The sequence below is a fragment of the Lepisosteus oculatus genome, chromosome 29 (genome assembly GCF_040954835.1).
Source record: "Lepisosteus oculatus isolate fLepOcu1 chromosome 29, fLepOcu1.hap2, whole genome shotgun sequence".
Lineage (NCBI taxonomy): Eukaryota > Metazoa > Chordata > Actinopteri > Semionotiformes > Lepisosteidae > Lepisosteus > Lepisosteus oculatus.
This window is the reverse complement of record NC_090724.1, coordinates 1,350,779-1,404,817: the sequence shown is the minus strand read 5'-3', so window position 1 is coordinate 1,404,817 and position 54,039 is coordinate 1,350,779. Positions and strand designations below refer to the sequence as shown.

Below are 54,039 nucleotides of genomic sequence, written 5' to 3'. Positions count from 1 at the left end.
TGCGGCCCATTGACTAACACCATAATAATCAATACAAAATCAGAGAACGCCAATGATAGTGGATGTGATCTCATTAGACATAAAAAAATAACAATGCTGCTGCATTTCTCTTAATCACACTCAAAACCATTGCAGAATTATAATTAAATAAAAAAAACAAAAGCAATATACAATAAACAGTAAAAAACTAGAGAAATATATTAATATTCCCCTCATTGAGAACAACTGACTAAAGAAAATGTATAAAAGTGACACTATTACTCATAATAGGATGTCACATACTGTAGGTGTTTTTCTGTCCTCTTGGGTCCGGGGTCCGATTCTGAATCAATGCACATTGCGTGTGGAGTTTGCATGTCCCACTCGTGGTCACATGGGTTTGCTCTGGATGCTGCAGTTTCCTCCCACCATCCAAGCCCTCACTGCCCAGGTGTCCCTGTGTGCACCTGTGAGTGTGTGTGCCCCAGGAGCCAGGGCAGGGCAGAAGCTGCCTTGTGCCCTTGTCTGCCCTTGTCTGCCTCAGCTCACGGCTCAGCTCACTGTGAGCCTGGACTTAGCACTTCTTAAACATGGAGAGTTAATAGTATATCTTTCAAAACAAGGGGCAGAGGCACCATTCCATGTTCACAGTTATACACGTCTCTGTTAGGAATGTGTGACAGTATAGTAGTGACAATTCTGTGTAGACGCCAATTGGTGTCCTTTTGTATCAAACAGCCCCTTTCTGTAGGTAGGAAACTCCTGGCTTTAGCCCCTCAAGAGATGCACAGACATGTTTAGAGTTAGGGTCCCTTTTCTATACATCAGAGATATGTCAAAGCTAATACTAGATGATCGCTTGCAAGTTTTGACAAGCTGCAAGTGTGTGACTGTGTGTTTGTGGCTATGCCTTAGTGCCCTGAGGACTATTGTAAAGGCTGTGGAAAAAGCATTCAATTCCCAGGAAAATAATGATTCAATTTGTGGTTTCAACAAATACTGTAGTTGTGCCTTTGGGCTGTCTTCTATGTGCAATCACAGGCTAAAGTATGCATCCTATTATGAATAGCAGGACAAGATCCACACAAAAATCTAACCTGAAACTACAATTAATGCTTTTTGGCAAAACCTGTTATCTATCCTGTAATGGGTACTCCAGCAATCGTACAGTGATTCTATTGTACGAATCGAAGGCCAGGGTGATATCTGCCATGAGCTTGGCTTCGGTTTTCTGCTTCATCTCCAGGGGGCTGGAATGAGCTGTCTGCCACAGACGCTGCAGGTATTTCCTCTTACTCAGTCAAGAATGTGCACAGCGCCCCTGTCCAGGCAAGCTCACACAAGCCGATCTCGCAGGAAAAGAGAGTAAAAGGCAGCGAATCGACGACGTGGGTTTGTGTGAAGTCCGACAGCCACTGTCTACAACCCCCGATGTTCCCCAAAGACATCTCGAAAGGTAACCAAGTCCTGGAAAGTCTTTCAAAACTATGAAGGCAATCGACACCATTAGGTATACCCTGTTCGCATTCTGTTACCTGTTCTGGGTAAGTGTTTGCCTTTCGGTTTTGATCGCTCGTTTTCCTGATGGTCCTGAAGACCAGCGAGGGGAATCATCTGCAGATTCGCTCAGATTGAAGATTTTAAGATTTACTGCACTCAGAGTCACTCTGAGTGACCGGAGGGAATAAATAAGCACATTTGAATAAAACGGTCAGACTAATAAAGTCCTAATTATTACTAATAAATTATGAAGTTATAAGATAGACTTAGTCAGGTGCTGGTTGATTTGTTCAGGCAGGGGAATGTTTTCAGGTGAAATTGTCAAACTTATACAGTAGGTGTGCTCTAGACTCAAGCTGATTTTAAATCAGTCTTCCTTGGTAATTTTTCAAAAACATTTTTTGGGGATAAGAAAAAGTTAATTAGGCGAAATACACACAAATCGTAACTATCATATTGCATAGTTCTAAAGCTATTTCACAAGAAAAATACATGTAGGAAAAAGGTGCATCTAGTCCACACATGGTTTGCCTGCAGGCTTCTGTGATTTAAAAAAAATGAAAACACAGAATGTTGTTTATGGTGGAGAATTGATTCACTTACAGTAGGTTATTTTTCATTACATGTAAATAATGTGGGGGTTTAAAATGCCAGTTTTTTAGTGGAAAAAGTTTAATTCCAGATACAGCTAGTAGCATTAAAATCAATACTAAAATTCTTTAACACAGTTTTAAATAAATACCTACTAACATAGATCTTTTGCAGTGTGGTGCCTATCTTAAAAAGGCTGTGTGGTGATCTGAGACATGAACCAACACTTGATACTTTTCACCATACAGAGAAGTGTTTACAAGTTCATTAGGAAATAATACAGGCTATGCAGATACAGACATCTAAAACAGAAACTCAGGATACATACTGTAGATGGTGTGCTGTTCAGGCGTGACTAACTACAGGCCACTTGTAGTCATAATCGGAAGGCATTAATGGGGGCCTTCATTATTAAACTAGTTTTCAGTTGTAAAAACAGATTTTGGCATAGGTTAACCATCTTCCTTTATGATGGTGTTGAGTGTAAAAGATCAAAATAATAGAAGATATAATAAGAGCTTGCATAATCATTATTTATTCTTCTAGAGGAGGTTAAAGTCTATATCTACATGTCAGGCTGTACAGAGGGGATTTGTCCTGAATAAGTCTCTCGGTAAAGACAGACATTCTTCTGTAATACATCTGACATCTGTGCTTCTTAGCTATTTGTTGCTTAAATTACTGTCTCCTCACTTACATACATAGGTTGCAAGTGCTGTGCTGATCTCAGTTGGCATCTATGCCAAAACTGCCAAGGAGGGTGGTGAGTACCCAGTCTAACCAGCTAAAACACTGGGAGAAAGATAAAGCAAACCAATTCAATCGCTTGAAAACTAAATTAATTTAAATTCAATAATCAAATATTTTTGCACTCGATCTGTAGTTTGACCTAACCATTGCCTTAATTTCTACGGTTCACTTCAATGTGTTTCACCATATTAAATCCTGTTGTACTGCAGCAAAGGTTCCTTAGAAATATTTGTCATGGTATTCCTGTGGTCCAATGCAGTACATACTGTAGAATGTAAACCCCAGAGCACCAATGTACAGTACAGTAAGAACATTACTGTAGAGACAGCATTTGTTTCTGCAATGTTGAGCACAGATCTTTTATAAAACACGTAATAATAAAGAGACAAAGTACAGTAGTTAGAAGATGTATGGGAGAATGCAGAAAACGAATTGGAGTATTCTAATTCCAGTGGTTACAACCCATCCACTCTCTAACTGGTTTATCCAATAAAGAGTTGCAGGGCACCTGGAGTGTTTCACGACAGGAATGAGCACATTGAGTGACCTTATTGCAGCAGTCAAACACTGTCCTCAGAGGACTGTTTCCCCTGCATGACAATTCTTTTCACATGGTATTCTTTCATCATGGGGTCTAGTAACCATTAGTGACAATGCATTAATCACAAAATAACAGATTATCCATCATAGGATATATGAAGTTAAACTCTCCTTAACAGTATGAATTAGTCATTCATGAAGATACAGGGTTAATTTTTTTCTGAGAACATCTGTTCTGTGTTTTTTTCAGGTGTGGTAGACTCCTTGACTGCAGACCCTGCCCTGATATTGATCGTTATTGGCTCTTTAATGTTCATCATTACATTTTTTGGGTGCTTTGGGGCTTTGAGAGATGTAACTGCGCTGCTGTACATTGTAAGTATTGAATGCTCTCAGGATTTGGCATGCTTGCCTGCTTTTTCTGCACTGCTTTAAGCTGGATCTAGTTTATTTCAGCATCTGTTGAAAACAGGTGGTTGTGAAATCTAAGGATGCTGTAGACTGTAGCAACTTGTTTTTTATATGTAATCCGGGAGGCATGGTGATGCAGTGGTGAGCAGTGCGCTGAGGGCCCGGGGAAATTGGCCCTGGTTGTGAGTGTGTGCTCTGGGATAGACTGATGTCCCATCCAGAGTGTATCCTGCCTTGAGCCTCCTGCTTGCTGAGAAAGGCTCTGGCTTCCCAGAGGCTCTGTACTGGATAAAGTGGTTTGAAAATGAATGGATGGATGGATGGATGTGACCTTCTATTGACAAACAACCTTCCACCCCTCTTAAAGCAGTAAAACACTAACAATCTCGAACCCATCGACTGGTCTTGTGTCTTTTTCAGTTCACTGTGATCTTAGCGGCCGTCCTTTTACTGCAGATCGCAGCCGCTGCCCTCGGATTTCTGTTCTCAGACATGGTACGCGCTGGTGAGCCAGTTACATTTTCCTTTCGCTTCATTTGGCACGTGACAATGAAAAATGGATGATTACCAGCGGAAGCAGTCTGAAGCAGAGCTGTCACGGGGCATCACATCTTCAGACTCCGGCTGAGAATTTTCTTGGTTTGGGGAGTTCACTTGAGACTCACTGTTTCATCCTGAGAGCAAGCACTCTGATCCTCAAATTCTTTCTCTCTAGAGGATTTTGAAATGTTGTAGTTTCTAATGTAGGCCAGTAGTTTTAATATAGCTTATAAACCTCAGCGACAGGACACCTGTTGTTTCTTGCGTTTGGTGTGCGGTTCTGCCAGCCGGGACAGGGGAAGAGACTGACCGGGATATAACTCTCCATGCAGGTGCTAGGGCGGACAGAGATGCTCATGAGAAGAGGGATTGCTCAGTACCGGGATGACATGGATCTGGAAAACATAATCGATTTTGTCCAGAAAAAGGTGGATATTGATACAGAGCTGTACTGATTTCTCACAGTTCTTGAAACATTGGAATGTCTTTGCTCCAATGTGGAAATGGGACTGGATGAGAGCAGCCGTGGGATGAACCATTCATGCTGTCAGTACAAAGGTGTTTTTATTTCAATCAAGAGGGAGACGTTCAGGATGTATTTGCTTTTGTAGCAGATTTCTGTTTTTCAGCAACAGTAACAGTGGATTTGAAAGAACTTAGGAAGAATAGAAGTACATTAGGAGTAGTTATTTAATTGATTCCCAAATTCTCTACATACAACACCTGCTATAATGAGACAAAACAGTGCTTATTAGGAGTAAATTAGGAGTTTTTTAAATTAGGAGCTTTTTAAATCTGGCTGTGGCAGAGAACAACATGAAAGTTGATAAGTTTCCTCATGTGGTCTGAAATTGGGCTCTTTGCTGTATTCATCAATGTGTTTCTTCCTTTTCCAAAGTTTCAGTGCTGTGGAGTGCAGCAGTACAGAGACTGGTCGCTCAATGTTTACTTCGAATGTGTGGATCCCAACCCCAGCCTTGAGCGCTGTGGCGTGCCTTTCTCTTGTTGCGTCAGGAGGAGAAATGAGGTGAGAATGGGTGAATTTAGTGAAAGTGTGACAACATAAAGTCTGATTCCAAACAACTTTTTTAGGATTGTTAGTATCTGCTTTTAGGTCATAAAATAATACATGAAGCTTGTTAGTGGCTGAGGGCTTCCACTCTTTCACTCTTCAATGTCTGCTCCAACAGATCTTCACAAATTATCCGATATTTATGTTTGCTGGGAGGACTCGAGCTGGAATGGCCACCTGTAAAGACTGAAACAGTAATTTCCGATAGAGCTCTGCAAAGTTGTCTCCCTTTTTCGCAACCCACCGCATGTACTAGTGCTCCGTTTGTGCTGATTTCTGTTCCTTTTCTTCCCGAGATCCCTGTACTGGATAAAGTGTTTAGAAAATGCATGGATGATTTAATTAGAAAATAGTATCTGGTCTTGGCACTGGTAGGGAGATTGTATTTCTGTTTGTTAATTCCATTAATAAAAATTGAGAGTGTAGCTCAAATGAGGTGTGATAACATCCCCTGACAAATCAGTGATCCATGTTCTCTGGAGCAGGATTAGAGGTTTTTGCAGGCAGTGGGCAGTTTAGGCTGGAGCATTAACAGTAGAATAGACATTTTCTGTACTCAGTCTACTGAGAGAGGCCCATTGCCCCATGGTGTTCAGTTGCTGTGTGCTTTGTTTTTGCAGTCAGTCCTCAACACTATGTGTGGTTATGGAGTTCAAAGTCTGGATGCAGAGTCGGTGAAAGAGCACATTTACGCTGATGGCTGCCTGGACAAAATTGTCACATGGGGAAAGCAGAACCTTCTCCTGATAGGAGGATTAACCATTGGATTACTTGGCCTAGAGGTGGGTCTGCACAAGGCCACTCTGCATTTAAATACATGGGACCCATTTCAAATTGTGAAAGTTGCCAGTCTGCATGCTGTTTATACAGTGTATTAGCACTGTAATCCAGCATGTTATGCAGTTTCCAGGTGCAGAGTGATGATAGATGACTTGAAATTCAGTATCTACTACAGCATTAGGAAGAGAGAACAATATAATTATTGCACTGAGAATCTATAAGTCTGTGAGTTGAGGAGCGTCTTCCAAGTTTATGAAGACCAAGTCTTTGGGATCTGCAACTGTTGTATCACATACACACCTCCCTGGCTCCCTGTTAGTCAGAAAGGAGCAAGACAGCTTTCTTCAGCTCAATACTGAATACAATCTGTGTAAAAATTAGTTAGGCATGAGTAAACAGAACATATGTTAGCTCTAGGTCTAAAACTTCTTGTTGACACTTGCTTTTCTCTTCACTTTTTTCCCCCTAGATTTTTATGATCACGTTGGCTGCCATCCAGATCTTTCAACTCAAGAAGGAGCAGATGGAGGGCAGTGAAGACAGCCACACAGGCAAAGAAAAGAGAAGTTTAAAAGACTAAGCAGGGTTACCCACCTTAAGAGCCCTGTTTTTCCAGATTAACATTGGATACATGCAGTGCCCTGAAAGTATAAAATGAGCACCTCTTTCTATAACACAGGAAACTTTGGGGGGCTGGTGGAAGTGTGATGTAGTTTGCTCGTTAAATAGTTCATGGGGTCAGACATTGGACAAGGATTGTGTTTTAGAATGTACCCCAATATTGCGCAAGTGAGCCATGCCAGGGGGAGAATTAGGCAATAAAATATGAGTCTCACAAAACACTATCCACTGTGAGAGGTGTTCATCTTACTCTGCTATGGAAATGTAATGTATATACAGTACAGTACATATATTTGGAGTTCTACAGTTTCATTTTTTAATTCATATTAGCTTCTCTTTAGGTTTCTAGAAATATCTGAGTGCACATTATCAGGAGAGGAGATGAACCCAGATATCAGCTGAAATGACCACAGTTCGTGGTAACTTTATCACAATGAAACAGGGATGTTGCAGAGCAAAGCTTTACATTTAAATGCAAAGCATTCTGATAGAGTACAGACTGGAGACTGTGGTGTGTTGGACACATGGAACCGTAATTAGCAAACTGAGGAATTAGCAAAAGGGTAGAAACATGCAGCTTTTCAGAGGTGTTTACACTATTACAGTAATTCAAAATGTGAAATTAAACACAATTGTGTTGAGCAACTTTAGCATGGCACCTTGGATATATATCTAGAATTTTCTGGCTCAACCAGGCTTCAGACTTGGGAGGGGAAATTTTGTTTTTGCTTAAAAAGTCCATGTATCATTTTCAATATTTATTTTTAACTAATGTATTAACTCTTTTTTAATGCAAACACATGTGAAGATCATCTCTAGTCTGTGAAACACTTTATGCATTTCAATTGTATTTTGAAACAGGTGTATGTGATTTTTGTATATATTGTATCTGAGAACATGAAAATAAAATTCTTTAACTACAATATTTTATTGTAAATGGTTAAAAATCTGCATTTGAGTCTTTTAATGTTAAAATTAATGCTTAATAATCTTAGGTATTCAGACTCGGATGTGTTTTTTATCCTCTAGGGCATGAGAACTGTGCAGAGGGGAAAATAAGATTGCATGCAATTCATAAAGAACTTTACACTTTAAAGTAAAAACATTAACCCTATAGTATCTTTAAAAATGAAGGCAAGTTCTAATGCATTTTGGACTTGCCACTGAGGACTCAATGGTAAAAAAACTAATTTCTTTGGAATATTTATTCTTAATCCCATAAATTTAAATAAACTTCACACTGTGCAATCAAGGACCCCGTGAATACACGAATACCTATTTGGATTTGAAAAGGTCCATTACTTAAGACACTTATTTTTTCTTACTCCGGACAGCTGAGACCATATAGCACACGAATAAAAAAATCAACGTCAGAATAAAGCACACATTTGTGAGCTCCGAGACTTCTGTTCCCGTCGGCGATGCTGGGCCTGGAGTCCAGCTGCTGTTCCTGAGCTCAGCGGCAGAGAGGCCGCTGTCTTCCTGGACGTGACCTCGCACTGCGCCCGGACGTTTCGGAGCGGGTCGTACTGTGGGTCTATGGACTCGGGGCAGCGGAATCTCTCCTTGATCACGAATCCCAGCTGAGAAATCGCCACGAAGCCGTCCGCCCAGGCCACGATCTCAGGAACTGAGGCGTAAACGTACTGAACCGCTAACAGCCGTCCTGCGAAGCAAACGCAATATAGGAAAGCCGTCTTTCCAGAATAGTGCCAAGGGACCGTGCGAGCCAAAATGTCACCAAGAAGGACTCATATTAAATAAGAGTTAATTAGTTTTCGCCTTTTCAACTTCGCTATCCTTGCATTTATGGTGGACTGAATATTGTCTAAGCAAAGGGATTATTTTTGGCCAAAGTGTGCAATATTTTGCTACTGCTTGTCACGGGTGGATTACTGTGGATTACTGTACTAGTGATCGAGTGTAACATGTTTACATGATTACAGGCTCATATGAGCCGTTATGACTGCCGGCTCAGCTAGTCTGTAAGAATCTGTCCAGCACGCAGACAGACGCGGCAGTTTGACAGGACTGTCGAGGACACAGCCTCTCTGTGATCTCCGGCACCTTGAGGTCCCTACTGTGCGTACCGTACGTGTGGGTCATCTTCATTGTTATATATGTACTCTGTGTTTGACATGCGTGTGTTATTGATGCTTTTTCTTTCGCTTCTCTGCACCCATGTCTATTTTCTGTTATTTCGAGCACATCACAAAAATCGATTTGGCAAAAAAGTTGATTGTGACTTTTGAGTAGTGCAGCAGCCTCCGTGGTCAAAGGCTCTAGGTTTACAACCCAGGTTAGACACTTTTTAAGGCCCTACACACCCAACTCGTACTCGGTACTTGGCATCTCTGACCGCTCACTAGGTACCAAGCAGGGGTCTCCACTCTGCACCTTTTAGTAGCGCTTTCTGACGCAGGGGTGTCTCTGCGCCTGCGCTCGGCCGCCCTGCTCCAGAAGCCACTCCCTGACACTGAGACATGTCATCTCTGACAGTTTGTAACTCTAGAATCAAGACATATCTGTTTAATAGGGCTTTTAATTCATGTTTTCCCGTTTCTTATTTTCTACGTGTTTTGAGTCTCTATCATTACTTCTTTACTTCTGTTCTGTACTGTTTCTTTTTCTCTTGTTTGTTTTACCCTGTAAAGTTCCCCTAAACACTATTGGTGTACAGGAGCACTGAAATAAAAGATGAGAAAATCCGTAATTACCACTGCTGGTTTCCCACACTTTGATTGTTCGGTCTTGCGAGCCAGTGAACACATAGCGATCGTCTTCGGAGAAAACCGCACAGAGAATCCCTTCGAAAAAGAAACCCTGGACATCAAACAGAAGAGATTGATTGGCACCGGAGAAACAGTGGGGATCAGCACAAATTGCAAATCAAAACCAAAAATAGTGCTCCTTTGCAAAATGATACATGCACACAATACGCTATAAGGGGTAATGATAATGATCATCAAGACAAAGCAAGTTAAAATGCTGGCCCATTTGAAAACTAAGCACATTGTAAGTGGCTTTTCTTTGGGTGGAGGAGTTGTTCTCTTTTTGCGCGACATTTTCTACTTGAAATGACATTTCATGTTTGACATTAGTCTTCCTTGAAAAGCACTTTCACTTTTCATGCTGGAAACAATTATACAAAAATAAAAACTAAAAAGAAAGAATAAGAAAATACATTTTCAATAAATGGCACAAAAGGTCATATTGCAGGTCAAAAACATGAAAAAATACTAAATCGTTCATTTATTGAGATACATTTTTTAAATATAACAGTTATTGATGTACATCAGCAGTTTGTAAAGTGGAAACGTGGCAATTATCGCAACTTGGCAAATAAGGCACTGCAAGATTTAATTGTAATTGATGTTTTTAGCATCTTCTAACTTTAGAATTTAGGAAATAACCAATTCATCATATATATAGTATATAATAGACAAAACAATCCCCGTGATCCCAATCCACTCTCCTGCTGTCTGATGGAAACAGTACTACTTGAGTATCTCAGCTGAAGGAGAAGGTTTCCCATGACGCTGGAGGAATGCAGCATGCTTCAGACATGTCCCAGTTCCACAGTGAGAGGGTTCGCCTGTCCTGCTCACATGCAGCACTCTCAATCCTCCTGTCTTGACTGCCTCCTGTCTCAGGATCCTGGATAAACACACGTCTCCCCTGGGTGCTCACCTTGTAATTCATCTCGTGGTCCAGGAGCAAGGGCGACAGACGCCAGAGGCGCTGGACGGAGTCCTGGGAGCCCACCAGGCTGAACTCTTCGCTGTTACTGACAGCGATGCATGTGACCTTCGTCCGGTGTCCCTCCAGGGCCACTGCCTCAGAGCCCCCGAGGTCGCGCAGCCAGACCTGGCCGCTGTCAGCGCCGTACAGGACTCTGCAGTCCGAGAGCACGGCCGCGCAGGAGAGCGCCCAGGGCCGCCCGGGGCCCGGCAGGGGCAGCTTCCCTAGCGCCCGCTCCACTGTGGGATAGGCGTCGCCCGGGCTGATTTCAAACACGCAGATGGCGTCTTCGTACGCCACGGCCAGCCGGTCCTCCTGCTTGCTGACTGCCAGGCCCAGCACCGGGGACAGAGACTCCGGAGGAGGGATGCACATGGCCTCCGGCCCGAAGCCCAGCGGGTAGATGAGGACGGTGCCGGTTTGCAGCCCGCAGAACAAAAGCTGCCTTGACTGGGCTACTTCCAGGCAGGACACCTCGGCGGACACAGCCCTTTCTTCCGAGCACCGGCCTGTGACACGGGCCGGGGGAAGATGGGGAACAAGGAGGGAAAAGTGTAAGATGTGCCCTTTTACAAAACAACCTGCAATGGGTTTTCCTGGTACTGACTGCGCTGTGAGGGGCGACACCTGCTGGCTAGATGTGGTAAGTGACTAACGGCGTTCACTGACGGGTGAAAATTGACAAATTTAAATATTGTAGGTGACGTTTCTGTCTCAGGTGTAGCGCAAGAAAGGTCTACATTTGAGTCCGGGATGGACAGAATAATAATCAGACCCTCTCCCTGAGTTATTACTGGTTGACTATGCCATTATTTATTTTTAAAAAAAAGAGAATAAAAAATAAAATCAATTATTGACTTAAAACAAACAATGCATGCCTGTATAGACCTATTAAAACAATCATTATTTAAGTTCATTTACCCGACTGGCAGTCCCACACCACAACTTCCCGCCTGTCTCCTGGTCTGAGGAAGTACACAAAATCCCCGCTGTGTGAAAGGGTCGGCAGTAAACTGCGGCCCGGGAAGGGAGGTTTGGTCTTGTGGCTGCGGTTGTAATCCAGCTGCCAGAGCTTCAGGTAGTAGGCGCTCCTGGAGGCGGAGACGACAGTGTCCTGAAGCAGCGCCAGGCCCGTGACGGCGGCCCCCATGCCCGTGAAAGAGTCCAGGAGCAGCCCCTGGGATAGGCACCACACCTGGGGCAAGAGGCAGAGGCAGAGGACGGGTACCGATGAAGCAGAGCGTGCTCATGCAAAGCTGTCCACCAGCCCTGACCACAGGAGGCCTGGCTTTGATCTGTCTACAGCAGGGTCACCCACCCGGGTCCTGGGGAGCCCCACTCCAGATAACCCTCCTGGCCAGATGAGCTCTGAATTACATACATGTACGGTTCACGTGTTTAAGTGATCGCAGTGAAATCGGTGGTTGCACGATGACCTGCGGAATCTGCTCACCCGTATTGTTTCGTCCAGTGACCCAGTGACCACCACACTGAGGTTCTCTGCTATGGCCGCCGTCAGCACGATATCTTCATGTTCAAAGCTCTGTGCCAAGAACCTCTCCATTGAGTCAGCGGTGACCCGGAACATTGCAATGTGCTTTGCATAGCCTGCATTATAAAAGAAAACCCAAACCAACATGTATCTCTCACTGCTCATAAATGCAGACGAGCTCCTCGCTGTCCATGTACAAGACACTAATGGAAATTTCACCTTTTAACTCTGTTTGGTTGAATGAAGGCTTGATATATTATTTTAAGGAAGGTAGCCATCGGCTTTGGTAAGTTTAAAAGTCTTATTCTCATCAGAATTGGAAATTGTACTTGTATGTTTGTTCAGTCCGTTAATACAAATTGCCAGTGTAGCGAGGGCAGCAGGGTGGCTCAGTGGTCAGCACTGCTGCCTTGCAGAGCTTTGGCCCTTAGTCCAGTTCTGGACCGGAGCTGCTAGAGTGTGCCCTGCGATGGACTGGAGTCCTGTCCAGGGTGTGTGAGTGTGAGTGTGCCCTGCAATGGACTGGAGTCCTGTCCAGGGTGTGTGAGTGTGAGTGTGCCCTGCGATGGACTGGAGTCCTGTCCAGGGTGTGTGAGTGTGTGTGTGACCTGTGATTGACTAGTAGATACCTGCCCCCTAGTGTTCAGTAAAACTTACTATGATTTAAGATTTACCTGCACACAGAACTGTTTCATCATCAGACACAGCAAGAAATGAGACAGAAGAAGAAACATTTGCAACAGAACACCTCTCGTCATCTGACACCTACAGAGGAAGCAGATTAAAATTAAAGTAGGTCTGTTTTAAGGGCTGGGTTTTGTAAGAGCACAATGATTTGTTCATAATGTTCCCCAGAATAAGACAGGACTAGGTTTCTGAATACTGGTTTTAGAGTTAGTATTGAGTTCATGGTCCAAGCCTGGATATTCCACAGATATTTCTGAAAAGATTTAGAGTGGACAAATCAAGAACGTGACATTTTTCAATTGCAAGGGGTCATTCCTCAGTCTTCCTTCCGAGATTCTGCAGCATTCTGTCCTTCCACTCACAAGCACTTTCTAATAATAGCAGCACACTTCAAAATTCAGAAGCATGAGTCAACAAACACAGACACAGCATCGGACACAGGAGCAGGGTCCAATTCATTTGTGACAATGTCTCAGGTACTTGTTACAGTTTCAGAGGGTTTACCAGATAAACTGATCCTTCCCTGGAGCCAGCGACCACTCTTCCACATGTTCTTAGCGGCAGGACGCAGGTCCAGGTCAGTTTCAGGTCATCCGTCAGCGAACAGGCACGTTGTTTCAGACCGGTAGTGCTGTCCCAAAACGTAAGGACCCCCTCATCAGAGAGGGAGACTACAGCTGCCCCCTTCCCCTGGAGAACAGCAAATACTGCAGCGTCACCCCCCTCGATGTGGAACAGGAGCTCTGCCGTTTCGAGGTCCCAAGCGCTCATCTGTTCAGACAGATGTGAGAGAAAGCAAAGGACACGTTCAGCTGGTTTTTAACTCGGGTGGTGAAACAAGAGCCTTCATTTTTAAGCAAGACCAGGAGGAAGGTTCTTCATTCAGGACACTCCTGGCAATGGCCAACAATCTGAGAGAGGGAGCTCCTGTGAGTGGCCTGTGGTTGCATGTGAAATGACAGCAAATAATGCTCCTGAGCAACCAGTGATGGTGCCTGACTTAATTGGCCCACATGCTCCTGCTTTTCCAGACTAGGCCATGAGATTAGCCATATGTCACTGGGATTCCTCAATTAGCTACACAAAGCTGGCAGAGCACTGATGAGGATGGCTAGGCGTGAGGAGGACAAGGTCTTTCTTAGCTTTCTGTGCAGGAACCATTCCTAGGACCTGCTCACTGTCCTGCAGGCCTGCAGCAACACCAGTTTGAGTAGCACCTCTCCTCCAGTTTGCACTAACTCTCCTGCAAGGGGCTGTGGGGCTCACAGCCTGTCAAACAACTAGGGCTCACGGAGGAGCAAACAAGCTCCTTCCTCTTGTGCAGCATGGGGAATTCGCTCACACGTGATAAACAATCACCATTTCAGAACCGGAAAGAACAAGAGAAAGGTTACAAACAATTGGAAGCCATTAGGCCCACTGGCCTGTCTGAGAGTTGATGACTGATTCAAGAAAGAAACCATGGTACTGGCTTCAACAACATGGCTGGGTAGCTTGTTCCACACTCTCACAACTCTTTGTGCAAAAGACATGTCTCCTGGTCTTGGTTTTAAATGCACTTCTACTTAGTTTCCATGTGTGTCCTCTGCTTCATGTCTCACTGGTCATTCTGAAGACGTCCTTCCGTGTTGACCCTGTTGGGGCCTTTTGAGGATTTTTAATTCTCGTATCAGGTCCCCTTGTAGTCTCGTAAGGAAACAAAGCACTTGGAGACTCCAAATAATAAGAGAGACACAGAACTACTGATGATGTGAAACGTTTGGCTGTACCTGCGATCCACACGTTGAATAGATGACTCCCCTCTGCTCTGTCACGTGACGCTGGGTGCAGACTGGGGCACCGAACGGTCCCTCGTTAATGCAGTAAATCTGCTTCCCACTCAGCAGGTCCCACAGCCGCAGGGTGCTGTCTCTGGACGCCGACAGACAGCGAGCTCCCTTGTCCAGCACCTTCACACTCTGCACCTCCGCTACCAACAACCACAACGCATTTACTTCCAGCTACCAATCGCTTTACTAAAGCAAGATAAACAATTACAGTATCTGCAGATCCACAGTCACTTTTCAAGCAAAGTATATTACTTTTTACCACCTTCCCTAAATATACATTTTCGTACAGAACAACTTGTTTGGATTCAGCATATTACATCAATAGAAGCGAAGGTAATCTTTGTCTTTCTGATTGCAGATTTTGGGCCAGATGTATTTAAACAAATATCATGAACTTTTGATCTATAAGTAGCTTCTAAAATATAGAATTGATACCAGTGTTTTTTATCAGCTTGTTAATTCTTCACTTGATTGCTTCAGTGAGCTTAAATCTGACCTGGTGAACGACTTTCTAAAGTCTCAAGACCTCTGTCTCAGTAATCAGCTGTGTCAGTGTGTGCTGGTGGCAAAGGAACTAGTGAAGCTAATCCCAGACTGAAAATGTTGAACACCGCAAGAAGAAACACAGCATTTTAGCTGTTGAATCTTTGGGTGAGAGAGAGAGTGATAATAAAGGACAAACGAACACAGTACAGAGCAGGGGTGAGAATGGGCACAGGTGAGGAGAATTCACAGGAAGGGGGAAATGAGGAAGAGGTGTGAAAAGCTGAAATCTGTTAATGAATGGAGAAGATTGGAAAAGACAGACTGAGTTCTTTATAAATCCTCACCATCCATTCTCACATTCTCTGTCCTTTCCTCTCCTGTGCTTTCAATTCCAGCCACCTTATTCTCTCTCACACCTGTACAAGGCTTATTCATCTTTCTATTTTTCAGCATGTTATGAGATATTCTCAGACCTACTGTTTCCGTCAACATTGTTCTTTTTACTGTATATATCCGGACTTTCCTTTGCCAGCCTGACCTTGAGAAGTGTTTCCTCCCCTCACCTGTGTGGCCAATCAGTGTGTGGACAACTTCTGTGTCCAGCAGGTTCCACACGATCATTCTTCCCTCCTCAGAGCCCACAATCAAGAGACCCTTCTCAGCACACAGGTCCATCACCGTAACTCCTTTAGAGGAGAAGGTTAGAACTGTATTTTATTGTTCTTATCCTAAGGAAGCTGTATTACAGCTGGAGGCTTATCCTCAGATGTTTAAGTTCTTGCCTGACACTCTGCATATATCATGCATATATATTCTTTATATTTTTAGTTGCTTCCTACAATAAGAATATGAACAATTCTGATAATATTGTATAAGGCTAGAACATGAAAACTGAATTGGAATTTAGTTACCGAATGCATGATTTCTATAATTTGATCATTTTAACATTTGCTCTGAATGACTGCACAATTTGAAGTTCTGCTACAATTTATGTCTAGAATTTCTGGATCAAAAAAAGAGATGCACTCCGCCCAATAGTCCCCTGATGCCATTGCAATTTTCATGCACTCACCAGCTCCAGCTTTGTAAGGTTTGAAGGTGGCAGAGCTGCTGATATGATTAATAAAAATTACTTATTTTTAGAGATTGATAAATGAATTAGCATGGCACAGCATCCCAAAACCCACCCTAAAAGCCACAGATGAAGTCTTGCTCACATAAGTTTTCATAGAGCAGTCCGTCCAAAATCTTATTTTCCTAACCTGATACCGAAATCTATGTGATTGTAAAGAAACAGCCATATCTCAGCAGTCTGTGACAGTTTGCTCTGCAGCTGCATTTGCCCAAGACATGGATAGTAAGATCTGCTGGGGCTGCACACTGTACCTTTCTGAAATCCTGTGAGAGTAGTCTTCAGAGGACCTCCTGGAGCCTGGAAGAAGCCACACTGAGGGATAAGTATTGGGTTCTTACAGGCAGAGAACCATTCCTGGCACTGAACGCACAGGCGCCCGATCAGCGAAGGGTATGAGTCAGCAAAGCAGCAGAGCCTGGTGAAGACTTCGGTGTAGAAGAGGGAAGGGTCTATAGGAGAGAAAGAAACCAAAAGGAACATAAATCAGAACGTGCAAGAGTCTTCACGATGCACAGGCAAAATCCAGTCTTACCCATCTGTCCTTCGATGAAATCCAGTGTAGGTTTCAGCAGCAGACACGTGTCTCGTATGAGCTGGAGCTCAGGGCTGTCGCTGTGTTCAGTGCACATGGACAGGTCTTCAATGACCTCTGCTATTCCCCAGGTAAGGGTCTTACAGCACAGCCAGTCTGTATTACCTAAAGTAAGAGAAAACATGTGTCAAACAGCCTGTGGCCCAGCATTGAGTTTATTCTATTTTATCACTGCTTATTACTGCTACTAATAGTAATAAACTAGTGCCAATATTTAGGACTAACTTGACACTGGGCTATAAGAGATTGCTAGTGTTCTCTTATACTGTTCTCTTACTAGCTAGTGGATAGCCAGTGATGAGGCTATCAGGATTAAGTGCTCCTTCCCTGAGCCCAAGATCTCTCTCAGTACCCCACAAGGGTTCCAAACACGTGCAGTTTCATTCTGTTATAAACTGCAGGCAACTGCCAGCATTCAGATTCTCCAAAGGGATAGGGAAGCTGCAGTGTGTACAGTAAGTCCTTCGAGAGTACGAGACGGCTGGGAAGGGAACACTGATTCGGTTGCTAAATAGCCCTGGTTTCTAAGGTGGTACCTGAGGGATCTCTGGAAGGGGCCAGTAAAAAAATGAACTAATCTCGAAGGAGATTACAAAGGAATCGAGGAACACCATGGATTAACAAGAGAGATTGTTGTAGTTCACAGAGGGGAGGCGAAACTTAATATCCACAGGGATCACTGCGTCTGGGAATCAGTGAGCAAAGGGCTCAGAGATCTAGACTGTGTTGAAGCTCAGGTGGAGCGAGAGTGCTAACTACAAGAATCTTCTCTGGTGACTTAATCTGGCGCCGTGATATCAGAGTCTCGGTGGTAGCTGAGAGTTTCCCTGCAGAGGGGGAGCTCTCGGATGAGAGTACCTCCAGCAATGACAGGCAGAATCTCACCTCTAAGTATATTCCCTAAGGTTAGGGAGAATCTGGGTATCCAGTGCTAGGGTACTCATGCTCTGGAAAAAGGTTTGGAGACTTTAGACCTGAGCTGCATAGCGACAGAACCCTCAAGGAGAAACCCAGTTACAGGCCGCAGAACAGCCACAGTGTCACAGGTTTGTATTGAAGAGCTGCACACCTCTGGGCAGGTGGCACACAAAATGGCATTAAGTCGGAAACTAGTCATCACTCTATAAGCCTTAGGCAGCGGAGGTCAGTTTTCATGGCCAGACTTTGCTCACTGACCTGGAGCAGGGGTTTTTGTGTTTTTGATATGAGAAAGGCAGTTAAGCAATGTTACAATTTTAAGGGATGTTATTTTGGATTGTTATTCATTTGGAGCTGAAAGTGTTACTATCCTGTCTGTAACTGTGAGCTGCTACAGGAATAAAACCTCAGTTATTGAAATACCATCCTGTGCTGGTATGTGGGTACACTGATGGCACTGGGGGTCTGACAGCCTGTGCAGAGAGAAGGGTCCCAGTGCCTGTAGAACTTGTCACTATTGTGCCACAAACACTTAGCACACAGTAACAGAAACGTGATTCTTTCCTTATGATCTCTATTTGGTTCTGAACTTTAACTTGACCAAAGATCTCACCAATCACTTCCTGTCGGAGCTCCTCCCAGCGCCCTGCATGAAGGAGGTGATAGGGCAGCTCCTGCAGCTTCCTCCGATTGGCCACGTGCTTGGTGAACCACAGGGGCTGGGGTGCCACCTGCTCAACACACAGGATGTACTGTAACACTACAACAAAGACTTCCCAGTCCAGTTACAGAGACGTGTGGCCTCAGATCAGTGGACCTGATTAATATAAACTGCAGCTGTTCAAAAACTCTTCCATCATGCCTGAAGGTTGGAGCACCAACAACTTAGACCCAGTATTATCAGAAAACTATTCCAAACAAACCTATCAATCCTATTGATTTCATTTTAAAGGGAAACACAAACTAAGTGCCTTTTGAGTTTAGAAAAGAGATTTGGTTGGGTCTTACCAATATCACCCCAACAATGGACTTCCAAAACATAGTGAAACTACTGTACACTGATCAAAATCTGAAACACATTTGTGACTTAAATTATAAGCACCGCAGGGTCAACTAGAGAAGTCAGGCCTTCCTGCGTACCTTTCTGTCAGCACTCAGGCTGGTCTTCAGTGAGGGCAGGAGCACAGGCTTTCTGTTCCCCTGGCTCCACGTGCCCAGGAAGAATTCAGACAGGATGCTGTGGCTTTGGCTCCTGCGCTCCGCTGAAAGGTATCTCTTCTGGACCATTTCAATAAACTGTCTGTCGAAGAGAGAGCAGATCACTCAGTGGAATGCTGGTTATTCTTCTGAGTGCCTGTGCATTTTTACAAGTTGTTGTATGGGCTGAACACATGGACCGGCAGACCGGCAGGGAGGAACTCCCTGGTTTCTCCAGCCTTGACCAATGATTAAACAAATGTGTTTCGCTGCTGCATCAATTACATGGGTTTAGATTTACATAAAGAAATGCAAACTCCTAGGTTAGGATTATGGGGTCAGATGAGAGATTTAACATAATCTCTTTCTTATCTGTTCAGGTGTGAACTCCTAACAGCTTTATAGTCCAGTTTATTGATGTTTTAATTTAAATGAATATAGAGGGAAAACCAAAACAATAGGAGTGAGAGATGAGGCAATTTAATAATTAGAATGTGTTTTTTTAACTGATAAAAGCTGTTTTTAGGTGTTTTTTTAAAAGATGTTGCTTTCTTTGGGAAGTCAGCACAATGACAGACCAACATGTAAAGAAGAGAAATGAATAAAAAGTGATGTTAAAATTCTGCATTTTCTGCCTTCACAATTGGAAAGCTACAAATTGAATGAACTACTTGGTGAATCTTACTTTCTTTTTCAACATTACTTTTCACAAATGCTTGCCAGTTGTTGGATCTGGAGAAGGGAAATGTAACAGTATTCTTGCTTTATTGCTCCACAGTCCTCTAAGCCTGGGTCCGCTCCTCGTGGTCGAGATGTGCTTGGTTCACCTGTGATAGAGCCCCAGGACTCTGGTCCCGTCAGACTGCCGTTCCACCAGATACTCGGCCAGGTCGTGCCGGAGCCTCGTCCACAGCAGGGGGGGCAGGCGGATGATCTCATGGTTCGGCGGGGGCCAGTACTGGTAGATGTCAGCAAGAACGGCATCATCCAGGGACAGGACGTCCTGCAACTCGGCCTCCGTCAGCCCGCGCCTGCAGGAGGATCAAAAGCTTCGGGCTCAACCAGAGTGCTCGGCGCACGCATCTCAAAATTTATTTTCAACAAAACAAAATTTCCTTTCAATAAGACCCTCAATATTTCCCATAATTCCACCACAGAGTGCTTTGCTTTGACAGGGCCTTGATCTTAATTAGATGGAAAAATATATTTTTGGAAAATAAACTTTTCTAAACGATGGAATGTTTCACAAGAAAAGATTCACATTCTTGGTGGACTCCAGCTAAATTATTTTAAATTCTTTGAATTCTTTAAACAAGGACCAGAAACATTTTGAGTCTGATTGCTTCATTACTTTGGAGCCACAGCTGCAACTCTATTAGATAATGTTGGGCCACCTACTTTGACAAGACAATGTATCCCAAAGCGTGGCTCACGAGCTGTTCTCCATGCTGCTTCTCCAGGCGCTCGAAGAGCAGTGACACTGCCTCCTGAGTTGTGCTTGCAACCCGGAGCTCAGACAGGGGTGTGTAGGATGTCCACTGTTTGGCAGCATCTAGGGTCAGCTTCATCAGCAAAGGATGACCGCAGTGACTGAAGCTCTGGAGCACGAGCTCCCTCTGCGCTGGAGTCAAACAGCGCTTCACCGCGCTCATGTAGGAATCAATGACTTCTCCCCCTTGGTCCTGAGACAGCTGCTCAACCTTGAAAAAACTCTGTGGCTCCAAGGTCACCCCTCGGAGGACCTCCAAAATGGAATATCCCTTCTCCAAAGTGGAGACGATGAGGTGAACATTTGGGGGGATCTCCTTAGGTAGCCAGTGCAGTTTGTGGGCATTGTTAGAGGGTGACAGCTGGTCCAGGGAGTCTAGAATGAGGACAAGTGGCTCGTTCTGTTGTGACACGGCATCAAGAGTCCGGTGGAAGAACCTCACCAGATCTTCATAAGTGTTGGCGGTTTGCGTAGTGGGAAAGGGCAGCCCAAAAGCACCACAGATCTGAAAGCAGATGGTCTTCAAAACAGAGTCAATCTCGGAGCTCAGAGGTGATGTACCCAGAAGCCTCAGCACCACAGCCGCCCCAGAGCCCAACACACAATACACCTCCTGTGCCAGCTTGCACATTATGGCCGTTTTCCCAATGCCAGAAGGTCCATAAACAATCAGAGGCCCATGATGGCTGTTGTTTGAGTCCTGGATGGCTTTGCAGATGGTGTTTAGGAGGTTACCTCGCCCACAGAATACGGCACACTTGGCCAAGCTCAGAACTATGTGATGAGTGATCTCACGAAGAAGCCAACCCCACTCCTTCTCTCCCGTAGTTTGTGCAGCCCTTCTGCTGATCTGCTGCTTCATCTGGGAGACAAACTGCTTACAGAGGCTCTGCAGGTACTTGGCGTGTTCCTGGCGTTGTGGGTCAATGGCTCCTTTGCTGAGCTGCACTGAATGTACATTGAGCTGTCCAGAACAAAAGCTTGAAATCCGGGCCTTCAAGCTGGACAGGAGCTCCTGGGCCTCCAGGTCCACAAGTCCATCCCTGGTGACATCAATGAACTGGGAGACGCTCTCCTGGCTGTTGGTCCTGCTGAGGTTAGGTAGCTCCCTCAAGAAGAGCACTGCATAGGTCTCATTGTTCTGTCCCTCCAACATACCCTGCTCAATTTCCCACTCTGTCACTAAGCAGAGAAAGAGACATTTATTTCACTTGGGTTTATCACAGGCACATTTTTTTTGGTGGATGTCTGACTGCTAAAACCTATCAATTGGTACCTGATTTGAAAAACCTGTGCTTCTGCTCCTGGGTGAAGTCTCCGTCAGTTTCCGCTTGAGCTGCAGCCACTCGGAGCAGCCGGGAGAGTTGGGCTTCTGTGGTCTGCCAGGCCCTGATGTCCCTCTCCCTCTGCAGCTGGCTCCCTGGGCTGTTATCGTCATAGTGACGGAGGTGGGTGGTGATTGGCTGGAGGATGTAAACGGGCGGGACCGAGTTCTCATCCTTCCAAAACCACTGGCTGAGGAGCTTCACCGCGTCGCCGTCGGGGTGGAGCTTGGATAGAAGGAGCTCAAACTCCTCGTCCCGGATGACCCGGGGGATGGGCCGGTAGCCATACCGATTACCAACGAGGGCCTGAGAGAAGAAACGAGGTCTAAACCTGGGCCAGTAGAAGCTGGTTTCACTCACTCTGTGCAATTAGCAATCAGAATAACTCTTTTTTCAAACCTTCACAAAGCCAGCTGCTGAGACACACATGCGAAGAAGCAAATTTGAACAAAGAGCTAGGGTTCTAGTATTGATGACTTAACTAGAAATACATACAGTATACCCAGAGAAAACTATAATATCACAAAAGAGCTATTTAAGATCACAAGACCCAGGTGGACATTTGACCCATTTTGCATGATATGGGAGCTACTATATGGCATACATAACTTTGGACACAGAGATACTTTAAAGAAGGAAGTTGAAGGCATTGTGAAACAGTCTTTATTGAACAGTTGGCCACCAGTAAGGAGCAACGTATTCCACTCACAGTGAAGGTGGGGCCCACAGACACCCTCCGACATGATTGAATCTCCTGGAGGCACAATTCGGTGGTCATGTGATCCATAACTATGGTATCGCGGACGCCCCATCTCATATCCACAACCTAGGAAAGTAGATTGTCAAGGCATGTGTCTGAACACCAGGATTTCACTCTGAGTTTTTAAAGAAAGTAACAGGAGCACATTAGAATAACTGATGACTCCAGATGTCAACCATTTACTAAAGACATCTGTCCTGTTCTTTAAAATGTTCAAATTACACCTGACTTGGTGCAGTTTTAATTGGACTTGCTCTCCTTTATAAAACCATGGCACTCAACCCTTTCTAATAACGTGACCCAGAAACAGGTCTTTGGAATTATACACACCTCGAAGACTAAGCCGAGACTCTGACAGTAGACTTGTAGTTCTGGGTAAGCTTTTTCCAGCAGAGCATCTCTCTCGCTGCTCATGTCTAAAACACAAAATTGATTTACAGTGTCTAAACCTTTGGAACATCTTTTCAGTGGGCAATGAGCACATATTATCCTGAGCCTAGGCTATTTTTATTCTGAAGAAAATGTGTAGGGAGGGCTTCATACTTTTACAATAAACCATTATCAGGATTTTAACCCCTTTAATTTGAATTTCTGTACTTTATTCAAACAGGTGAGGCGGCACGTAGGAACTTATCTCCCATCTTTTTTTTATGTAAGGACAGTGATAGGTTCTGGGGGATTTTTGTTCTCCAGAGCTAGGTTTAGGTGACTAACCTCCCCTAATCAATTTGCGTCTGCAAACAGAAACTGTGGGAACTGGAAACTTTGCATCAGGACAACCGATTGATGTTTTAAAAATAGACTTACCTGAGAAAGTTGAACTGATAAAGACTCGAACCACACTGGACCTGAGCTCCGATATTCCACTGGCATGTCCCTTTAGAAGGTCGAGCCCTAGCGTCTCTTTCATAGATGCTGCAGTCATTTTCACTCATGGATTTCCTTGGGATTCTGCCCTTCTTACTATCATAATGGTGAACAAGTCCTGTTGGAAAAAATATATACAGTGCCTTGCAAAATTATTCAAACCCTTCCTGTGATGTTCCATTCTTCCATTTTCCAATCACTTTATCCAATTCATGGTTATTGGGGAGCCAGGGCCTATCCTGACAAGCAATGGGCACAAAGCAGGGCGCACCCAGACACTCAACCCAAAGCCAATTACCCTACCAGTATTCTTGGTACAGAGGAAACAATGCAAACACATAGAGAACATACAGTACAGGCTCCACAATGACAGCACCCCAGGACTGGAACTGAACTCAGGCCCCAGCACTGCGCCATCATGCTGCCCACCTATGGTGCCCCTTGTTGTAAAATTACAAAATGCATATACATTATGAAAACTTCATATTTCATTCAAAATCTATTTGCAAACTGAAGATATCTCAGTTATCTTAGTAAGTTTCAGAAAATAACATTGTGAGAAAGGCAAGAGGAACCCACTTAGCTCATTTATTCTGTTTTGCAGTTAATTGATCCCAGATCTTAATCAGCTGTTTCTTAGGCCATTTCTCAGCCACTGGCCTCACACCCCCCTCCAGCTCCCCCTGGTCTGTCGCTGATGGGCAGGGGCAGCCTGATCTGGGCAATGAATGGGTGTTACGATGCACATTCCACTAACTGATGACTGAGCAGACCGTGCAATATGAAGGTAAATTTCTACCAATATATTTCTATCTGTAAAAAAACCGCAAGAGTTATTGAATCACGGAAACGTGGGCATGCTGAAGGACAGCAGTCCATGACCTGCTAGCAACAGAACCAATTAAGAAACAATATAGGCAAAACTGTCTGTTGTTACCTTTCAGTGTTTTTTGACAAAAAAAAATACTATTTAAATTTTGATATGCAAAGGAAAAGCGATCAGATTTTATTATCCATAATGGAGCAAATTCCTTGAACGGGGAGCGATCGGGACCGTCCTCTCTAAGGTGTGGAGGAAAAGTTTGATCCCTCGTTAGACTTACTCGTTTAATCTTCTCGGGCATGCGAGGGCTGGAGAAGAGCGCACTTTTGTGCCAGATTCCTACCTAAAACTAAACAATTATACAGTACACAACACAACCTTTTTCAAGACTTAAGGTGGGAGCTACATCACTACCACAAGGTTTAGCATGTGACTACATTCAGCTTGCATCCGATTATAATAATACTTAGCAAATAATGTTAAGTGTTGATTAAGAACGCGAAACGTTACAAACGAGAGGAGCCCAAACATGTCATGTAACGGCTTTGGTTCCGAAAGCCAAGCAAGTCGAGGATTTGATCCAGCTGCTTCTTTAAAAAGTCCAGTGTGGTGGCATCTAAGATTTTTCTGAGGGATACAATTTATTATTTCATAAAATGCAAGAAAACAAGTCATTTTACCGTGTATGCCGAGTCGTGGGTGAACGCTGCAGCGACGTTATTAGAAGTGGTTTAGTGCTGCTGAGATCATTTTGAAGTGTTTCATCTGGGGGTATTACAAGCTGTTTAGTGGAGCAAAGCTTTTCTTCAACGTTTCATCCTTGGAGATCACTCTCTCCAAGACAACCTCTGTTTACCGTGTCGTTAGTTGTTCTGAAACGAGGCCCGGGGGCTGTTCTGGTGAGCTGGGATTAACTGTAATCATGTGGGAGAGGCGGGCCTCCTGGGCTATATCGATTTTCACCTATTGTATTTGCAACAACCGGCTACCGGACCACCACATACCTGCTGTGCCAACACGCGGACACTTCGTGAACTGAACCGGCGATCCACATACGCACTATACAAGTTGAAGACTTTGTAACGTGTCCTGTTTAGCCTAAAAGCAAATATTTTATGTAGAAAATGGTTATCAGGTAAAAGTAATGCCCACAATTTAGTGGTGTCCATTCCTTTCAGACATAATCTGCTGTGTCTACACAAACAACCTTTGTTATAAATGAATGTGTTGATTTACAGATGAAAGACAATACTGAGAAGTATTGTATGACTAAAACCAGTTTAACGGTTTCACACAACAAAAAACCAAGAATATCCAATTAAAACCACACACAAGTTTACCTGTAGCACAGACAACATAGTTTTCCCTCTGATTTATATTACAAATTACCCTTTCAATCCTTAAGCACAATTCACAAAATCATACATTTACAATTTTAAAAGACTTGCAAATACACCAATTCCTTTACCTCCAGAGCTACAGGCAAGTGCGCCAATGCTGCCTGCATTGTCTCAGTAAGTACCAGTCCAGACCTCCCAACAGAGAGCTCTCTGTACAGGCCAGAGAGGACAGAAAGAAAAGACTTACTGCAGCGCTCAGACCTGGATCAATTTAGCCACTACATCTTTCAAACATGAGAGGTCTCAAGGTGCCTGGGATGAATTCAACTTTCAATAAAGTATTTTTCGTGTGTTTAACTGTCCCTCACACCTTTATTTTGAATTAAAGTATCCAGCTGTTAAATGGTGTGCCTGGTGGTAGTTTAAGTACAGCATTTTTTCAAGAGCATCCACCAATAACAGCCATAATTTTCAAAAGCAGGAAACAAAGGATAAGTTGTGTAATATGGTGCCTTCTGTTCAGAATTAAAAACAATTCCCATTAGTTTCACTTCTTGTCCCTTGGTAGTTTTCTCGTTTCAAGATAAAAAGATTTAGTTGTTTTAGCATGCCAATGTAGGACACTCCTGTATGCCCCAAAATGCACCTGCTTGCTTTAGTAAACTGATTCCATTGTAAAATTACCTTTTACCTGGGACCCCCTGCAGAGTGAGGAGTGACCAAGGAGGAGCTGCACAGGTGGAGGAGAGATGCAGGAGATGAATGCAGGGGGGAAAAGTGAGGTGTATAGTATTGTACAGTTTTTTTTTTGTTTGAGGAAATGACATCAGGAATGCTTATGATTTAGGACAGCTGAGGCTGATTGAACTTGGCTACGGTCATCCCTCCCGAATGTTCATTGTAAACGCCACAAAAATTAAATACACCTCAATATAAGGTGTCCTCCAGCCCCAACAGATTTGAACAGTGGTATGAAAGCTAGCAGGTTCTGCTCCCTCTTGCTCGCTGTGTAGCAAGCTAATGAAGTCAAATTAACTGCAGTCTCAGCCTAGAAGGAGCAGCATTTCAGTGGGCGATGAAGCAAATCCATTGTTGCTTCAGTGCTCAGGGATTCCCGAGCTGACAAGTGCTACATAAATGAAAGCTATGCTACTGTGTCAAGTTCCAGATTAACTCTAAATCCATTCTACACAGCCCTCTTCATGCGTATGGACAGGGTAAGAGCTCAATGTACAAATGAGATAGATTTTGGTTCTTGTGACTCCACTGGTTGGGGATGATATCTACTCAGGTACACTCAACTATGGTAAAATGCTTATCTCTGCAAGTGCGTGCTCATTATTGTAATTGCGCTGAGATGAAACGGGCAGGGTTATCACTGTAAATGAGATGGTTTTATCATGTCAAATAAATAGCTATCATGGCCGAGCCACAGGTCTAATTAAGTGAAATAAAGTTACAGTAACCAGCTTCTCACTGCAGACAACTGTGTAGGGTGTGTAGCAGTACCAACATCCAGGTGGTACATGAGGAAGTGGGACTGGCTTGTTATGTAGTTACTAAGTCAGATGTACAGCAACCTCAAACCACATATCTAGTGACTCAATGAGGACATCAAGGAGAAACAACAAAGTAACACCAACACTATGAGTAATATTTTGAACATTTTTCATGATTCTCAACTGGTTTCAAATACAATCCCAAAAAATTATTTGAAACAGCCCAAAGTCATCTCAAAAAACTGAACACCGCATACGAGGGGGGAGTAGGGAAGGTCAGGTGGGGTGGAGGGGGTGGGTCAGGGTCTTTCTCAAACCACCTGGACTGCAGTCTCTTGCACTGGCCACAGGTGCGCTGGGGTTGGTGTGGGTGGGTTAATCTGGGTGCATCAGAGGGGAGGAGGAGGTCAGCAGGCGCAGGGCGTGCCTGCTTCCACCTCCACTGACAGTCCTTTGCTTAAGAGGAACGCTTCCTGTTTTGGTTCGCGACCCAGGAAGTTCTGTAGCATGTCGGCTGCGTCCATCGACCCTCCGGGTTTTAAGATGCAGTTCCTGTAGTCCAGGCCCACCTATTGGAATAAGAGGCAAGCGCACTGAGAAACACATATAGTAAATATGCAAAAGTAGTTTAAGTGGTTCAGAGGACATGTTAGGGCTGTGAAGATTAAAGATTTCTCCAAGCCCATAGTTTCTCATTTCACCTCAGACGGCCATGATCACACTGATCTCTCCGTCTGCGTTCTCAAAGAAGTGTTTCTTCACTCCCACAGCAGAAAGACATCAGAAACAAAAATTCTCCTGAAACTTGGTTCACACCTTCCCCCTTCTCTCAATGACAGATTTGTTTTGATGTAATCTTCTCTATTCTCATGCAGGTTTCAACTTCACCCCTCTCTTCACCTCTCTCCACTTCGCACCACCTGAGTGGCCTCTCTGCCTCTCCCCTGCTCCAGCCTCCTCCACTCTCCCGGCTTTCGTTCTCCTGTGCTCTTTAATCTTTGCTGTCTGCCCTGTCTTTCTCACACCCGAAGGAGGCTCCACAGCCGAAACATTGTGTTTTCTTTTTTCACTTTTTTCACCGAGCCCCAGAACTCCTTGGGAAAATGAAATATTTAACAGATAAAGGTGTACTGACCTTGGGGTTCATGATGCCCTCCAGTTTGAAGCGGGCATAAAACATATCCATGGAGAAGACCTCACTCCACAGGTACCCGTAGTACTGAGCATCGTAGCCTCCGGCCAGGTGGCCAAATGTGGCCGGCATGTTGGTGCCTGAAGGATGGAGAAGACAGAGTTAACAGCCGAGCTCCTCCCAGCATGCCCGCCTTTCACAGCCATTTGGAATGTGCTACCCATCAGGCCCTTCTGTGTCCCACAGGAGTTAGCGCCTCCCGGAGGAGCAGGTCGTCTCTCACTGACATCGCGGTGAGCCAGCAGCATCAACAGCTGGGGGCTCCAAACTCCGGCACGTCTCTGTCGTACCTCCTGCTCCTTCCACTGAGTCGGCTTTATCAGACCTCCTTTTTTTGTACATGTTAATGCATTTTCTTCTAGCTCTAGTTATCGTGGTGTCATACACAGGTGCCGGTTCAGTAAGGGTGCGGTAGGACTCCATCACGGGGCTCTGTTTGCGCTCATTTCCTGAGCCCGGTTTCCCAGCCCCTGCCTGTCATACCTGAGGAAGCAGGCACCCCCAGGATGTCCCGGCACAGCCTGGCGTACTCCTCCGCCGGGTCGAGGCCCTTCTTGGTGTGCAGGGCCTGGTCCACCTTGGCCAGAACGATCTGCCGCAGGTTGAAGAGACCTGAGTGATGGAGAGCCCAGACAAACCGAAACATCTGTTACTCTAGAGCCAAACACAGAACATTCCTTTATTTAACGCACTTGGGATGGGATCAGGTTTCATACTGCTGTATTTGTAATTCTTTGCTATAGGGTGCTTTAAGGTGAAGCATAAAGGGAGTTATACAGCAAAAATATTGACTAAGCTCGATGTCTCTGTGTCACAATTAGGCCCTGGAGTTTTTCTTGAGTAATTTTCTGTCCTGTAGTTCAGGCGCACTTTATGGGCTGAACAACCTTATCCAGGGAGATATTAGCACAGACCAACATATCTGTCAGACTATAAATTACAGCAGTTTTCCCGAGCGAAGACGGTGTCAGTGTCAACAGTGTCCATCTTCGATGAAGGGAGCCATCGCATGACACCTACACTGACAGTCTAGTGTCACCATTTAACCTAAACACGCTTTCAACATGGGAGGAAAGCGCAGAAGACTCAGAAAACACGTGCGGACATTGAGACACCATGCAAACTCTGCACAGAAGGAGCCCAAGTCCAGAATGAAATCCAAGGACTCAGTACTCAGGAGCCATGAGGTAGCAGTGCTGACTGCCAACACCTCTGTGCTACCTGTCATCACGTCTTCTTAAGGCTACATTTCTGGCTCAATATGGAAAATCAGTATCTAAATTATGTTAAGAATAAGCAAATCAGTTTGGGAAATGAGACAAATGCAGATCTGGACACCAGTGGACAGGACTTGCTCTGAGCACAGGATGACTACCCATTCCTGGACATAATGCTGCACTTCTTCTTTGCTGAACAGCCACAGAACCCAAACCGCGCACGGCCTCGCTCCAGGGGGTTACCGGTGTTGGCCAGGCGAGACTTGATGAGCTTGTCCAGCAGCTCCTCGGGGATGGGGCTGCCGGTCTTGTAGTGCTTGGACATCCGCTGCAGGGGCTCCTTCTCCCACACCCAGTTCTCCAGCATCTGAGAGGGCGCCTCCACGAAGTCCCGCTCCACGTGGGTGCCGCTGAACATGGCAAACTCCGTCTGCGGGGGCACGAGGCGTTGAGTGTGCGATCCACTTATTATTCTGGGTCATGCTAAATCCCCTGATGTTTCACGATGAGACATTTGTTTACCATCTTGATCAATTAAGCAAGTCATTTTATAATGAAGGGAACACTGTTCCTTGAGGGATGAAGGATTTTTGTTCGAAACGATCCCTAAGTGACTTAATTGAACATAACACCTGTTTAATCGATCAGGCTTAAATTGTTTCAGGCCTGTACAAATTGTTGATTTAAAAGCGGTCTATAAAGCCTGTTGGACCGGGGTCATTTTCACTAATTTCAACACTGTATATAATGCAGAAAAAAGCCCTTAAATCTAAAATTCAGACCTAACTAGCTGAAATAGCTACACCTCTCTCAAGCAGTTGTGCTCATTGTTATACCGTTCCCACACAAGCGCAGAAGCCCCAGAAGCTCCAGGTTGCACCACAGTACTCGGGGCCCTCCCTCACCTGTGCACAGAGCTGGTGCATGACGTGGCCGAACTCGTGGAAGTAGGTCTCCACCTCGTCATGCTGCAGCAGCGAAGGGGCCTCGGCGGTGGGCTTGCTGAAGTTGGCCACCATGGCGGCCACCGCGATCTGCCGGGTCCCGTTAGGGAGCAGGCAGCCTGGCTGCAGGCCGAAACAGGCCGCATGGCCGTACTTCCCCTCCCTGCCAAACACAGGAGTTCAGCGCTGGGAGTGCGGCCTTACAGCTGCAAACGCATCAGTCAAACAGTCGTGGAGCTACTAGATCAGACTTCCTTTGGGAAAACCACCGGGGAAAAAAACATACTTGTCCTACTACTATACTTACTACAGAAAAGGGCAGACCTCTGTAGATTGCAGATGAGCGTTTATCAGTATGTGGATTCAAAATCGATTAGGAAATTTTACCGTTTTGAAAAGTAGTCAATTTCACAAAACCACGACACAATTTTAAACCTCAAAGCAATAGAGACTGACAATGTATAGTTTCATCTTAGACCCAAAGAACACTCCATCGTGCCTTTTCATTTAGAATACCAGTTGGAGGGTACTGGATTATTCTTCCTTTTTAGGAAGAACATCAGCACTGCTGCACGATGCTCAGGTGTGTTGAAACAACTCACCTGGGGAAAAGGTCCAGGTAGAACTGGCCAATGATGTCACCAGAAGCGCGGTCCTTGACAGTATACAGCTTGACGTCCTCGTGCCACACAGGGGCACCCTCCTCTAGCTGGAAACTGAGGCCTAGGAGGTCCTGGTAGATGTCCAGCAAACCCTGGGTGACCACCTCCATGGGGAAATACTCCTTCAGGAGGTTCTGGTCCACCGCATACTGGGTCTCCTCGACCTGGGTCATGTAGTACCGGGTGTCCCAGGCATGGATTTGCCCATCAAACTTCGGCCCCCGCTTCTCGCATTCCTTCTCCTTCAGTTTAAGGATGACCGCCCGCTCCTCCTGGCCCAGCGGCTTCAGCTTCTGCGCGAGTTCATCTGCACCAGAAAACCAAGCAATTACTGGACTGCTGGCAGAACAAGCTCCTTCATGACCTCTTTGTGGAAGACGACTTTTCAGACACAAGTGCACATTAAGAGAAGGTGCATTTTAATAGTAACTAGGTAGGGTATCTTCATTACACAAAGAGTTTTAGGTGTCTGTAACAAGTTACGCACTCAGGCTGCTGAAGCTTACAAGGCAGGAATCCTTCAAGGAACAGCTGTATGAGATCTTAAAATCAATGACCTACTACCAACAAAATGATGAAACAAACAGCCTCTGATACTTTAGCTATCTCAAAGTTTTTTGTGCACTGTCCCAGAATGCATTTATGGTGGGTCTGCCAATCTGGAATTTAGGTGGGATTAAACAAATTGCAAACAACAAGCAGTCATATCTATGTTCCTCTGTGAACAGATGCTCTGCCAGTTCTCAGCAGCAGTAGAAACACCGATACAGACAGAGGGAGGGTCATTTTTATATACTGATTATGTCGCTCATCTCACTCGACTCCCAGTTTCTGGCCTAAGGCCAAAGAGGCTTCTAGGCAAAGAGGTTGGGTACCCAGGAACACAGCCACTTGTTTGCTGGACTTGGCCATGTTCATCTCCAGGACGAAGTCAGCGTGGTTGAAGAACCCAAGGAGGGCGCATTTCTGGGCACGCAGCTCCACCAGCTCCTTCAGGATCTCCGAGTTATCCTGCAGGGGGAGACGGGACATTCGTCAGCAGGGCTGCCCTGGACAAGCAGAGCCACAAGCTCTGCTGGACATCACTCCTGGCCCAGGAAGGCTCCAGATTCTCATTTCAGAGTGTTTGCCTTTCTGTTATTTTAGTAAACTCTGATTTCATTTTGAAGGAATCCTTAGGCTATACTATTTTGCTATTCTACTGATGCTGAAGTAAACTAAACTGATAAAGACAACATCTAGCACACAATGGAGCAGACAAACATGGTTACAGATGCTGTGGCGTTAATGCCAGGGGCACAGAGATCTTGTGGGAGTCAATGGGACAACTTTGCTCCCTGTGGAGAAGTCGATTTCAACACCGTGGGACTCTGGGAGTGAGTTCGGGCTGAGGAAGGAGCATGACCTCTTTGCATCGGGAGTTGAAGGCCTCCTCCATTTTCTGTCTGGTCTCAGGGACGTGGCACTTCTTCATGGTAGGGAAGTAGTGAGGGTACTTCAGAGTGACCTTTAGCTTGCCATCCTCGTCCGTCTCCAGGGAGCTGAGGAAGTCTTCAGGGAGTCCTCCTGGGAGAAGAGTAATCAAGGAGTATTGCACATCAAAATCTGGAGAAGTTCTGCTCCAGAGGAAGAGCGCCAACCTACCAACACCTCTTACACCAGCTATTTTTACTACTACAGTAGCACATATAAAAACAAAGACTAAAAATAATTATTTCACACATGTCAAGCAGACCAGCAGCCTAATCTGTAGAATAAGGGTGCTAAACAGATGCAGTCCAGTCCAGAGAGAGTCTTACCCAGCTCCTCTCTGCTGAAGGAGAGGCTGGTGGTATCCTCATTCAGGTGCTTGTTGAAATCGATACACAAGTTGCTCAATTTCTTCTTGATTTTCTTAATTTCCTGAAAAAAATGAAGACGAAAAGATGTCCTATCTCATCTTTAGGAGAGACCGGTCAAGCCTTGTAGAGGAACAGGTGCTAATTTGGATAAGTAATATCTTTTTGCCTTTAAGTAATGCGAGGAAAGAGGTGTATGGGAGGTGTATGGGAGGTGTATGGGAGGTGTATGGGAGGTGTATGGGAGGTGTATGGGAGGTGTATGGGAGGTGTATGGGAGGTGTATGGGAGGTGTATGGGAGGTGTAACAGTGCACACTGATGACTTACCTCCTGCGTCTCTTTGGGCAGATGGAGCCCATTCCTCTTCCCAAGCTTAATCAGTCTCTCCATGTACCTTTTGGCTTCAGGGCGCAGGCTGTCTGCATCTAGCTTCTCCTATAAACGAGCAAGAAGGGCGTGCTGAAGTCGTTCATCTCTCTTTGCTTGCAGCAGCGCAGAGTTCTGGTATAAGCTGTGGACTCTACACCAAGGGTCATGGGTTCAGATCTGCTGGGGAGTCTGCTGTAGCGCCCATGAGCAAAGCACTCGACTCTGATTGCTCTAGCAAACAGCCTGCTGTAAAACCACGCTGCTGGTTGTCATTGGAAATGAGAATTTAGCAAATTAGTTACTTGGTAAAAAAAAGGACGAAAAATTGTGCCCCTAAGTGATAGATCTTCCAATATTCTCTTCACAAGAAGAACTCAGCCTCATTCAAACACACATCTTTACCTGAGACAGAGCACCCATTACAATCAATTTCAACCATTTACATTCATTCTTCTCATTATGGGATGCTTGTAAACCCCCTGCATAATTTGATACTAATGGCCTTCTCCCCAGGGACGGAGCTCAGAGACGAAATAACGAGCTCAGGGAAGTTGCTTCACTTCCAAGTATCTATGCTGCCTGGGAAAAACCTCCTATGGGGACACAATGAGATTGCTGCCTGGATGGCTGAAAGTGAATCATACAGGGATCTACAGAGGACTAGCTGCGAGCTTTTGCACCAGACATTTCTGCTCCCAGATGAGAGGCGTATGGGGCCAGGCTGCAACCTTGGCCATAGCCCCTTGAATGTTCGGGTGAAGATGATCTCCCACAGAATGACAACTGCATATTATATCACATGCATGAAGCTCACAGGCGATTCACAGTTGCAGCTTAGTGTCTCTAATATCAGCAACTAACCTGACCCCCTGCCCAATGTCCATTTCTTAATAAAGCCGAGATGAACCCTCGGTGAGTGGAGAGGCCTGCACACTCCCCTGCCTGCTGTATTTCACTGCTAAGCGAACGAACCGACCCGTGACAGAGCACAATGTCAGATAGAATGGTTCCGTCTAGCAAACGGAATCAAGGTGTGTCACCTCATCTCTTCTGCTCACTGGGGTCTCTCCCCAACACCTGTCTGCCTTGCTCGTCGCCCACCTGTGCGGCAGAAGCCAGGCGGCAGCTCGGGGCCCTCACCTGCAGAGCCACGATCCTCCTGTAGACGTCCTCCCTCATGCTCATCTCCACGTCGAACTCCGACAGCTTCTTGTCGGCCTCGGTACTGGCCTCCCGCACCTCCTTGTTGGAGGACACATGCTGGGGGAAGTCAAGCACGTTCCTCTGCACTGAAAAAGAAACAGGTTACACGTTCAATCCTTAGGACACCACCTTCAGGCTAATTGGACAAATAAAGACTTCATGCATAATAAACCACAAAGGAACAAGTAAAGGTTTATTTGAAAAGAGAAGATAGGAAACACGTTTTGGCTGTGGAGTGTTTCGTTTCCTGTCTTCTCTTTTCAGCAGGAATAACCTAACAAAAAAGGGGAATGTCAGCACTCGGACAAAGGAGATTCTCCCCCCCCCCCCCCAACAACAGATTTACGCCAGGCCTCCAAACAATCAAAACCTCAGAAAAAAATGTATATACTTCCCAGTTCCTTTAACAATACCTATATACAATTTGTTGTCAAACACAGGCAAAGTGTCAGCTACTCTTTATGTAGAAAATGCTGAGCACTCTATACCATTGCCTGCTGCATTCCTGCCAGCTCAGGCCTTTAACAAAGGCTCTGTAGTGGCCTGTGTGTTAAGTGATGTTGCTGTGGGCTTATCTGGACTTATCTGCTTATGCAAACGAGCGTTTTTATTTTAGTCAAGTAAAGTCGCTAAAGAAATCTGCAAACAGATTTTAGAAATCTGATGCCATTTATCCCTTTTACTGACATTTATGACTTCAGTGCTTGTAATTACTGCATGTCATGACAGCATACATTTAATACACTTTAAAACAGTCATGGGCAGGAAACTAACCTACTTCAGCAAGACGTAGTTGGTTTTTCTCAGCACTTGTAAGAGTGAAGGTATTTTTAAGGAATTTTATACCAAATGGCATGAGATTTGTTTACTCCTTTTAGGTTGTTCAGATCCTAGGTCATCATCTGTTCCTTCTGTTTAGATTCACGTGAGGAACCTTCAAGAGTTAACAACACCAGCTTACAATTCCCTTTCCAAATCCCTTATCCGGATATCCTGGTATCTGGACCTGGAGTGAGCACACAGCTTTAGAGACACACGGATTTTCATTTTTAAAGACCAATTAGTGGCCTAACTGAATCCGTTATTGGCTCAGGGAGGCATGATTCCAACTGTTTCTCGAAACCGGCCGAAGCGTGGCTCTCCAGGACCGAAGAGGTGAGCTCACGTTCTGATCGGAAAACCAGCCCACGTGTCCGTGTGCCGCCACGAGCGGAAACGCAGCAGGACGCGTCCTTACCTGTGTACTCCACCTCCACGTCGGCCAGCGCTTTCAGGGCGTTGTCGTAGGTGACGGCCTCCAGCTCCAGAGCCCCCACGGCGTCGTACACGCGCTTGGTCCTCTCGATCAGCTCGTCGGCCAGCTGCCGGATCTGCTCGGGGCTCAGGTCCCAGCGCAGGCGGTTCTCGGCGCAGACCCGCGGGGCGCTGGCGATCACGACCTCACCTGCCGAGGGGGCGGGGGATGGGTCAGGCCCTGCACCGCGCTGGCTAACGCCGGGTCAGGACAACGTCAGGGCAGCAGGACGCTTGCGGACAGGGGCACTGGGGGGGGTTACAGTGTTTCCCCTTCTTGCCTACCAGCTGTGACAAAACAATTCGCTCCGGCTAGGCGGAGCAGAGCAGTGTACCGGCGTGGTCCTCGCTTCAAGAAGTATTTCAGACTCCTGACTGTCATGGTTGTTTCTTGGGCTCGGATACGTCCGAACATGTGCTCGATGATAAACTCTTGCTCCCCCACTCTTCTGCAGCCAAATAGACAGTGCACCAGTAATCATCCCGTGTCTTTTGATAACCTGCTGATGTGTTTTATTTGTACAGTAAAATGCTGAAACCTGCACAACTGTACCTTTGTCTGATGGACTCCGGGTTTATTATGGGGGCATGGTGTGTCACCTTTGATATGACCTTTGACCTGTTCCAACAGAACAGTTACAAACTCCAACTGCAGCTGCTTAGAATGATGAGTACTGTTCACAGCACTAGCGTGTGTGTGGCTACTGCAGGGCAAGAAAACCACTTCTGGATGGGCTAAATGGGCAAAGGCTGTGGCCCCCAATGACAAAAATCGCACGAGACAAAATTTAAAAGCACACAACACAACTCCTTTTTATGCAGAAAAAAATATTAAAACTTTCAGGAAATTCTGGAAAACAAAACAATTAAAGCTGTGGCACTGAAATTGTACAGGGTGACATGCAGTGGCTCATGTCTGCGATGTGCTCCTGATCCATGATGCTTACCAGAAATGAAGAAGTGTGACGTGGGTAATGTAGCCAATCAATCCTCACCAAACCAAACAGCCCTGAAGTTGTGTGAGATGCTGAAGTCTACAGGTTGGCTAACAACCCGTCATCTCTTTTGTGAGACAACGTTAAAACACGATTGCTAAATGTTTTGTTCACAAGCTCAGGCTACTGGAGAACCATATTTAACCATCAACAGTAGCTTAAATTAAACTTTTCTTAGTGCCAGGAGAGGTTTACAGAGGGCACTCCAAAAGCCCAATGATAACCACCCACAGCACATGTCCCTTTGTGTGACCGGAGAGGAATATGCTGACTGACTGACACCCAGAGAAATTCCTTTCAAAACAAAGAACATGCCTGAACTCTCTTAGAGGGACATTATACAGGTGGTGTTTTTAACTGTTCAAAATAACACTTATTAATTATTATCTGTTTTTGCAATTATGGAAAATGTTTAATAGTTTCAAACACTACATAAGCAAACGGAGTTTCAGATCTACTGAATGTCAGTTTTTCGAGTAACTCCTTTCTGGATATAATTTTGTTATACTGTACTGTAGTGCAGGTGGCTACAGAAAAAGACGTGACTGATGCAATTGAATATATGGGTCCCTTTTTTGCAAGACAATCTGTGTAGAGCTTCTTCGTAGCTTAGGTTAGGAGTGTCACCTAAATCACCACTCTTAAATCACGTCCACCTGACACTGACAGATACACTGACACAGTGACATCCGCGAAAAGATTACTCGAGCCGACGATTAGGGGGGCAAGCGAGTTTCATCCACGACCACGGACTGAAGTTTTGGGAAATTCTTCTTTCAAAACAAATCCACCTCGAAAAGAAGGAAATCTACCAACTACTCGAACCTATAGCTTGCCTCCTCAAGTTGACTCCCGTGTTACTCCTGTAATCAAATACCTAAACGCGATTCCCACTTATCTGCTCGGGAGAGCGGGGAGCTGGGACTGCCCGCAGTGAAACTCGTGTAAACAGACTGTGTCTGGGAGGGGTGCCCTCAAGTTCACGACTGCACTTTGCGAGAGCAAATGATTGAGCACGTTATCCCAGCTAGACACACGCCGCCTTTGCCGGACTTTTCAGTGGAAAATATTGAAGTTATTTGAAGAAAAACTGCACTCCATAAAAAAAAATACATTTTAACGTTTTAATTACGTAACCCCCCGTAAAGTAACATAGTACGGTCCGATTTCTGAGCAGCACCCAGTATACAAAAAGCAATTCATCTTGCAAATGAGAGGAGCTCATCAAAGAAATTTAAACTGTGGGTACTTATGGGGACGTAGGTTGACAAAAAAAAAGGTTTAATAACTCACCTGTCGGGGCCATAGTACACAAGGATGAAGTAAATTCGCCCTGCAAATACTCTGCTGAAGAGCTCCGGGTCAGAATGGTGTCTGCTCACACTGAACCACGCTACTACCGGGCTGAGCAGCAGAAACTCGGTGGTTGGCTGGCCATCCTGTCAATCACTCGTTCCCCTGGAAACCGGCGGTCGCTTCCGCTTCGGGGGGCGTTGTTTTATTAACGGTACTTCCGTCCCAGACTCCTGACTGTCCCGTCTGTTGAATTAATTTCACAACAGTGCGGCGGGTCGCCCTGAGCCTCGGTTGCAGGTTACGGCAAACAAAAATAACAGCACACGTCAGCGGCGACTCTGAATGGTCGACCCCGATGGCCTCTGTTTCGCGATTCCACGGCAAAGGCACTTTAACTGTTGTGGGACAAGGTGAAAAAAAATACCCAGCGAAATCAATAAAGAAACTAAAACATAATTAAAAACTAGCAATTATTTAATACAGTCACACACCCGCGCCACATGCTTTCTGTTTTTTGTTTTGCCGAAAACATCTATTTGTTCGAATATAATCGTTCTGGGGGGGGGGGGGGTGTAGGCACGTCCGACGCGTGACGTCAGAGGACGCAGACGGCCGTCACGCAGCGCAGCGCGAGGAAACTGCGGAGAGCCGGAACCGGGAGGTGAGACCCAACTTTTCTTGCTGCCGTTTTCATTAAAACCCGCACGGTAAACGCCGTTGCCCCGAGCGGGGCAGCCCCCCCCTCCCTCCGGCAGACAGCGATCGCAGGGGCTCTGGGGGCACCTTGCAGAAAGGGGGTTGGTAGCGGCGGCGTCATCAGCGAAGCGGCCAGTTTTGCTGTACGCTGCGTTGTCCCAGATTTACGGTAAGGCCGCACGGAGGAGCGGCGGCAGTGCTGGAATCTTCTGTTTGACAAAACTCACAGCCGGCCGAGGTTTGGTCAGACAGGTGGGAAGGACGGCGTCTCTGGTTCGGCTAGATCATCAGACCGCCCGGTCGGATTCACTCGGCACAAGCGCGTAGTCTCCTCTGATCGCTCGCTCGGCGCCGGGCAGAACTCTTTCATCGATTAAAAAAAAGTACGGATTTAAAGAACTGGGCAGACTGACAACTGCGGTCGCCGGGGACTTGTTGAGAATTTGTCTGTTCTGTAGTTTTACGAGACAGTTTTCGTACAGCAGTAGTCTCATATGATGCACAGGTTCGGGGACACAGATCTGCAGAATTGGGAGTCAAGAGCGGCCTTACTGAGTGTACTCAGTGTAGGTTTGGGTCAGTATTCAGTGTTTGAAGTTGCTTCACAGGGTGCGGTTACGATTAATCAATAGTAAAGTTAATTATGCCATTTTCAAGTGCAGTGTATTATAATCCAGCCACAGGCTGTCTGTGTGTACTAGGTACGTGAAAGCTTGGGACGACCTATTAGATCAGCTCAGCGCGTACACGTTCACCTACCGTGACATAACACGTGAGTCACCTTTTTCCGGAACATGCCAGATCCGAAAAGCAAAAGTAGGTTGCTGGTATGAAGGTCCCCAAATAAAACACGTTACTTCGTGTATTGCTACGTCCAGTGCAAGCTATTGATAAAAAGAAATTCATTTTCGCCAGCAGTGTGAATAGTCTGCCATTTTATTTCATACGCATATTAGGAGGATTTACATAAGGAATGTTAGTGCGAGCTGCCGTGCTTTGCTGCTGACGATCCACAGCTGCTCCGTCGTGGTCTTCATTTCTAGACGCGAGAGCAGGCCTGTTCTTGAAGGGTGGGGGGGTCACTCTGAGCCACAGTTCTGGTCTCCTGAACCTGGCCCGGGCTGGTTTGCTCCTTGTTTACTCATGCTCCCATTCATCTGCGAGGAACTGTGCTGTTTCTGGAGGAGTTAATTGGATAATATCAACTCCAGAATAAGCGGTCGCGCACAAAATGTGCATAGCACGGTATGCGTCAATAGACAAAAAAAAATTGTAATGCAAATGATAAAGTTGGTGTGTGGTAACGCCAAGTCAATGCCCTGTTTATTTTAAAGGCTCTTTGTTTTTGTACAATTTGCAGCACGGCTGGCTTGCACATAGGCACCAAGCATCTGCAGCATACTCCTCCTGCTGGTCGTTATTTTTAACCTGATAACTGATGACCTGTCCCCACTGAATATCACTTTCTACACTGGATCGGGTGCTTTAAGTGAGAGTGGGGAGGCTTCCCATTTAATCAAATAGTGTAATGCAGAAGTTAATGGATTCAGTTTCTCCAGAAGAATGTGGGGTTGTAATACCTTATTGCAAGTTTAGGAATCACCTTAGAGTCCAACAGCAGTAGCTAAATGAAGAGCAGTAGTAATCTTTATATTTAGACTTGCTTCTTTTTGTGTGCGTATTTATCAAATGGTGCCACAACCATAATGACTGAGACACCTGTTAATTGGAAAGAGTGGAGCAGTGGAGTTGATTGAGCTCACAGGGCTATTGGCACATGAAAGACAGATCTGTAAGAGAACTGAGAGAGCAAGACTTCTCCATTTATCACAGGGGTAACCTCCTGAGCTGTGCAGGTGTCCTTGATACAGCTGGGTCAGTTGATGCTCTCTGGGTTATCTGCCTTCCTAAAAACACTCATTGGGGACTTGAAGCCCTATTCTTCTCAAACGTTTAAACATGACCGTTCCTTTCCAGAATCTCCAGAAACCTTACCTACTGCCCCAGCCTACCCCCTCAGCTACCAAATGGCAGACACAAAGCGTATCGCATTCTCCATCATTCAGTTTCTCCATGACCAGCTCAACTCGGGGGACTTATCTTCAGATGCACAGGAAAGCCTGGAAGGTAAGACGACAATTTCATAAACCGGTACTGACATTCAGTTTTCATTTTAGGCTGTAGCAGAATTTTAGTGACCTTTGCTTACAGCAGCACATTCCCAGTGGAAATGGCAATAAGTGCAATAATTACTTTGCAATAAGTAGACATCAATAGCCAGCACTGTTTTCAGCATTACAGGACAGTGCCCTCCTCTGTGCTGAATCTGCTTTCACTGGGAGCCTTTTGCTCCTGGGCTCTTGTGAGTGCTGGTGGAGACGAGGCTGTCACAGACAGGTGTTTTCAGTTCTGGTTACAGTGTGAGAAGGTGCCACTTGGGGGTGGCACATGATTGGCCATGCCAAGAGAAGCTGGGACAGGGTCACACGTGACAGGTGTCATCTCCACTTTGGATTGTAACTCGTCCTGCTGTACAGACTACCCTAGTCCAGGAGAGCCCCGGTCCAGCCAGACTTACAAACTGTCTCTGGCGTTTGGAAACAGTACCTGTAAATTATTAATGACTTAAGCTAGTGATTGCTTCAATTTAAAATACTCTGGCCCTCGGGGCTGGAGGACACTCACATTTCATCCCAAATGATTGTTAAATAATTTGACAAATAGCCTACTTAACTGATTGCCATTTAATTGTTCATACTCTTTTGAAATTGGTGGTTTAAGATTGAGCTGTAAAATGTACTGGTTTGAGGCTCTCCAGGAGCAGGATTGCAATTGATCGCCTGCAATTGAGTTTTACGTAAAATACAGCTGCACTCTTTTTCTGATATAACACTGATATTGTCCAATATGCAATAGTCTGTTTCAGCATAATACCTTCATGAATCGAAAACAAACTTGATTTGCTACTTGCATTTTCTAATCAGATATATAAAATACAGTCTACAAACTGCAGTCACCATAGTAAGGCATTGGCTCAAAGTTCAGCAGTGAATGTGTATGCCATATCTTAACATGAAAGCTTATTGTTGTCACTTCCTTCTAAATTCAGTCAAAACCAATTTTATGTACAGAAATGACTAAAGAAAGTATAAAGGAACTATCATCTGTTAATGCAGCATTTTAACTACGTTATTGTTTATTAGCCCGATGAACGGTTCTGGGTAAACTTTGGTTTTAATGTTTTTGCCTGTTAAATGCTAGGTTACCGCCTTTGTGTGTTTGTACAACTCTTAGTCCACTCGCTAACTGGACTGGCGGGGGAATGGGACTCCTTAGTGTTTTTTAAATCACTGTTTCTGTTTGCCAGTTGCAATCCAGTGCCTGGAGACGGCCTTTGGAGTCTCCCTTGAGGATCAGAGCCTAGCAGTGATGCAGACGCTCCCAGAGCTCTTTGTCTCAGCCACAAACAAGGTGAGGAGCTGCCGCAGGGCACCGAGCTCCGTGTTTGTTGTACGCCCCCTTTCTTTCCTCAGCACTGTTATCTAAATCATGTCCGGACTGTGCTGTTGACGTTTTAGATCTGGATCTTTTAACTGGAAAACTGAAAATGAAGGCACATTGTCTGGATTTTAACATTTCTGAATCTCTTCATTATCTCATCTCATCAGTCCCTTACCTGCAATGGACATGTCAGAGATGCTTTGTAAAGGTCGGCGCTTGTTGCGTGGTATCACCTGGTTTACAAAGACATGCTGCAGGCTAGCTGGCAATTAGATGTGCAGTCCTTGACTTCACTTTACAAGCTGGTTACTTGCTATACAAATGACGGGCTGTGTGTACTTGCTAGGGTAGTGATTTTGTGTGAAACCCCAAGATTCCTGCACTGCTCCATGGTCTCCATTATTTTACAGTAGCTCCTTCTGCATGCAACAATTTTATAAGTATTTGAAGTGTTTTTAGGTAAGATTGGGCACCGCTCCCCAGTTTTGTCTGACCTGCAAGCAGTCAGCCATGTCGCATTCCTACTGTCAATTTTCTGATACTCAAGATCTTAAACTCCCGTGTGCCTTTATTTTGGATTGCACTGCAGATTCCCAGTTTCAGGATATCTGTGACCACATGCTCGGCTGCAACACGTTTTCCCTCCTAGTAATTATTGATTGAACCGGTGTCCTGTTGGCATCTCTGCTGAAAGCTTTTTGATCGTTTCAGCCGGAGACACCGCAGGTACAGATCAATGCCGTCCCAGACACCCCCACAGAGGAGGACATTGCCGAAGCAGAGAGGCTCAAAACAGACGGTAAGGACTCTGTCATAGTCCTGCAAAGAATTTTTACTATGTGCTCATTACACATTACAGAGCATCAAATTATGCGTTTTGTGGCTTATAAGAATGGGTGTGTTTTTGATTACTGAGCTATTCCATTAAAACATTTTTTCAGATCCAATAAAAAAAGGTTGTTCTCTCTGTCACTTGTCGTTTTAATTTTGAACCACAGTTTTGGTATTACCAGGCCTTGTAGGGTTTAGTGTTTTTTGTAAACACTACCAGGAAGACCAACAATCTGTTCGTCTGTGATAGGAATGTGAGGAAGTATTGATATGGGAAAGGGTATAAAATACATCTGTGCACTTTTTGGGGGGGTTTACCCACATTCCACATCCAACTTTACAGAGCCTGTGCAGATCTTCAAGGATGAATGGGCAAAACTCCCAAATCCAGATGTGTCTGTATCACCTTTGCACAGGAAAGGAAGACTCAAAGCTATAATTGCTGCAAAAAAATACTTTTAACAAAGTATTGACTCAGGGCTCTGAATACTAAAGTAAACCAAGATATTTTTGTTTTTCATTTTCGTGAATTGTTACACAATAAAAATATTTTTTCCCCTTTAAATTGTTGCATACCTTGTGTGAATCAAGGTGGTGGGGGATTATTTCAATGCATTTAAAAGTCTGCTCATAAGACAGCACTGCAGTTGTGCAGCGCTGTTTCTAAAGCACTGTATGTGGTCTGAAAGTAGATTTTGATTTTTCACTGTTCAGATCAAGCGAGGACCAAGCCCTCAACTTAAAGAATCTCTACACTGCGCTGCCATTGATACAACAATCTTTGACTTGAGCTTAACATCCTGCTTCGGTGTTTTCCCCAGTTCCCCATCTAAGTTGATTTGATTTGCTTTGCAGGTAATGACCAGATGAAGGCAGAGAATTTTGGTCCTGCAGTGGAGTTCTACTCAAAAGCCATAGAGCTAAATCCCCGCAATGCGGTGTACTTCTGCAACAGGTATGGCCTGAAAGCAGTACTGGTTTGGATGGTTTGGATTTAGGAACGGCCTATTTAAGCTGTTCCTAAAGAACACAAGAAGGACCCCCATTTCTCAATCTTTAGATTTAATAAAAACAGATGGTGTATGCCAAGTATGTACGACTCTCAGAATAAATACTTTGAACCCTATTTGGCTGTTCAGTGCGTCCTTAACTTCTGGAGTGTCTGTATTGTTTGTAGGGCTGCTGCATACAGCAAGCTGGGGAACTATGCTGGAGCTGTGCAGGACTGTGAGCAAGCCATCACTATAGACCCCAACTACAGCAAAGCCTACGGCCGAATGGGGTAGGAACAGCCAGATCCTGGCCTTTTCTATCCCTCTGTCTGTTGCAGACCAGTGACCTAACGTTGAAACTGTGAGACAACGTCTGTGACAAACGCATTGCAATTTTCGTGTCTTGCCATGTTTGAACATCCAGGATATTTTCTGGAAGTTTTTTTTGTCTCCTTAGTTCATTCTGTGCTTTCTCTGAAAAGTGTACCTTCCACCCTGTCTCCTCAGGCTCGCTCTGGCTAGTTTAAACAAACACTCAGAAGCGGTCAGTTACTACAAGAAAGCTTTGGAACTCGACCCTGAAAACGATACCTATAAATCCAACCTGAAAATAGCAGAGCAAAAAATGAGAGAGATGCCAAGTCCGGTAAGTTTAGATGAAATTGTTTTTTAAGAAGCATATCATCCCAGTATGTTTGGTTTCCAGACGTTATACTCTTACAAGATGACAACATTGAGACAAATGCATTAATAGCAAAGACTTGAAAGGCTATTTAATAGAATTAAAATAGATGCCCTTCTAAAAAAATATCAGATTGCCGAAATGAGCATGTGGTTAGATAATTTGCAGACATATGCATGCGGGCAAGGGTAAATCTGAGATCTTGCTGAGCCAGGTTTTGGTAAATAGGTATCGAGCAATTTTTTCTCATCCCAGAGAGAGAGAGAGAGAGACATCTCCCCACCTATCACCTGTCAGATCCATTCCTTCGTGGACATGCTTCACTCCATAGTGCCATACAGGACAATTGGCAACAAATACCAGAACATCATCTCTCCTCAACTCGCATGTAAGCTTGCAGTTTCCAGAGTTAGCTGATGCGGGGAAGGCTCAGGAAATGCTGGTCAGATCAAGCCCAGCCGAGGCGAATGGAACCCGGTCACTTTAGGGTTACTGCTTGAGCAGTCCTTGACACAGCTGACTAGTGACTGAAACAGCAACATGTGGTCTACCACACTTTGTTTTTTCATCTCCAGATCCATAGTCTGAAGAGTATTGATTGCATGGATTGGTTGTGCACTCCTTCTGATTCTTAATGGGTCACCTGAGTGCATAGCATTATTGGACACATGGCAGTTGACTGTGTTTTTTTTTACATTTACTAGTTTAATAACCTGATATTGAGTAATACAGACAGTTCAGTTACAGAAGAGTGGTTTTCTATTTTCCACATTTCAGGCGATAAGGTGAAATGAGAGTTCTTTTGCATTTGTGAAAATGTTCCAGTAGTATTAACAGCATTATTAATAGTAACAGTATTAATAGCAATAGAAAAGACAGGAACAGTAGCTGAAATAATGTTCATTACCTGAACCACAATTATTGCACAGTGGTGATGGCTGCATGAGAAGATGCTAAGGTCTTGCAATATGATTGAAATAGTCAAAAGCAAGGTAGTTGGGGAAAAAAAACCAACAGAAGCCCAAAAGATAAATGAGTTTCTAATAACTGTATATTTTACATATGTTTGATATATATTTTGTATTAGAAAGGAACAAGTACAGGTTTATTCCATTCTGAAAAGAAAGGAAAAGAAAAACAATGTTTCGGCTGTGGAGCCTTCTTCTGGTGTGAGGTGCTGTTACTGCGCATGCTGACGACTTGCTTGAACTATTTTATATAACTGCTGTTTTTCTTAATAATTTACTCCCTCTTGATGAATTTAGACTTCCAATATTCTCAGGCTCATGATGAAATAAGGGAACGGTGAATTCTTCTGCTTGGCTCAGTATCCTGTTTTCTTCTTTTAGACAGGGGGAATGGGTGGAGCTGACCTAGCAGGATTGCTTAGCAACCCTGGCTTCATGAACATGGTAAGGTCAGAATGCCTATAGATCTTTTGGGTTGGGATCCATGTGGAGTTTTAACGCATGGTACTGCAACTACTGAATCACTCGGTTTACAAACGAGCAAGGTCCCTCGCTGTACTCGGGACACTTCATACTCTGAACGGACGGTATTCCTCAATATGTTAACGGGTTTGGAATACCTCTATTGGTGTTCCACAATAGTCAATCGAGTTTGTCCATTGTATTTTACTTACTTGTAATTTACTAATTGTGCAGAGTAGACACTTTACATTTGAATAGATTTCTGCAAATGGATCTCTCGCTAATAAAATGATTCCTAAAAGGAAATATTGCTTGATCTTGATCAATATATTGATACAATTTTCAACATCCAGTGAAGCACATTTGCTTTAAAATAATAATTCCTTTCATTTATATATGTATAGTTTATAATCCATTTAATCCTAAAGGGTTGCAAGCGCTTCACATAAAGAAGGGGTTTCAGATTCAGGGGGTCAGGCAGAAAAGCAGGATGTTGCTTCTCCAGTTGAATTAAAACAGGTGTTTTCTTCCTCGTTTTTTGGGGAGGGAAGCAGTGTGGAAGCATAGTTCCTGCTGATGTGCGGTGGGCAGTTGTGTTGTATGTTTGAAATTGTTTCTTCGGATCCACAACACCTCTGTTGTCAACAGCAAACTAGAAGGACTGAAAGTGTTCTGAAGCAATGATTTTGACTCCTCATCAGTTTTGGTTAAACTTAAACTAAGTTAAAACTTAAACTTAAACTAAGTTTCTATTAAGACCTATTTTCAGAAGCTTGCCAAAATGAGGATCAGATTCATTGAAAATATTGTATCTAAATAGGTGCTTTTCAAACCTGTCTTGCAAAATGTGACTCCTCAAATTTTATTTGCATTATTTAAAAGATTGCAAGTTTAAAATTGCTTGATACAGTTTTCAGGTTTTCAGGCTTATAGGCAGTTAAGATGTCCTTATTTTGAACTCTTGTTTCCCTCTCTTTTAGATTAGCACTTAAGGTTAGTATTTACTGTAGCTGTTAGAGTCAGAAATGATTTATATTACAGTCTGTAAAAGTCAGGAAGTGTTCTGGGAGCTGATTTTCAGCAGGTATCACCCAGTAGATTAAGGCTTTATCTATTCGTAGTGAACATTCTAATTGTGATTGGTGTTTGATTTCAGGCATCAAGTCTGATGAACAACCCTCAAGTTCAACAGCTGTAAGTCCTTTTAAAACAAGACTTTATTTATATTCACCCTACTTTGTTCTATAAGCCACTCTGTTATGGCTCAAGTTGATATTACGTGTCACATGCATGTGGCAAGATATAGGTGTGTATTTTTTTCAAAGGGGTTTGAGCCTATCACAAATAACGGGCTATTTGAGCAAAATATTAAAATATTAAATATAAACGTGTGATAGTTCTAGTCTAAGCACAAGTCTAAGATCTAGATAGCTAAAAGAGTTGATAATTTACTATATTAAAGTGTTTAATCACCACACCTGGGAAGCTGTGCATGAAAATGTTTCAAAAAGTTTTTTAAAAATGGTAACATTGGACTTCAATAGAATATGCCAAAGCTAAACTAACAGATAAGCCAGTAACATGAAGACAAGAGGCCTTGTGAATACAAAGTCCAAATCCCTCATCAAATGTCTAAGAAAGTAAGGTACAAAATGGTTTAATTGCATGCTCATTTCTGCATGAAGTTCTGTATTATAACTCATTCTCAGCACACCTGCTTTTGCAGTGTGAAAGATGTGACTTCAGTGTCTTTAGATTGGTATTTTATAAATAAAAATTGTATGCCAGATTTTCATTGTCCTATGTTTTGGTGTGTGGACCTCTCCCTGTCTTGGGGACCTGTCTGTGCTTTTCCAGAGGTTCATTCATGCTTTGATAATTCCCCCCCCTCTTCTTGCTCTGCAGGATGTCTGGGATGATGTCGGGGGCCTACGGGCCAATGGGAGCAACGGCAGGAGGCGGCCCAGGCCCAAATGACCTCTCTGGGCTTATCCAAGCGTGAGTGTCCAGCAGCGTTATCAGCTCAGCGCCCCTTGAGCTGAAATTTGCAAACTGGTGTCAGTCAGGCTGTACCAATAGAATATGGTACCACATGTTTAAGGTGCAGTCCTGTGAGTCAAAGTTTCTTGCAAATACCAACCGAAGGGCATCTGATTTTGCGTATTTATTTCCTGTATAGGCAAGGCTGGCTTTTTTTAAATGGGTCTGCACTGTCTTTCTCTGTGGACGCCTTTGGGGAAATGGTCTTGTTTCAGAAGGCGTCGGCTAAGTGCCTCTCCTGATGCTCTCCTGCAGGGGTCAGCAGTTTGCCCAGCAGATGCAGCAGCAGAACCCAGAGCTGATTGAGCAGCTGAGGAGCCAAATCCGGAGTCGGACGCCGAGCGCCAGCAACGAGGAGCAGCCCTGACAGGGACGGGTGAGGGAAGACCTGCTCTTTACCCCACCTGTAGGGCACCAGTACTCGTCACCACAAACATGGGTGCATACTTTACCCCTTCGGTTTTTTTGTCCCACTCACACAAATTACATGCACAGTCCTGTTTTAATGTACTCTATTAAAACAGGATATTTCGGGGGGGTTTTTCCCCCCAATAGCTTTGTAAAATTAGGTTGTACTGTATGACATGTGGGTCCCAGTGAGTAATATTGCTGGCTCTCAGAGCTGGGGCCCTGGACCTGGGGTGCTGTCTGTGTGGAGTTAGCTCCAGGTTATGTAGGTTTTCTCCAGGTGCTGTGTTTGTTCCCCACAGCTCAAGGCCAAAGGTCAGTTGGCTTTACATCTTGCTGGGATGGGCTATAGCTCCCCTGCGTCCCGGAATTGGCGGAAGCAGTTAGAAAATGGATGGATATATTAAATGTGATCTCGCCTATGACTTAATTTGTTTTATTTTGGTATTGTGTATCCATTGACTGCTTTTTTTGGGTGTGTAAATGTGCGAAATAGTTTCCATATTTCTTATTACAGAAAAAGAGACATGAAGTTAATTTAACAAAGTGTTGATTTATCAGATATAAAAAAACTGAATAAGCTCCACTTAGAGTGCAGTTGAAAGTGTCTAAAGTAAATGACCTATATTACATTAAATCTAGGTTGGTCCTGAAACTAAATTGGTAAGGACAAACCCAAATATAAAACCCTGAGAGTCACAATGGGCTCTCCACTGTTATTGTGTCATCTTAATGTGAGAAACTAAATGTTGGAGCAAAGGTAAGGCAGTGTGATCTACTTATATTTTGTGCAAGATTCAGTAGTCTCTTCAACACTGGATTTGAAAGTGTGTGTGTGAAAACATCACAATTCAAGTCTTATAACACTGGGTATCCTTTTTGCCTGTAAGAGGCTGTGATCAGAACAGCCAAAACATTGCACAGCTGCCTAAATGTAAGCAGTCAAATTTCTAATATAGCAGCGTTACAAATGATCATCGTGCCCCCGGTCACATCCACCACAGCAGACACTGCAGGCCATAGCAGAGGTCACCCTTCACAGCTCTTTGATCTCATGACGCTCTTGCTGTGATAACCTTCTGCTTAACCTTATTCTTTGAGGTAAATTTGTAAATTTGCTGCAGACCTTATCCCAAGCCACTACAGCTCACCTCTGTGTGAAAGGGACTCAGGATGTGGAGATACTTACAAATAGAGAAACAGTCAACAAGAAACATGGTACAGCGAGGAATCAGTAACCAGATGTGATTTTTTTCTTTACATTAATAAAGGATACATTTAAGTATTCTGTTTTTTATCCAAATATGAAGACTTCTTAAAACATGACTTGCTTCTTTTTTTTTTTGCAGGTGGGGCTTTGTGCGATAACACTTGAAGACAGGCTGTCCCTTATTTTTGTTTTGGATTTGATCGCAACTGTAGGACAAGGAAAAAGAATTTTTGCATGTTGGGCCCCCAAATTTTTGTTCTTTCTTCCCAGTTAAACCACAAAATGAAACTCGGATGTAAGTAGAGGACATGCCCTCTGATTGAAATCATCTTGGAGCCTCCTCTGGATTTGAACACCTCCACCCTGTTGTTCTCTCAGCTGCATAATGGCAGTTTAAGCTCATGATTGTTGTGTGTAGCCGATCATATCCAGCGGACTTAATCTTGTAATTTACAATTGTTGTCTGGACTATCTTCCAAAAAACACTTGTCGCATTTGTTCTGTGGACTCACTACAGAAATTTCTGTATGTAACCTTATTCTTTGAGGTAAATTTGTTCATTTTTAAGTGATGCAGAAAAAAGTCCACAGTATTGAAAACTTTATTTATACCGGTGTAGTGTAGTCAGTAAATATGTGCAGAAAATGCTTTTTGAAATTTAAGGAAAAAAATAAATATCGGTCTTGAATCATTACTACCTGTTGTCAAGGGAAAATCTTGGAGACCTTCAACTTGAAATGCAGAGATAAAGCTGTTTCTGCTGGAAAAACGACATCAAAACTGGTGCCAAACTCTCTGGTTTCTTCCGTTTTTTTTTTGTTGGTTTCTTCGTGATCAAGAGAGAATGTGAACCTTCAAGGATTGGGAGACCTTGCTGTGCTGCAGTGCAGAAATCTGTTTCTGCACTGTTGGTTGTGCTATGTCAGAGTTCCCTAGCTTGGTGGCCAGTTGCACAAAGTTAAACACCTCCTGCATTTCCCTTCATCATTTTTTGGTTTAAGGATTTTGCACTGAGCATCTAGACACATTAATGTCAATATCATATTTAAGGGAAATATCTGTGTTTAATTCTTAAGGTATATAGGACATGGACTTGGTCCACAGGATCCCCTGTCTTAATTGCATTGGCTAATTAACTAATTTACTTATCTCTATTGCTCTAATACCATTACAGCTTTTCCAAGGTTGGACAGGAATGGAAATTATGTGGGGTTTAAAGTGCCCTCTCGTTTGATTTAGATCTGGAATTACAGCACTGGAAGTCGATACTAAAAATGCTTTGAATAGGCGAGACTGATGTTATTCCCTCTTGTATTTCTAAATCCATTTCTGGGTCACCTCCTAGGGGCTGGTAACTAACAAATGATTGAAAAAACCTGAGGACAGTCAGATGCAGTGTGGTTTTCTCAGTGCTTTTGTGGATATGAACAAGTAGGGTGTTTCTGAAGCCAAGGACTGAAGAAAGGCAGCTTCATTAAGGGGATTAACCCTCCATCCCATATGCTTTATCCATCACAGGGTCGCGGGGGAGCTGAACCAAATATGGCACAGACACAGTGGCTCTCTAGGATCAGGATTGGATTCTCCTGTTGTGGGATTTCTAAATAATGTCTAGATATTAAGATTTCCATTTCAGAATGGGCTGCATGGTGGCATAGTGGTCAGCATCGATGCCCCTCAGCACTGTGGCTCTGGGTTCAATTCCAGACCTGGGGTGCTCTGTGTGGAGTTTGTATGTTCTCCCCCTGTTCTCATGGGTTTCTACCAGGCGTTCCTGGTTTCTTTCCCACAGTCCAAGGGCAGATGGTAGATTAGACCCTGTTGTCAATTGCTCCAGTCCTAGATGGTGCATATTCACTGTTTGCCAGCCAAATTGCCACCGTGATGATGGTGACTGTGTACTTTTCTGACAACCTTCATTTCATTTTCTGCAAAGAATACTTGAAGAAATAAGCATAGGTTTTGGATTTCCTTTGCTGCTATTGTCCACTGGGGGAGGGGGGCTTGACGAATGCACAGTACACAGTGTAACCATAATCTGTCATTGTACTGCACTCCTGCTTTTAAATGTTTTACAAAGAAGGAAACAAAAACCTTAAAGATCCAAGTCCTTATTGTCAATTCTTTTGTATGTGTGTGAGCCTGAGCTTTTGTTAACGTGTTCATAAATGTTTCCCTGTAACGTTATACATACTGATGCAATTTGTGGACAGATCCTGCAGTGCAGTGGGTGGAAGACATGCCCAGCGTGTAGCAGTTAATTTCTCGGACAATATTAAGGATGAAGAAGGGTTGAGGCAATAAAACACTGGAAAAACCAGCTTGACAAGTTACAGTGGAATCCATCATGGGGATTTATAGACACTTCTGTGACTGGCCCACAGCAGATACATCTTGGGTGACTGCATTGAGAAGCAAGGGGATGGATTTACAAGTGGGCGCTATTGTAAAGTAAAATACTACAATTCCCTCCATTACTGGATGAAGCTGTGTATGGATATTGCTTATTGCTTATGAATGTCCATGTAATACGTGGAATGCAATTTCTTGTTTTCTGTGTGAAATCAGAGAAAGCAGTTCAAGCAGTTGGTTAATGTCTCCAGGCGTGTTAAATTGTCCCCTATAAGAGGCTGCTTTAATGATCTGTGCCAAGTCTAGCTCGCTGTGATTCTGTGGGTGTTTGGTCCATGACAAGTTTCTTGCAAATCTTCAGGAAACGTAAGCTGATGATTTACAGAATTTCTGCATGTTGTTGCTCTGAAGAAGGAAAAGGTTTCCAGAATTTCTGGCCCTTGTCCCAAGTGGACTTTTTGCAGGCAGTTCAGTCAAATCCCCAAATCCCAACATTTTCTCAGTGGAGTGGGGTCACATCAATTTTGCCTTCTTAGCTGGGATCTTAACGAAAGGTGTCAAAGTCCAATCCAGATGGTCTTCTTAATTTTGAATGATTTAACTGACAAGAACTGCAAACACTTCTGTGCAGGCCTGGGGAGACTTGGCAGCTCCAGCTGTCTCTCAAATCATTAGCTTTAAAACATGTTTGGAAAAATGACTGTACTGCTTATCCAATCATTCAATTGGTTAATTAAGAGGATTAATTGAAAGGAATGCCAGAATACTGGCCAGGGTCACAAGTGTCTTCAACCCTCCGTATATACCTCCTTTCCCAGAATTTTTACTGTACAGCAATCTGCACACTTGCTGTGAAGTCAAACTAAATGTGTTTTGTACAAAGGACATTACTAAAAAAAATACCTTCCAGATGTTTCTGTGTTCCTTGCTGTTTGTTGAAGTGAGTTTTTGTTTCACACATGCACTTATATAATTGAATTTTTCATAGTGCATGACCTTTTTGATGTGAAAGGTTTTCAAGGAACCAAATGAAGCTGCTTGGAATCAGTTTAGTTTTTGTCGTTTTCAAATTAACATCTTGCGATTCTCCTGGGACTGTGTCACACTCACACATGAATTATCACAGCTGTGGTTGTGGCCAACATTCATTTATACTGTATTTTAATATTGTAGTGGATCTGTCTGACATTTTCTATTATGAAAATACAATAATTCTATAAAGGGATGACTTCACTCGTTCTCTCATAGTTATGATGGAACAGGAACTCTCAAGTTGCAGTTTTTACCAAACTGGCATAATGAGACTATAAAATTAGATCTTCCTTTTCTTTTTCACTGTATCTAACTTGGTGTCCTTTGTAAAGTCATAGGTGATCTATGGAAATATGGTTTCTTGGATGCAGTTCAGATGTTTGTTGACTTTCTTTGTAAATGGATGTTAGAATATACTCATTCACTGCCCAAAAGTATTGAGGTGGATGGCTTGAAACATTTGACAGTACTTGGGAAAGAGATAAGCAATAGTGTTGATATTGTGCACAGTGGAAAAATTCTTTTTCAGCCCATATCCTGTATGTTAAAATGGTCTGTTGCTTTTGCTTTTCCTTTGTAATAAAAGTTTTGTTACCATTTGGGAAGATGTGGTCTGGTTGCTGGTAGAACAAACTGTCTCCATTTAAATACAAATAGATTCACCAAAGAAGTGAAAAATAAGAGTTCAAAAGAATATTACTAGTACTGACAGAGGCACATGAGCTGTAGACTGTGACTAGATTTACAACTGGGACTAAAGGTTTTTTGTAAATTTGAAATAATGGTAAGGATTATTTTGGTAAAATATGACAAACTGCAACACCAAGGATGCTTTTCCTCCATGTGAAATAGGATTTTAAAATAAAATATAAAATAACAAAGTGTAAAAT

The 54,039-nt window shown here is 44.1% G+C and overlaps 4 protein-coding genes across 10 annotated transcripts; 2 read left to right on the top strand and 2 right to left on the bottom strand.

The window, feature by feature from the left end:
* Nucleotides 1-1,256: 1,256 nt before the first annotated feature.
* On the top strand, nucleotides 1,257-7,701 carry LOC102693252 (tetraspanin-33). 3 transcript variants are annotated; one of them, XM_069186067.1, is made up of 8 exons: nucleotides 1,257-1,523; nucleotides 2,776-2,833; nucleotides 3,611-3,735; nucleotides 4,192-4,266; nucleotides 4,644-4,739; nucleotides 5,216-5,338; nucleotides 6,004-6,165; nucleotides 6,633-7,701. In XM_069186067.1, exons 1-8 carry the CDS (start codon nucleotides 1,467-1,469, stop codon nucleotides 6,741-6,743), a joined length of 807 nt encoding a protein of 268 aa, XP_069042168.1. In that variant the 5' UTR covers nucleotides 1,257-1,466; the 3' UTR covers nucleotides 6,744-7,701. The 3 variants fall into 3 exon arrangements, with proteins under 3 accessions (XP_069042168.1, XP_006639970.1, XP_015220733.1); XM_006639907.3 differs by having other exon boundaries at nucleotides 1,264-1,523; nucleotides 5,210-5,338; XM_015365247.2 differs by lacking the exon at nucleotides 2,776-2,833 and having other exon boundaries at nucleotides 1,265-1,435; nucleotides 5,210-5,338.
* On the bottom strand, nucleotides 7,698-25,096 carry nwd1 (NACHT and WD repeat domain containing 1). Its single transcript, XM_015365244.2, has 20 exons — nucleotides 24,806-25,096; nucleotides 23,243-23,420; nucleotides 22,766-22,851; nucleotides 22,385-22,501; nucleotides 21,627-21,981; nucleotides 20,260-21,532; nucleotides 19,689-19,892; nucleotides 18,805-18,964; nucleotides 18,278-18,395; nucleotides 16,687-16,851; nucleotides 16,406-16,603; nucleotides 15,583-15,705; nucleotides 14,474-14,673; nucleotides 13,209-13,475; nucleotides 12,692-12,782; nucleotides 11,979-12,133; nucleotides 11,447-11,720; nucleotides 10,475-11,034; nucleotides 9,502-9,607; nucleotides 7,698-8,450 (listed from the first exon to the last, which is right to left on the bottom strand). The coding sequence occupies exons 2-20, from the start codon at nucleotides 23,358-23,360 to the stop codon at nucleotides 8,155-8,157; spliced, it is 4,866 nt and encodes a 1,621-aa protein (XP_015220730.2). The 5' UTR covers nucleotides 23,361-23,420; nucleotides 24,806-25,096; the 3' UTR covers nucleotides 7,698-8,154.
* Nucleotides 25,097-27,116: 2,020 nt separating this feature from the next.
* thop1 (thimet oligopeptidase 1) lies at nucleotides 27,117-38,516 on the bottom strand. Its single transcript, XM_069186218.1, has 13 exons — nucleotides 37,973-38,516; nucleotides 35,629-35,835; nucleotides 34,329-34,477; nucleotides 33,147-33,254; nucleotides 32,779-32,881; nucleotides 32,385-32,545; nucleotides 31,855-31,990; nucleotides 30,920-31,286; nucleotides 30,279-30,480; nucleotides 29,617-29,803; nucleotides 28,640-28,768; nucleotides 28,100-28,236; nucleotides 27,117-27,533 (listed from the first exon to the last, which is right to left on the bottom strand). Exons 1-13 carry the CDS (start codon nucleotides 37,983-37,985, stop codon nucleotides 27,372-27,374), a joined length of 2,061 nt encoding a protein of 686 aa, XP_069042319.1. The 5' UTR covers nucleotides 37,986-38,516; the 3' UTR covers nucleotides 27,117-27,371.
* Nucleotides 38,517-38,551: 35 nt separating this feature from the next.
* Nucleotides 38,552-53,748, top strand: sgta (small glutamine rich tetratricopeptide repeat co-chaperone alpha). Of its 5 annotated transcripts, none has more exons than XR_001480619.2 (12): nucleotides 38,552-38,636; nucleotides 40,649-40,798; nucleotides 42,039-42,142; nucleotides 42,884-42,971; nucleotides 43,859-43,958; nucleotides 44,181-44,285; nucleotides 44,503-44,641; nucleotides 46,027-46,089; nucleotides 47,264-47,301; nucleotides 48,013-48,105; nucleotides 48,403-48,586; nucleotides 49,905-53,748. XR_001480619.2 is itself a non-coding variant. In XM_015365678.2 (12 exons), the coding sequence occupies exons 2-11, from the start codon at nucleotides 40,699-40,701 to the stop codon at nucleotides 48,512-48,514; spliced, it is 942 nt and encodes a 313-aa protein (XP_015221164.1). In that variant the 5' UTR covers nucleotides 38,552-38,636; nucleotides 40,649-40,698; the 3' UTR covers nucleotides 48,515-48,523; nucleotides 49,905-53,748. The 5 variants fall into 5 exon arrangements, 4 of the variants coding, with proteins under 4 accessions (XP_015221164.1, XP_015221166.1, XP_006639838.1 ...); XM_015365678.2 differs by having other exon boundaries at nucleotides 48,403-48,523; XM_006639775.3 differs by lacking the exon at nucleotides 38,552-38,636 and adding an exon at nucleotides 38,661-38,840 and having other exon boundaries at nucleotides 48,403-48,523.
* Nucleotides 53,749-54,039: the final 291 nt, after the last annotated feature.

Excerpts from the sequence above, each read along its gene's own strand:
- LOC102693252 (XM_006639907.3), top strand. The coding sequence starts at position 1,467 with ATGAAGGCAATCGACACCATTAGGTATACCCTGTTCGCATTCTGTTAC. Across the intron at positions 4,267-4,643 it reads GATTTCTGTTCTCAGACATG|GTGCTAGGGCGGACAGAGAT; the intron begins GTACGCGCTGGT and ends CTCTCCATGCAG. Across the intron at positions 4,740-5,209 it reads TCGATTTTGTCCAGAAAAAG|TTTCAGTGCTGTGGAGTGCA; the intron begins GTGGATATTGAT and ends CCTTTTCCAAAG.
- nwd1 (XM_015365244.2), bottom strand. The coding sequence starts at position 23,360 with ATGACTGCAGCATCTATGAAAGAGACGCTAGGGCTCGACCTTCTAAAG. Across the intron at positions 18,965-19,688 it reads GTCCTGGGGCTCTATCACAG|ACAGTTTATTGAAATGGTCC; the intron begins GTGAACCAAGCA and ends TCTCTTCGACAG. Across the intron at positions 16,604-16,686 it reads TTTCATCGAAGGACAGATGG|ACCCTTCCCTCTTCTACACC; the intron begins GTAAGACTGGAT and ends TCTCTCCTATAG.
- thop1 (XM_069186218.1), bottom strand. Across the intron at positions 32,546-32,778 it reads CTTCAGCAGAGAGGAGCTGG|GAGGACTCCCTGAAGACTTC; the intron begins GTAAGACTCTCT and ends CTCTTCTCCCAG. Across the intron at positions 31,991-32,384 it reads TCAACTCCCGATGCAAAGAG|GATAACTCGGAGATCCTGAA; the intron begins GTCATGCTCCTT and ends CTCCCCCTGCAG.
- sgta (XM_015365678.2), top strand. The coding sequence starts at position 40,699 with ATGGCAGACACAAAGCGTATCGCATTCTCCATCATTCAGTTTCTCCAT. Across the intron at positions 43,959-44,180 it reads GCGGTGTACTTCTGCAACAG|GGCTGCTGCATACAGCAAGC; the intron begins GTATGGCCTGAA and ends TATTGTTTGTAG. Across the intron at positions 44,642-46,026 it reads TGAGAGAGATGCCAAGTCCG|ACAGGGGGAATGGGTGGAGC; the intron begins GTAAGTTTAGAT and ends TTCTTCTTTTAG.